This window comes from Anolis carolinensis, chromosome 1 (genome assembly GCF_035594765.1).
Source record: "Anolis carolinensis isolate JA03-04 chromosome 1, rAnoCar3.1.pri, whole genome shotgun sequence".
In the NCBI taxonomy this organism is placed as follows: domain Eukaryota; kingdom Metazoa; phylum Chordata; class Lepidosauria; order Squamata; family Dactyloidae; genus Anolis; species Anolis carolinensis.
The window spans coordinates 135,672,538-135,744,626 of record NC_085841.1 but is presented as its reverse complement, the minus strand read 5'-3'; the positions used below and the strand labels follow the sequence as shown (position 1 = coordinate 135,744,626).

Below are 72,089 nucleotides of genomic sequence, written 5' to 3'. Positions count from 1 at the left end.
TACCTTTACTTATGTGGAAGGCTACTCTTTCTGACTGCACAATGGGAATATACTACACTCAGGGGATATTATTTATTTATTTATTTATTTATTTACAGTATTTATATTCTGCCCTTCTCACCCCGAAGGGGACTCAGGGCGGATCACATTATGTACATATAGGGCAAACATTCAATGCCCATATACACATAGAACTGAGACAGAGACAGATGCAGAGGATATTGAATTAAGGCCATTATTTTTCACATCACATACATATTTTCCTCTTCTACATAAAATGTTGGCACAAATGCTCTTCAAATACTGAGTACTTTAAGAAGTGACAAAAGATACACTAAGGCTGGCAGTAGCAACTATGTCAAACAGATGGAGGTAACTAAGTATACTTAATTTTTGTTAACTGTCGGGCTCATGCTTGTGATGAAATGCTTTGTTGTGTTAGCTTTCTTTTTCAATCCTGAATTTTTTATCTTTTGATATGAGAGGCTGTGCATTAACAATGCAACATAATTGTGGCAAAGTTGATGTGAACATTACAATTTAAATAAATGTGCAAGCTCAATGTACAATTATATCTGCATATGGTTTGTTAGAAGTCAAAGGTTGCAACATCAATACCATTACACAATTTTCAGGAATAATAGACATTCTCTTTTCTGGGCAACTTTCTTTTAACCTCTGTCTAAATGTCAAGTTTTCAGTTTGCTATCCATTGCAATTTTCTGAAATAAATGTACATAGATTTTTTCTTCTTACTTTTTTGTGGATGTCATTTGACATTGATTTTGTGACCAGGTCATAAATCTGTACAGAGGTTATAGAATTTTTTTTTTTTACTGAAGCCATTCTGCTTGTGATAAATGTGTAGTTCCCTCCCTTGCCACTCATCCACTATGCCAATGGTCCTGTAATATTCTCCAGAGTTATTTCTATGAAGAGGAAGAATAGAGAGAATAGACAGATGGTCAATACTTCATTTAAAATACAAGAAGAATGTATTCAGGGAGGAGTCATAGCTCGTGTGTATAGCATACATTTTCTCTGAATGCAGAAAGTCAAAAATTCAGTCCAAAATTGAACCTTGTGTAAAATGTTGGAGCACCATTAGTCCATGTAGACTCTCAAAGGACATATCAAGAGTGTGTCACTATGCAAAGTCCCAGTTTTCACTCCTATGCACCATTGAGCTGAATCACCCTCTATTTGATTGAAGAGCTGCCAAAATAGCTTCTAAAAGTATCTACCAAAGTTTACTTCTGAATTTTTTTTCCAGATTTGAAGATTATTAAGTGTTGCTTGAGAAGGCATTTTCAAGAAAAGTGCAACTCTAACAAGCATTTTAGGACACCCAACATCCAAGCTTCTGATCTTCTCAACACTCAAAATTCAATTGTATATGTTGGGAAAATCAGAAGCTTGGATATTGGGTGTCTACAAAAAAAAAAATCAAAAATACACAGCTCATGAAATAACCAGCATCCCTGGGCATGATGAACTCAGTAGAAGGTCTTATTCAGTAGAAGGCCATTTCAGATGTTCTTAAGAAAGCATGACTCATTTTCCACCACCATTCCTTTAGTGCCATTTCACTTATTCATAATTTTAATGTCAAATCTTATCAACATCTGTTTTCCTGGATTAAGTGTCATGAGGACTGCACAAATTTCAGAGGTAAATCATACTTATTTTTCCACATGGAAAGTTTCACACTTAAAGGTGGACATTTTTTCTCTTAGCCTGGAAATTTTCTGGGAAAGATTTTTGTCATATTAATTCTGATTCTTGTAATTTAAAACGTCTAACACTTGTGAGTTTATTTGGAGCTCACAGTGAGTTAAAGGGAGGAGGTGTAGGAGGCATCATGTGATTTTTGGAAATTCTGAAGTCAGAGGCTAGTAAAGAATGGGAAAGTCTTCAATATGAACCAAAGAAAAGATTATGTTGGTTATGTTCTGTAAGCTATTGATATTAAAGTTATTAATATATCATTTCTTGATATTATTTTCTCAATTTCTGGAAAAAAAAATGGCAAACAATTTCACCACATTTCTTGAAAAAGGGGATAATCTCTGGTATTTTCATAGCGAATTCCTTCCTTCTGTGAAGCTAATATTAACAGTAGCAAATTTTGATCCTGGACACTGTTTGCATCTGATATTTCTCATTGACTTTTGTCATTCTGGAGCATTGCTAAGCAGGGAGGGAAAGGAATAGGACCTAGCATAAATAGTCAGGAAGAAGGTCTACAAAATTGATTTTTGTTTCCTTTTTGTTTAAATGTATTTATTGAATTTACACCCTGTTTTTTCCTGTATAAGATCCAACACAGATTTCCAACACAGATTTCAACACAGTATAGCTGAATCTGTACTATTGATCATTATAGTTTTAAAAAATCCAAAAGTAATGTTTAAAAGAACATATTTGAAATGACATCAAATCAAAAGCTGATTGGATTCTTTTAAATACAACAGCTGAGGAAAATTTCACTTCTTAAAAAGCATAATATATTAATTAATAAGCAAAAGAAACCTGAATTTCCTAAATAAAAGCTTATCGCAAATTTCAAAACCATCTATAGGTGAAAGAACACATAAAGAGGCAACCCAACCTCCCATGGAAAGAAATCATTCTTTATTCCTTGCTTATTTATTATTTTACTTCTACCATCTTTCTCACAATATGGCGACTCCAAGTGAATTTAGTCTGGGAGCAGCTGCAAAGACGACTCTGTAGAGAAACTGAGGGGAGGGGTGGAAGAAGTATAAGTCATAGATAAATGATCAATTATAGGAAGATGTTTTAAGACCTATTAAATTCATTCTAAACTGCCCATTTGAGATGTGCTAAAACCCATCCTCCAATTTCCTGCTTTTAAAAAATTGTGTCAAAGCAAATTGAGGCAAGTTGTTTCTGGTGTAAGAGAATTTGACATCTTCAAAGACATTGCCCAGGGGATGCCTGGATGTGTTACCATCTTGCAGGGGGCTTCTCTCATGTCCCCACATGAGCTAAGGCTGACAGATGGGAACTCACCCCATATCACGGATTTGAACTGCCAACTTTCAAGTCAGCAATTCAGCTGGCACAAGGGTTTAACCCATTGCACCACTACGGCTCCAATTAATTTCCTGTTAAAATCCACTCTCCAATATACACACAGAGCCACCTGTCTTTCTGCCTGGTTCTCAGAAAGTTTTCAAATTTAGCTTCATCTTATTTTGGTTTTGATTTTAGGTCTACCTCAGTGGCAAAGGTCCTTGTATCTCTACTTCTCCCTTTCTATCACACATTTCTCAATTTTAAGCCTTTCCAGGTGCCCACAGTTACTGATTTGAAAAAAATCACCAATGAGGTGATATACTTAATTATATCTTTTCTTGGGTTTTAAGTGGAGCATGGTAAATGGATGAAGCTGCCGACTACTAGAGTGGATTTGATAGAATGCAAGACAGAAAATGTGCATATTTCCCTCATCTATTTCATCTCATATGTTTTCATGAGTTTATCACTCAAACTGCCTTCTCTTTTTGAAAAGAATAACTGCTGCTGCTGCTGCTGCTGCTCAGTCGTTTAGTCGTCTCCGACTCTTCGTGACCCATGGACCAGTCCACGCCAGAGCTCCCTGTCAACCGTCACCGCCCCCAGTTCCTTCAAGGTCAAGCCAGTCACTTCAAGGATACCGTCCATCCATCTCGCCCTTGGTCGGCCTCTCTTCCTTTTTCCTTCCATTTTCCCCAGCATCGTGATCTTTTCCAAGCTTTCCTGTCTCCTCATGATGTGGCCAAAATACTTCAGCTTTGCCTCTAATAGCCTTCCCTTCAGTGAGCAGCCGGGCATTATTTCCTGGAGGATGGACTGGTTTGATCTTCTTGTGGTCCAAGGCACTCTCAGGCTTTTCCTCCAGCACCAGAGTTCAAAAGCGTCTATCTACCTTATGGTCCAGCTCTCGCATCCATAGGTTACTATGGGGAATACAATTGCTTTGACTATGCAGACCTTCGTTGCCAGTGTGATGTCTCTGTTCTTCACTATTTTGTCAAGGTTGGCCATTGCTCTCCTCCCAAGAAGTAAACGTCTTCTGATTTCCTGGCTGCAGTCTGCATCTGCAGTGATCTGTCACTGCCTCCTGTCTGTCACTGCCTCCACGTTTTCTTGTTCTATTTGCCAGTTATCAATAGGTGAAGTTGCCATGATTTTGGTTTTCTTGACGTTTAACTGCAACCCAGCTTTTGCACTTTCTTCTTTCACCTTGGTGATAAGGCTCCTCAGCTATTCCTCACTTTCGGCCATCAGAGTGGTATCATCTGCATACCTAAGGTTGTTAATGTTTCTTCCAGAAATTTTAACTCCAGCCTTGGATTCCTCAAGCCCCGCATGTCGCATGATGTGTTCTGCGTACAAGTTGAATAGGGAGGGTGAAATTATGCAACCCTGCCACACTCCTTTCCCAATCTTGGACCAGTCTGTTGTTCCGTGATCTGAAAAGAATAACAGTTTTTTTTAAAATCAAAGTGAATGAAAATACTAATATTTTTTGTATTTAAAAAAATGGCAACACACTAAATATTATTGCTTCTCAACATATGTTAAGGTGCAAAGGGAATGCAAGCTTTTTTTTTTAATTTGCTATGTATAGAGAGTAGGGGGTGTAGAGCAGGATGTCCAAAGGCAGCATGTCTTGGTTAACACTCATCCTCAGGGCAGGACTTGAGACTGTACTTGTCTCTATAATGTTGGAGAATCAGCAGCTCAATATTTTTCAATTGACTTTGACATGGACTGAAAGAGCTATCTGTTCTGAGAGTGCACTTAATGAACAGAATTTAGATTCTGACTATGTTATCCAAATCATAGGCTGATCTTCAGCTGGGTGTTTAGCCCTTCTAGTTTAGGTCAGATCTATCTATACCATGGTTCTAGTAAGGAGAACCATTGCTGATTGTTGATGTTGCTGTTATTAAAACATGTAAAATGAATATAGGAGCCCCGGTGGTGAAGTGCGTTAAAGCACTGAGCTGGAGATCGAAAGGTCCCCGGTTCAAACCCCGGGAGCGGCGGGAGCGGCCGCTGTTAGCTCCAGCTCCTGCCAACCTAGCAGTTCGAAAACATGCCAATGTGAGTAGATCAATAGGTACCGCTCCGGCGGGAAGGTAATGGCGCTCCATGCAGTCATGCCGGCCACATGACCTTGGCGGTGTCTATGGACAACGCCAGCTCTTCAGCTTAGAAATGGAGATGAGCACCAACCCCCAGAGTCAGACATGACTGGACTTAACGTCAGGGGAAACCTTTACCTTTACCTTAAAATGAATATGTTGCTGAGGGAGAGATGGTAACCTTAATTCATCACTAGATGACTGAATAGTCCAGAGTTCAAAAATGAATCTGATATTCTTAATTTTCTCATGCATTCAGATTCCGTTAAAATCTCAAATTCTTCCCCTCTTAAATATGAAGAAATTAGTAGTTTGGGCTAATTTCACATCAAAAACTAACTTGAAATGAAATTGCTCTCTTTCCTTATTAATCTACTTCTAAAGCTATAGAAAACTTGAATACCTAAGATGTGATGGTAAATTCAGATTACGCGTATTCTGTGCATTAAAGTTATATTAACAATGAGATTTTTAAAGATGCAGAGGCCTCATCTGACTATCCAGATGTTGTTGAATTGCAACTTTTATAACCCCTACCCAGTGCAGTACAACCCAACAACATCTGCAGGGTGGTTCATCCTCCACATAAGTACCTGAAAGGACATAAAAGCTTGTGTGAACATAGATCAGTGGTGTCAAACTTGTGGCCCTCGAGTTATTTGGACTTCAGCTCGAATTCCTGACAGTCGGACAATTGGGCTAGGGTTTCTGAGAGTCTGAATCCCAAACTTCTGGAAGATGACATGTTTGACATGTGCTAGCTCCTTTACATTTATCAGTTGAAGCTGACATCCAAAGAGAGAAGCTCACAGAAAATAAAAATAATCATTATTAAAAAAAAAATCAATGTTCAAAATTATGTAGGAGAGATTCGGAAACTAATGGTTTATAATGATTTTAAGCATGAAAGAAAAAGAAACAATCTGTTATGAACCTGAGGGCAGGGATAATTACATGTTTCAATCTTTAATGGTGATCATTGATCATCCTGATACATTAAGAGAAATAACAACATAATAATAATTCATGCAGTTTCAAAGGGAAGCTCAATACTCTCAGTCACAAGGAATATTTTTGTGTGACTGGATATGGGCTTTTGGATCATGACATGACATGATTTTGCATCAGATAATAAGTGTGAAGGTGACATAGTTGTCAGGGTGACAAAACAAGCTCATGACACTTCACAGGAACATCAGAAGTGTGAAGCTCAAAGATGAAATTCAGAAAGTTTATTATCCTCTACAAAGTACAATAGTGTAAATCAGCCAAACTCTTTTGGGGAGCTAGAATATTTTCAAATTGGGAGGATTCTGTTAAACATACAATAACATTTTCACCCTCTGTCAAGGCAAGACTGAGAACTATGGAATGTTTAGGTCACAATTAAAGAAGAGAAAATAGCTTGTTATTTGGATGCTGTTTAAATGTTACAGAAGGAACATTTAAAAATATGGGATGTTAGAAGATTAAGAGGCCAGACATGTATACCTATACCAGGTAATAAATTCTATTCTTCTGAGCATCACTAACAACTGTCAAAGATCAGTTCTGTTTTTGGTTATTATCTGAAAAAAGTATGACTTTTTATAGTTCAATTTAATAGATGTCTTCTCAGAAAGAAATATATGTTTAATTTAGTGGGGCTTACTTCCCTTCTATAGATATAAGGGTTTATCTACACTGATGAAAAAGCATCTGTTTCACATTACATTTTCTCAGTCTGCATTGACCCTGCTTTGAATGTGATTTTCCTGCTTCTTGGCAAGGGTTGGACTGGATGGCCCATGAGTTCTCTTCCAACTCTATGATTCTATGACCCCACTAACACGATATATACATGGCGAGATTGCCATAGCTGGCCACACATTTCCTCCAGCCAATTCATATTGGAATAAGGGGGCAGTCAACAATCTGCATTCTTTCATGTTATTTTTTGCTACATAGCCATGGCCACTCTACTCTTACCCTATCATGCATGTGAACATTTTCTGCTAAGCAAGCTTGTTGTTGCTGCTTAACCCACTCCTTTTTCCCTCTCTATCAGCCCCTCATCGCCTTTACCACCTTCCTACCATGAAGACTCTCCCCTCGAGCTCAGATTTTAAATCCCTTTTCCAGTGGGCGATATCCTCCCCTTACTCATTTTGCTGTCAGATTTTATACTCCTCTCCCGACTATTTTCATCTTTCCCCCTGCCCTCCTGAAGAATCACATGTAGCTCAGATCACCTCCTATCAACCTGTTCTACCTATCACAACTGCACAGCAGTCTCAGAGTTGGCCACTCACTGAAAAAAAAGATTTTCTGGAAAACTGCAAGACAAAAAGCTTATTGGAACCAAGCCCAATGAACTGTCTTAGACTTAATTTCAATGTGAAATGTTTGTATTGTATTTCTTAGGATCAGACAGATTTCCCTTTACAGTTATTACACAGTCACAATTGTGGAATAAATGCCATTATTGTATCTGCATGTGCATGCACACATAGCATCAGCCAAACAGATATAAGGTGTTCCAGTCTCCTGGAAATCAAGGCATGAGCAAATGACATTTTCAACTCTCTGCTGCAACCCAGTGAGACTGTTATGATCAGGAGTAGCCTTCCTTGTTGCAGCCTCCCTGACTGGGAGGAAGGGGTGGAAATGCATTTGCCCATGCCCCAGTTGTCAAAAGAATAGGCCTTCTCTGCATGCAGCTGATGCCTGCACAGTAGATTTGCGAAAAATCTGAAATACACTATACATACAACACAGCTGCATAACTTTTGTAATTATATAACAAAGTAATACCTATAGAATTCAAATTTTTGTAAAATGCATCACGCTATGTCTAGAAATGTTAGTCAAAAGATTAAGCCAAAAACTTTCTGTCAACTTATACATGGGTCAATGAAAGGACTATGTACCTTAACTCTTATAAAAAACTAGCTGTGCCCTGCCACGCGTTGCTGTGGCCTATTGGAATTGCACTGAATAGCTTCACTGTTTCAAAGTCTGGCCGCTTTGTATATAGGGACCTCCTTTGTTAGGCTGGTTGAATGGGACAGAGTGGCCTGATGGTTTCTAAACCTGAGGGTGTCCTATGTAGGGGAAATCTTGGTTGGGCAAGTTGAAGAGCAGTGAATAGTCTCAGTGCAGCAGGTATGAATGTTGGTATTAGTTAACTTGATTAGTATTGAATGGGTTGAGGGAATCCTTTGTTGGGAGGTGCTTCCTGGTTGAGGGAATCCTTTGTTGGGAGGTGTCAGGCGGGCTTGATATTTTCCTGTCTGGAATTCCCTTGTCTTGTGAGTGTTATTTAGTGTCCCAATTTTAGAGATTATATTGTTCTGTATTCTTATTAGATCAGAGTAATTGTTACATATTATATGTATATTCTTATATTATTGTTATATTATCTGTTTAGAACCGGAGGTAGGAAAGCTGGGACCCCCAAAAGCAGCGAAGGGAAGGGGAGGGGCGGTTGGGGGGGGAGGGAGGAAAGCCGCGGTCCCCAAAAGTGGTGAAGGCAAGGTTTGGTCAGTGGGGGGGGAGAGGAAGAAAGCCGCGCCTCCCAAAGCGGAGAACGGAAGGCGAGGGGCGTGGGGGGGGGGGGGGGAGGAAAGCCGCAGCCTGCAAAAGTGGCAAAGGCAAGGTGGGGCTGGTGGGGGGGGGGGAGGGAGGAAAGTTGTGATCCCCCAAAGCGGGGAAGGCAAGGTGAGGGGCGGTGGGGGGAGAAGGAGGAAAGGTGTGGTCCTCAAAAGTTCCCTTCCCTCCCTCAAAGTTTTTTGTGGTCCGCAGTTTGTGGTCCGTTTCTCCTGGTGAGGACCGTGAGGGCCACCATTTCCCACAGACCTTGCTCTTGAAGTGTGAGGTCCTCTCTTCAGGTGCGGCGGTTTCCCTGTTGTTGTTCCTTATTCAGCGGTGGGGAGGGGGGGGAAGGTGTGGAGCCGAAAAGCAGCGAGGAGAGGAGAGAAGAGGAAGAGACGCAGGAGAGGCGCGTGGGAGGGTTGAAACCTTGTCGTTGAGGGTCTCTGGTTGAGGGGGGGGTGGGGGCTGTTCTGTCATCACACAGGGCCCATTTTGGCGCAGGTGCACATGGTATATTCCGGTTTTGGGGGTTTTTTAGGCCCTGTGGAGGTTCGTGAGGTGATCTTTTGTGGTTTCAACCTCGAGGCATGGATGATGGATTGTGTTGTGAAATTTCGAGGTTGGGGGGTGTTTAGTTTTGTTGTTTTGCTCGGTGCCAGAATTCCATCACTCTTTTATATATATATAAATGAAAGCATCCCCTTCTCTGTGTAGAGTGGCAAAAAGCAAGAGCTTAACCCATCCTAGGAGTATCTAAAAGAAGCATCATCCCTCTTTGCTCTCTCCACTGACTTTGGGGGGGGGGGGGCTTGATAAAGAAATGGTGGTGATGACTTCCCCCTGAGGTGGCATTTGTGCTTTTCTCCTCTCTGCAGAATCACCCTCAATGTATCCATGAGTCGTATCATTTTGGTCCAAAAAAAAAAAGGTAAAGGGTAAAGGTTTTCCTCTGACATTAAGTCTAGTTGTGTCCAACTCTGGGGGTTGGTGCTCGTCTCCATTTCTAAGCCAAAGAGCTGGAGTTGTCCGTAGATGCCTTCAAGGTCATGTGGATGGCATGACTACATGGAACGCCATTACCTTCCTGCCAAAGCGGGATCTACTCACATTTGCATGTTTTTGAATTGCTAGGCTGGCAGAAGCTGGGGCTAACAGGGAGCTCACCCTTTCGGTCAACAAGTTCAGCGGCTCAGCACTTTAACACACTGTGCCACTGGGGGCTCCAAAAACTTGCACTCAATTCATACAAGCAGAGTTTTTCTAATTGACCAAAGCTGCAAAGGAAGCTGCAGCTATTTGGTTTCTTTATTGGACTTTTGTTTGGGGAAAAAAACAATACAAGCTGAAGCTTTTGCAGTTTTCATTCCCAGGAAAGAAGGTCAATCTGCGGCAATCGGGTTTTAAGAACATCATGGTAGAAATCATCCTTATAGAACATCCATTTCATGTATGCTGGGGGAAATTCTTGTAATCCAGTTTCTAGTCTCTTGCTGACAAGATGCAGCTCCCTGTTTAAATTTTCCCCTGCACACCATATTTATTGCATTTGGCTTGTAACAAAACTGCATTTTTAAATACTCAACTGCAATGTTAAAGATTTGACAATCAAACCAGAATTTTATCTGGAAAGGTCAATTTCTTCTTTAAGGGGATCAGTGCTTTCCTGGACAACAGCTGGCCAAGTTAAAAAAAAGTTTGCTCCATCCTTATGCCAGAAGGAAGGCAGAACATGCAGTAACTGCTCCAATCCTTTCCCCCCCCCTCCTCAATCCCCTCACCATCCTTGATCTTCGGGCTGTCCTCTTGGCATTATGCCAGGAAGAGGGCAAGACAGGCGGCGGCTGAGCGAATTCCAGAGAGATCTCAGCTGCCGTGTGCCTTCCTTTGAGCCATCCTTCCGGCATAAGGATGGGGCCACTAGCATCTTCATTATACTGGGAGGAGGAGGAGGGCGAAACACAGGCGCTGGCTGAATGCTCCAGCGGGCTCTCAGCTACTGCATGCCTCCCGCCCTCATCTTTTTGGCATAAGGGCGTGGCAGGCCACCACATCCTTACAACAAGAGGTAATCATCAAGAGTCACATCCAACTCTTGGGCCTTAGTTTGCCCATGCCTGATATAACAAGTAGTACATCAAATCTGCATTATACCATTGAATCTTACTAAACCATTTGGCTATTTCATTAGTTCTTGGCATGCACAGTCAGGTGAAATTCAAAGTTTGATTGTTAATAAGGTGATGAAATCTTAACCTACAAACTACAATTTAATCCCTAGCATAACTATAGGTAATAGTGGAATATAATATGCTATGGATTTCTGCATGCTCGAGTCAGTGCCTCTAAGAACAAATAATATGGTTTAGCTGTGCATATTAAATTTAAATTTAATTTTATTTAATTAAATTTTATTTTATTTAATTAAATTAAATTTTCTGCTATCTTGTATTGAATACTGTGGAGAAGTCATAGGTATTATGTTTAATTTTAACTGTTAGAGTATGTATTTGTGTTTAGTTGACACAGTAGCTGAAACAGAAGCCATCTTGTTTCAATCCACAGTAGTGCTGTTACCAAGGAGACAGAGCTGGCTAGCTCACCAGAGGGAGAAGTGGGCAGAGCCAAGCAAAGGAAAAAGTGGGAGTTAAAAAAAAGAAGCCAGGGAGTGTGTAGCGGGAGGCTTTTCAGTCAAGAAGGGCTGAGGAGTCAGGCCTGGCCAAAATCTTTAGTCAAGGCAGACTAAAGGGAGCCTAGTCAAGATCTCTAGTTGGGAAGGACTAGTGATCAGGAATTTGATCGGTAGTAGATCAAATTAAAGGCTTTTATTGTAGTTGGGACATTGTTCACTAAGGAGCTCAGCTGAGGTTAGAGTTCACTACAATTTATATCATCAGTAGGAGAGTGAGAGTGGAATTACACCAGAGACTACTGGTGTGGTGGTTATAAGAGTTATTAAACCACTTGTTTATCTAAAGTTCCATAAGTAAATCAATCAACCTGCAACCATAAGCTTTGTATGCAATAAACTTGTTGTTCTTTGCTAACAACTGACTCATTACATTTCATCTGTGTCTGTGGAGCCAGATTTCATCGGTGATAATTTCAAAAGCCTCACGTTGGTGGCAGTTACCTTAATAAATCACCTAATTGGGGAAGAGTAATAGTCACAGTTACCTCAGAAAGGGAACAACAACACAGAAATCCCTAACTACAGAGACAGAGGCTGGGATCTTGAAATAAAGATCACCCCCTGTAATCCTTCCCCTCATATAAAGATGATATATATATAATCTAGAGGGATTAAAAGATTCAAAAATCCCCTCAGCAGTGGAAACAGCATTTACAATTTGCTTTGACACCATTACAATTGGCTTGAGTCTTCCCAATTGGATTTAGCATCAGCGCAATTGGTGGCAGCGTCGGGATTGAGTCTTCGTAATTAGATTAAACCATCCCAATTGAAGTAACGTCTGCGCAAATACATATTTAGATAGGCAGGGGAGTCTTACTGTTTAGATGTATGCAACTCATTTTCTAAGAGTCTTGATATTTTCTCATCCAACTCTGCACAAATCTGTGATGATAAAACATTGATGAACACTACAATTCAGAGATAATGCAGGTTTTGCTTTCTGCCACTCCTCAATCTCTCAACTTAGATAAAGTGGTCCACCATTTCTTGTTGCAACTTCATCACAACATTGTGTTTACTTTGCTTCATCTATGTTATGCTACATAACTAGTTTTGAAAATTGCCAGAGTCCAATGAGTCATTTCAGTGTTTATACATCTCTGTCCTTCAACTTTTCATATTTTGCATTTTCATACTTCTGCTTTTGCCACTCCTCATTCCTTTTCTTTTATTCTTTTCCTCCCAGTAGTTGCTATTGACAACCTATTGAGAGTACTCTGATGGTAATACCCCTCCATTTGAACAGCTTTTCAAAACAAAGATTGACAGGATGTTCCCCTTCAGGGTTTAGCAAATCAGAAAAGTGTGAGGCAAAACCAACAAATCTCAATATGGGAGAGAGAGAGAGAGAGAGAGAGAGAGAGCTAATTCTTAGAGTAATTGTGCATAGCCTTCTTGAGTTTGTAGAATTACATTTGTTGATGTTTTTAGTAGAATTGGTGCTTCAGAGATTTTCACAAAAACAATAGCAAGAAACCCTGAGGGTACCACCAAGTGACAGCTGAATCTGGAAAAAGATAAAGTGGCCTCCTTTTGTAGTTTGAAGTGTAAAGGTCTGAGGTGACAGGGATGGAATCTTTTTGATCCCACCGCTGCCACCAATTGAAGAGAGCCCAATTTGTGGTACTCAACTCAGGCAATTGAGGAGAAATCTTTGTCTAAATCCCACTGCTGCCTCCAATTCAGGAGATGTGCGCGCGTGTGAGAGGGAGGGATGGAGGATGTGTGAATGTATGACAGGGAGGATTTAGTGGATAAGGAAGGATAACGGAACTGATTGGGTTTAAATGAGTAAAGATGGTAACTTATATAGGAAGGTACGGTAACTTATATAGATAGGTACGGTAACTGCCACCAACGTGAGGTAACAGGCTTACAGAGAGGCAAGGAGACTTATCTTTATGAACAATAATAAAATTCAATCTTTATTTGTACATAAGCGTATGGTTCCAATACATAAACGTTTCAGGATCTTAAGTTACAATGTGGTCTATCTTGAATGGATATATCTTAAATAACTTCTCTTCGAACAGTAAATAAAACACCTGGTCAACTTATATCACCAGCCTTTCCCCTGCGTGAACAATAAGCTGCCGTCCTTAGCTGATTTCCATAGCTCCTAATCTTTCCAAAACCTAACAGCCACTCTTCTTCTCAAACCCCTAACAGCCACTCCTTTTTTAAAACCCTCACAGCAACTGAACTTTTAAAAGGGAATATGCTCCAACTGTCATCTTAGCTACGCCCCTTTTTCCTCCAGAGAGAGGTTACGTTGCCATGGCAACCCACCAAATGCTGCTTCCAGCTAGTTTCCATGCTAGGCTTTTCCTTGCTGATATATAACTCCCTTTTCCCTTAACAAACAAATAAATAAAATCATATCAATAATCTCTGTTTAACACAAAGCTTCTCTACACCTCCCCCCTTAGAAAGATTATTTTTGCCTTTTCTATGCCTAGAATGGCAAAAATAATTAATACATACATATACATAAACACATCACTGTAACACAAACTTATTATGATTAAATACATTGCACAAACCATAAATACAAACCTTCACTGTTGCATATACACATAACATGTCCATATCTTACCATACAGTTATGACATTATCACCATTCAACATACAAACCATAAACGTATTGGTCATCTTTCCCATTGTTAAGATTCACAACCTCAAATCAAAAGACATTTTAAAAATACATTTTCCATAAATCATATTTGTAACAGTTTAATTTTCTTTCAGGGTTATTCCCCAAGTCTTTATTTATACACTGGACTAAACATCTTCCGATACATTTCCAGTACATTTCATAGGGATCTTCTTCATGCCACCTGGCACAGTTCATCGATGTTTCACTCTGCGGAGCATTCCAGAGGTTAACATGTTGTTGGGGACAACCACACTCATCCTTCCCAGCAACACAATGAATTCCCTCTGTCCCAAAAAGTCTTTTGCGAAACTTCCAAGAGTCATTTAAGAAGTTCTGCGAAACATAGTCCAAGCACTTTTGTGGAACATTGAAAGTAAACTGATGATAGTTGAAACTGCCAATCTCTGCCGCATTGAAGTCCTCAGAACTCTCTCCGTTGAAAAACACTCTCCGCTTGCTTCTTGATTCGCTGCGATTGGCGATGACCCACAGGCTCAAAATGTCCATCTTCTTTCCTCTCACAATGGTGTTCTTTGAGGTACCGGTCACTGCTCTGTCCTCCTTCCAGGTTTCCACCGGTCCTTTAGGCTCTCCTGCACACAGCAACTTAACCGGATTAAATTTGGTGGTTTCCTGAGGTAAATTTTTTCCTGGCCACAACTGCTGACCATGCTCCATACTTGTGGTGACCAAAGAGGTAACTACTGAGCAGATAGAGTCAGTTGAAGACTGTGAAGAGGCATCCAGACTTCTGCCCTTTGTAGTACTGGACTGTAAAGTCTGTCCTGAACAACTGCCATCTTCCTCCAACTTCTGACTCCTTATACCAACATTCATCTCTTTAGAGTGCTCAAGCAAATCACCTTCATCAATGGCTGGCACTTCTAAATCCTGCATTACCTCAGCTTGCTCTACTCTTGTGTCACTATGGCACTGAATAGGGACCTCAGCTACTGTTGACACATTTACCTCAGCCACGTAATGAGTCTCAAGCTGTGACTCAGATAATTTCTTTTGGAGATTTACGATTCCTCCATCTTTAGCATAATCTTCTGCTTGTTTAAATTGTGAGCTTACAAGATCCGTGGAGTTGTCGTTCTGACATAACTTCAACTCTGAAGGATAAACTTCCACTCTACAGTATTTGAAATATTTGCCATATTCAACAACTTTCCTCTCAATTGGTCTCTGTCCCTCTGTACAGCCATACCAATTGACTAACTTATTCCAGGCTTCAATAGGAATCACCTCATAATCCACTTTATCCATGCAATACTTTTTTAAAGTTTGAGTTTCTGAATCCTCAAAAAGTTTTGCATTGTCAATGGGTCCTGGGTAGTAATCAGGTTTTCCTGCATAATACAGGTCCCAACTTTCAAAACCCACATATCTCTGCCACTTTTTGAACCACTTACAATCAATCAGGCACCAAGAATCCCCTGGACACAATGACATTTTCAAAAGTGGTGCGAGCTCAATCCGCTGCATCTCCACATCATCATCATCTTTATTAAACTTTGGGAATCTCTTCAGAAGTAGATCAGATGCTTCAGTCCTACCATTCCCTTCTTGGTTAATAATGTGTGGTTGAGACAGTGCCAATTTCTCTTTTTCCAATTCCAATCGTTTCAGTTCTATTTCCTTATCCTTCTCTAGCTGCATTCCTTTCAATTCCTTCTCTTGTTCCCATTGTTTTTCCTCCCATTCTCTCTCTCTTTGCTTATCCTCCCTTTCTCTTTCTCTTTGCTTATCCTCCCTTTCTCTTTCTCTTTGCTTATCCTCCCTTTCTCTTTCTCTTTCTCTTTGTTTATCCTCCAATTCTAATTTTCTCAATTCAATTTTATATTTAAGGGTTTCCCTTGTCTCAGGGGTTTGCTCAGAGTCCGAACTATCTCCTTGGTATTCACTAGCCTCTCCTGCTAACTTCTTCTGTAGTCTAGTAGCCATTTTTCTTAAATTTTACCTCACGATTTCTTACTATGCGGTCTCAAGGCACTTAGTTTGAGATGTTAAACGTATCCCGCCGCTTGGCACCAATTGAAAAGAACTGAGGTAGGGAGGAATCCCTTTCTCTTCCCACCGCTGCCACCAATTGAAGAGAACTGTGGCAGGGAAGAATCCTTTTCTATCCCACCGCTGCCACCAATTGTAAAGGTCTGAGGTGACAGGGATGGAATCTTTTTGATCCCACCGCTGCCACCAATTGAAGAGAGCCCAATTTGTGGTACTCAACTCAGGCAATTGAGGAGAAATCTTTGTCTAAATCCCACTGCTGCCTCCAATTCAGGAGATGTGCGCGCGTGTGAGAGGGAGGGATGGAGGATGTGTGAATGTATGACAGGGAGGATTTAGTGGATAAGGAAGGATAACGGAACTGATTGGGTTTAAATGAGTAAAGATGGTAACTTATATAGGAAGGTACGGTAACTTATATAGATAGGTACGGTAACTGCCACCAACGTGAGGTAACAGGCTTACAGAGAGGCAAGAAGACTTATCTTTATGAACAATAATAAAATTCAATCTTTATTTGTACATAAGCGTATGGTTCCAATACATAAACGTTTCAGGATCTTAAGTTACAATGTGGTCTATCTTGAATGGATATATCTTAAATAACTTCTCTTCGAACAGTAAATAAAACACCTGGTCAACTTATATCACCAGCCTTTCCCCTGCGTGAACAATAAGCTGCCGTCCTTAGCTGATTTCCACAGCTCCTAATCTTTCCAAAACCTAACAGCCACTCTTCTTCTCAAACCCCTAACAGCCACTCCTTTTTTAAAACCCTCACAGCAACTGAACTTTTAAAAGGGAATATGCTCCAACTGTCATCTTAGCCATGCCCCTTTTTCCTCCAGAGAGAGGTTACGTTGCCATGGCAACCCACCAAATGCTGCTTCCAGCTAGTTTCCATGCTAGGCTTTTCCTTGCTGATATATAACTCCCTTTTCCCTTAACAAACAAATAAATAAAATCATATCAATAATCTCTGTTTAACACAAAGCTTCTCTACAGAAGCATGTTAACATTCAGTTCTTAGGAAGCAATCTCACACAGCCTTATTTTTAGGAACAACTCATGTTGGGGCTTAATTTTAAATGCATTGTGCTTAAAAGTTATTTTGTCTGTTTTTATTTTCTAGTTGTATATTTTTTATGATATTATTTCTATGTTATACTACTACAACATATATTTGACAGGATAGCTGGTAGTTCCTACAAGCTGGCAAACTTAAACTCTCCTGGGTTTCTGTCCAAACTTTAAATGAGCTATCCCAAGGTGTTGAACATGATTGTCAGAATGAATTACATGATCACAGATCTTATACCTAGAATGTGTTCAGTACCATGATCAACTCATTTACAGCTTGGCTTGAAACATGAACTTGCTATCCCATTCACATGAGATATACCAGCAAATGTATATCATAGCAATTGTGTCAGGGAAGCCTGCATTTTATCACTGTTTATCTTGTAATGCTGAACTTATGATATGTAAAGCAGGATTAGACTTGGAGGAAGGAAGCATGAAAATTGAGGAACATCAACAATTGAAGATATGCAGAGGACACCATACAACTAGCTGAAAACCGCAAATATCTGGAACTGTTACTAAAGATAGTCACGGAAGAAAGTACAAAGTCTTTACAGTTGAACATGAAGAAAACAAAAATAATGGCCATAAATGTGTTGCATATCTTTAAAGATGAAGACATTGAAATAGTTCAGGATTTTCCATATGTTGCAGCAATCATTAATTAGAATGGGAACCGCTGTCAAGAAATCAGAAGAATGATAGGAATTGAAAGGGCAGCAACGAAGGACCTAGCCAAGATCCCATAATTTAATACTAAGGTTAGGATTATCCATGTCATCACATTCCCCATTTTGAAATACGGTTGTGAAAGCTGAACAGTGAAAAAAGCTGATAGGAAGAAATTCAACTCATTGAGATTTAGTGCTGGATAAGCATCTTATGGATATTGTGGACTGTTAAAAGACATTAAATGGGCCCTAGAGCAAATCAAGTCTGAACTCCACCTAGAAGTCATGATGATTATGTCATACTTTGCCATATCATAAAAAGGCAATGAAGTTTGATAAGGTAGTAGGGTAAGGGGGAGCAGATATTCCAGAAGCGAACTACCTGTGTCTGCAAGACCTTCACAAAGATGTTGATGATAGGATTATTTGAAGGTCTTTCTTTCAAAGCTTGCCATAAGTGGAAGCTAACATGATGGCAATGGTTATTGTTAATATTAAAATAATTACTTTTCAGTAAACTTTTAATGTTGTTAATACAGACAAAAATCAAAAGGTATGCATTTATATGCTTTTTATTTTAACTGTAAGTTACCTGAACTCTGATAAAGGGATAGAAATCTATCAGACGGATCAATCAATCAATTTTAAATGCTGGATGCAACAAAGATGATATAATATTAAGGTCTGGGTGTATGTATTTACCAAGGTTATGCAACAACACACAGTTGGAACCAAGTCAAAAATAGAAGAAACAGAGAGAAAAAGAAACCAGATACCAATAAAACCAGTAATGATGTGACTGCATCTAATTAAGAAATGCTAAAATGATATATTAGTGGTGAGGAATTCTGCAGAATGACTTCTCACCATGTTTCCTATGCTGTCTAACAGCCCACAGGATCAAATAATGATGGCAGAAATACACTCCGCTCATAACTCCAAGAAATCATGCATGTTTCTCCTTTTAGCAAGAGGTGTAACAAAACATATATGAGCCAAGTTAGAAGTGATGTATTGGCACCATAGGTAGGCTGTACCATCAAGTAAAAATACACTTCTTCAGCATCTATAATTATTGCATGATTTGATTTCAAGATGGTGACAATTTGGCATGCTTCGCCTGTTAGTTTGACTTGTATTTGCCTCCAACCTCCTCAGCTTCATCAGCATTCACATTGTGTTGGCCTTCAGTTATTCTGCCAAATATATTACATGCACCAGGAAAATATGGATAGAATAGATTATAAGATTGTCAAAATTGCAATATCTTGCTCATATCTTTGAAATACCTTGACATCCTCTCATCAGCAAAACCAAAGTGTTGCTTGCTACTGAAGCATGAAACTCCTGTGAGGCTCTGTGTAATGAGGGTGATCTCTCTGCATGTTGGATGGCTTCAAAGCTTTCAGTTTCGAACAAGACTCACATTCAAGTTTTTCTTACATTTGAGTCTAAAGTGTATCTGTAGTTATAACAGTTAGATAACACTTTGCCACTGTTCCCTCTTACAGAATCCTGGTGCATGTAGTTTGACAAGACATATAGCATCATCTGCTAGAGCAGGGCTTCTTAAACCTTTTCACTCGGAACCCCTCTTGGCCCAAGAAATTTTTCCCTGACTCCAGATATATCTATATCTATATCTATATCTATATCTATATCTATATATATATATAATAAAAGTGAATGTTTGTATGTTTGTATCAGCATTTTGATTGGTCGGGCGGTGTATGTGCTAGCGTTTTGATTGGCCTGGCGGATATGGGTGAGCTTTCTGATTGGCCGGCCGGAATATGGGCCAGCTCTGATTGGCCTCCACTTTCACAGGCCACTGGGACCGCTGAGGCAAAAACTACTACTAACTGGCTTCGTTCGGCCTACTTATCTCCTCAGAACAACGCTAGCTTTGGTACAGTTAACAGCCTTCGGCCTACACTTTGGTAATCCAAAACACCACTGCCACCACTAGGAAGGCCTGACATGGACCAAACTTGACACACATAACCCCTACGACCCATGAACCCACTGACAACGGATCTGGACCAAATAGACCCAACATGGCCAACTTCTACTCCCTCACCTCACCTCCTTCGGCGCTTCTACTGACATGTCTGGGCCTTTGCAGGCTGCTAGGCCCGGCTAGGCCCAAAGGAGGGGGCCTTCTTGCCTCCTCAAAATTGCTAAAAAGATGGCAGCTTCTGCCTGCCTCGTTGCCAGAACTGTCCTTCTACAAGGTAAGACAGTACTTTCCACAACAGACTGAAGAGAAAAAATGACTTTCTTTTTAATCTTTGCTGTCATTATGAAAACTTTTATTCCCCCCCCCCCCCCACCTTACCCAACCACCACTGGGCTCCTCTGCTGACATGTTTAAGGCCTTCCAGGCTGGCCCCATGCTGCTAGGCCTAAAAGAAGGACGCCATGTTGCCTCAAAAGAAGGCAGCATTCATCTTCTTTGTAAGGCCCTACTTTCTTCAAAAGACAGCAGACAACATCGTTATTATCTTTTTAACAATGTCTTTTCATGCTTAATAGGTTGATCATGGGATGATGGAAGTACTGTAGAGTCTCGCTTATCCATCATTCGCTTATCCAACATTCTGGATTATCCAACGCATATTTGTAGTCAATGTTTTCAATACATCGTGATATTTTGGTGCTAAGTTCGTAAATACAGTAATTACTACATAGCATTACTGCGTATTGAACTACTTTTTCCATCAAATTTATTGTATAACATGATGTTTGGGTGCTTAATTTGTAAAATCATAACCTAATTTGATGTTTAATAGGCTTTTCCTTCATCCTTCCTTATTATCCAACATATTCGCTTATCCAACATTCTGCCGGCCCGTTTATGTTGGATAAGTGAGACTCTACTGTAGCACCACATCAAGTAGGAAATAAGGTACCGCTTATAAAGTGGGGAGGCAAATTTAACTAATTTACGACATTGGAATGAGGAAGTGCTGTCACAGTGGATGATGAAGCAGCTGTTCCCCCCTGTGGCCAGAATCGAACATCCCCTCAGGAGAAGGTTAAATTGCCTCTGCTTCTGTCTCTGTCTCGGTTCTGTGTGTATATGGGCAATGAATGTTTGCCCTATATGTATATAATGTGATCTGTTTATATATATAAACAGATCACATTATATACATATATTCTGTTTATATGGTTATGCATTTTCTAATAGCTTTATTCTTAAAATCCAGAATCCAAAAATGCCAATTTCTACCAAATGAACCCAGGCAACATCAGGTACTTAGGCAACATTATTTATTTATTTATTTATTTATATACGGTATTTATATTCCGCCCTTCTCACCCTGAAGGGGACTCAGGGCGGATCACATTATATACATATAGGGCTAACATTCAATGCCCATATACACATAGAACCGAGACATCCACTGTGACGGCACTTCCTCATTCCAACGTCATAAATTAGTTAAATTTGCCTCCCCACTTTATAAGTGGTACCTTATTTCCTACTTGATAGATGCAGCTATCTTTCGGGTTGCTAGGTCAGCAACGAGCAGGGGCTATTTTTTTTTAATATGACCCCATCTGCCATAGATCTGCATCAATGGGCCCACTCATAATATCCAAAACAACTCAATGTCCGCTACTAATAACTCGGGCACCGCCGGGCCCCCAAGCTATTATATAATAAAAGTCAATGTTTGTATGTGAGTATGTGGCAGCGTTCTGATTGGCTCCCACTTTCACAGACAACTGTGACCGCCAGGAATGACGGACCTGGCCCAAACTTGGCACACATAACCCCTATGACCATTTTATGTCCTGGTGCCATTTGGGGGATGATGGGCCATGGAGGATGGGATTTGCAGTACTTTCAATTGCTTGGCCTTCCACAGACCACTGAGATGCCCACCAGTCACGTAACTGGACAAAACTTGGCACGCAGAACTTCCATGACCCCCTTTATGTCCTGGGGCAGTTTGGGGAAGGACAGACCAAGAATTATGGGACTTCCAGTACCTTCACCCACTTCTAGAGTCCACTGCAACTGCCACGAATCACAGAACAGACCCAAACTTAGCACACATATCCCAAATGACACACTTCACATGCTGCAGCAGTTTGGGGGAGGATGGACCAAGGATTATGGGATTTGCAGTACTTTCAAACACTTTGTCTCTGACAGACCACTGTTACTCTAACTAATGACAGATTAGAACCAAACTTGGCACACATAACCCCCATGACCCATTCTATCTCCTGGTGCCATTTGGTGCAGGCTGGACAATGGATGATGGGATCTGCAGTAGTTTCAAATGCTTCAGCTCCCACAGACCACTGTGGTGCCCACTTGTGATGGATCTGGACCACATTTGGCACACAGAGCCCCCATGACCCCCTTTACATCCTGGTGCCAATTGGAGGAGGATGGACCAAGGATTATGGGATTTACAGTACCTTCCCTTGATTCACTTCCCACAGACCATTGAGACGCGCATGAATGAAACAACTACACCAATTTTGGCACACAGATGCCATGTGCCCCACTTTACACCCTGGTGTGGTGTGGGGGAGGATGGACCATGGATGATGGGATCTGCAGTACTTTCAAATGTTTTCCCTTCCTCTGTCCATTGTTACTGTATCCAGTGACGCATCATAACCATACTTGGCACATATGCCCCACATGACCCTCCTGCAGTTTGAGGGTCAACAGACCAAGGATGATGGGATTTACACTTCCTGAGACCACAGCAACCCACAACAATGACTGATAAAGACAAAACTTGCCACACATACTCCCTTTCACCCACTTTACATCCTGATGTGGTTTAGGGGACAACAGACCATGGATGATGGGATTTACAATACCTTTACTCACTTCCTGAGATCACTGCAACTGCCACAAACGGCACAACTGAACCAAACTCAGCACACATATCCCAGATGACACACTTTACACCCTGCAGCAGTTTGGGGGAGGATGGACAACGGATTATGGGATTTGCAGTACCTTCACCCAAATTGCCTCCCACTGAAAACCCCATCAGCCACAGATCTGCACAAATGGGCCCATTCAAAATTTCCAAAACAACTCAATGCCGTCTACAAATAACCCTGGCACCGTCGGGTCCCCAAGCTAGTATATAATAAAAGTGAATGTTTGTATGCGAGTATGTGCCAGCGTTTTGATTGGCCAGGTGGAATATGTGCTCGCGTTTTGATTGGCCTGGTGGAATATGGGTCAGCTTTCTGATTGGCCTCCACTTTCACAGGCCACTGGGACCGCTGAGGCAAAAACTACTACCAACTGGCTTCGTTCGGCCTACTTCTCTCCTCAGAACGACGCTAGCTTTGGTACAGTTAACAGCCTTCGGCCTACTTTTGTAATCAAAAACACCACTGCCACCACCAGGAAGGCTGGACCTGGACCAAACTTGACACACATAACCCCTACGACCCATGAACCCACTGACAATGGATCTGGACCACATAGACCCAACATGTCCAACTGTGCATAGTGATAATAAAAAACTTTGGGTGCTAGGAATTACAGTTCACTCACACATTCACAGCATTCTGAATCCAACTAATGATGGAAAATAATTATGTTTTAATGCTTCCTTTTAAACAATGGTTGTGGGTATGTTTATGAAAACTTCTACCCCCTCACCTCACCCCCCTTCAGCGCTTCTACTGACATGTCTGGGCCTTTGCAGGCTGTTAGGCCCTGCTAGGCCCCAAAGGAGGGGGCCATCCTGCTCCAAAGATGGCAGCTTCTGCCTGGGCCATTGCCAGAACTGTCCTTCTACAAGGTAAGACAGTACTTTCCACAACAGACTGAAGAGAAAAATTCACTCTTTTTAATCTTTGCTGTCATTATGAACACTTTTATCCCCCCCCCCACCTTACCCACCCACCACTGGGCGCTTTGGCCCCTCTGCTGACATGTTTAAGGCCTTCCAGGCTGGCCCCACGCTGCTAGGCCCAAAAGGGGACGCCATCTTGCCTCTGCTTTCAACTTCTTTGTAAGGCCCTACTTTCTTCAAAAGACAGCAGAGAACATCGTTATTATCTTTTTAACGATGCCTTTTCATGCTTATGAACACTTCTAGCCACCAAAGCCCCAATCCAAGCCTACTTTGATCATTTTGCTAACATGTTTCAGGCCTTGCAGGCTGGCTCCATTCTGCTATCTTCCCTGTTCCACATGGTTCCAAACAGAGCAGCTTTTGCCTGGGTCTTTTGGATACAGCACTCTCCTTCAACAAGGTCAGGCAGGAAGTACGTTGATTTTGGGCTGATGGAAGTAGCACCACATCAAGTAGGAAATAAGGTACCACTTATAAAGTGGGGTGGCAAATTTAACTAATTTACGATGTTGGAATGAGGAAGTGCTGTCACAGTGGATGATGAAGCAGCTGTTCTCCCCTGTGGCCAGAATCGAACATCCCCTCAGGAGAAGGTTAAATTGCCTCTGCGTCTGTCTCTGTCTCGGTTCTGTGTGTATATGGGCATTGAATGTTTGCCCTATATGTATATAATGTGATCTCTTTATATATATATATATATATATATATATATATATATATATATATATCTGTTTATATGGTTATGCATTTTCTAATAGCTTTATTCTTAAAATCCAAAATCCAAAAATGCCTATTTCTAATATACAGTAGTCTCTCACTTATCCAACAATCGCTTATCCAATGTTCTGGATTATCCAACGCATTTTCAATACATCGTGATATTTTGGTGCTAAATTTGTAAATACAGTAATTACTACATAGCATTACTGTGTATTGAACTACTTTTTCTGTCAAATTTGTTGTATAACATGATGCTTTGGTGCTTAATTTGTAAAATAATAACCTAATTTGATGTTTAATAGGCTTTTCCTTAAGCTCTTCTTATTATCCAACGTATTCACTTATCCAACGTTTTGCCAGCCCGTTTACGTTGGATAAGCGAGACTCTACTGTATATCCGTACCAAATGAACCCAGGCAACATCAGGTACTTAGGCAACATTATTTATTTATTTGTTTATTTATTTATTTATGGTATTTATATCCTGCCCTTCTCACCCTGAAGGGGACTCAGGGCGGATCACATTATATACATATAGGGCTAACATTCAATGCCCATATACACATAGAACCGAGACATCCACTGTGATGGCACTTCCTCATTCCAACATCATAAATTAGTTAAATTTGCCTCCCTACTTTATAAGTGGTACCTTATTTCCTACTTGATAGATGCAGCTATCTTTCGGGTTGCTAGGTTAGCATCGAGCAGGGGCTATTTTTTTTTAATTGACGGGTGCTCACCCCGCCACGGGATGGCCTCGAACTCATGACCTCATGGTCAGAGTGATTTATTGCAGCAGGCTGCTCACCAGCCTGCACCACAGGATGTTGTGGATGTTGTCCATCTACAACCTTATGCATTTTATTAATGGGATAATTCATTTAAAAAAATTAAAATCTCCTTTCAAATAACCTGGGCATCGCCAGGTACTCAACCAGGTATATAGTAATAAAAGTCAGTGTTTGTGGGTATGTATGTATGTATGTATGTATGCGGCGGTGTATACTTCCGCCCTGGGATCTGACTACCACAGACCACTGCAACCCCCCACAAAACATGCATCTGGAGCAGTTTGGACAAGGATGGACCACGGACGAAGGAATTTGCAGTACCATCACCTGCTTTACAGACCACACAACCCCCACCAGTGACAGACTAGGACCAAGCTTGGAACACAAACTCCCTATGACTTTCAACCCTGGCGAGCTTTGGTGAAGGATGGAACATGGATGATAGGATCTGAAGTACCTTCACCCACATCCAGAGACTATTCCTAACCCCCTCAGTCATGTAGCTGTACCAAAGATGGCACAGACCCCCATGACTCTTCTTATATACTGCTGAGGTTTTTGGGAGGATTGACCACAGATGATGGGATTTCCAGTACCTTCAGCCCCATCCAGAAACTACTGCAAACCCCATCGGCCATAGATCTGCATCAATGGGCCCATTCATAATATCCAAAACAACTCAATGTCCGCTACTAATAACCCGGGCACCGCCGGGCACCCAAGCTAGTAGGTATATAAAATAAGTATAAAAATTAAACATTTATTGTCAAATCAGCATTTGCAAGGTGCGCTAAACAGGCTGATCTTTTAAAACTAAGTACATCTGAAGCATCTTTTGCAGAGTTAGTCCACTGTAAACAATGCAAAACAGATTTGTGCAAATATCTAAAACAACCACTAAGTGAAATTCAGAAAACATTTACTGTTACTAAATTTTTCAGGACCACACTATTGAACTAAGGGGATCCCATTTGGGGTTGGGATCAACAGTTTGAGAAACAGTGTGCTACACATCTCTGATGCTGCTCAGGAAAGTGCACACAATCTCTCTATGGCAGGGAATTTGAAGTACTTCAGTAAACCACAAATCTCAGGATTCCATAGGATGACAATAGGTGTTATATAGAATAATAATTTTGGAGCATGTATACATTCTTAGTGGATAAAAAGAATATATAAAGAGAATTTCTCGATTAAAAGATTTTAAGATATTAACAGCACAAGACTTCAAGAGGTTTTTGGCCTACAACTCCCAGAGGTTTTTGGCCTACAACTCCCAGAAATGCTAAACAGTTTACCAGTTGTTCTAGAAGATATTACATAATATCATTTAATGATAATCCATTTAATGGCAATAGCATGTTCTTAAAAAACCCACATTTGATGCAGCTCACTTTTGTTTTCGGTGGAATAATGGAAAACCACTTTTACTAAAGAAGGCAAAAGCAAAAAAACAAAAAACAAATACAATTTTGCTGCTTTGTTTATTACAGTCTAGCATACATGCCACAACTCTTGCTAGGCCCATGAATTTTCAATACATCAGGCTGCGTTGTCCAAGTATCCTAAATCAGGAGGTAGAATTGCCCTATACACCTTAAATAGAAGTCTGCACAATTAAAATAGGTCAGAGTCTAAATCAGCTTAAGTGTTTTCATATCACCAACTAGAACATTATCCTAAACAAAAAGAAAGAATAAAGCAGAAGAAAAAGTGGGACTGACTGTCAATTGAACATGCACTATACCTAGAAGAACCACTTTGCACTGAACATTTTTTTTTATTTAAAAAGGCTTTTGCATTCACTAGGAATGGAGAAGGCAATATTTTCATGACTTTCCACCCATAATATATTTTTGTAAAGAAAAAGATGGGGATCTAAGAGTGCCGGTGGGTTCACTAAACACTGTACCTACTACTGGAAACATTAATTAGACCTTAATAATGAACACTCTTACACAAGCAAGTCCTATTACACATAGTGTGATTTACATCCATATGAACATATAAAAAGATTGTTCTATGATGTCTATCATTTAAGCAAAGGATGATTTTATGGAGACAGAACATTTAAAGCAAGAACTTATACAGTAGAGTATCACTTATCCAACATAAACGGGCCAGCAGAATGTTGGATACGCGAATATGTTGGATAATAAGGAGGGATTAAGGAAAAGCCTATTAAACATCAAATTAGGTTATGATTTTACAAATTAAGCACCAAAACATCATGTTATACAACAAATTTGACAGAAAAAGTAGTTCAATACGCAGTAATGCTATGTAGTAATTACTGTATTTACGAATTTAGCACCAAAATATCATGATGTATTGAAAACATTGACTACAAAAATGAGTTGGATAATCCAGACCGTTGGATAAGTGAAAGTTGGATAAGTGAGATTCTACTGTATTTAGGAACAAAGGGAGGGTTGGCAAGGAATCAAAATGCTCTCCTTGTGCTTTTTGATATTACCACAAAAATACATAAAATAACACACTTCTACTATGTCTGTTTGCATTGATAGAATAATAGTATCATAAGGGAAGCAAGTTCTATGATTATGGACTTTATCCCACACACTCCTCCCATTTTAAAAGTTCCAATCCATTGATGGTATCATTTATGATAGAGCTCTTCCCACAATGCAGGGGAACTCCCTGTCAGCTCCGTCACAATTTGTCAGTTAAATGTCAGAAATAGTCATAAAAAAGGGAGGGACTAGAAGACAGTCTGAGATCATCTTCTGGACTCAGGAACCTGGTATTCCATTTCAATAGTAGAAAAACATGTGGGATAAGAGCTTTCAGAATCACCCACGCTTCTTGGCAGGGGGTTGGACTGGATGGCCCATGAGGTCTCTTCCAACTCTACTATTCTATGTTTCTATGATTCTATGAATTGAATCTATGACGTGGACAAACGGGCTGTCCTGTGGGTAGTCTCCTAACCAGCAGTGAGTTTCTGGTATTCTGCCATAATAGAGCTGCTCAGTCCTTTTCAGGATCACTACTTTAGTAGATCACTATTTTTCTCTGCCTTTAATAATGCAAATCTGGAAACCAAGAGTTCAGTCCCTCACGGTGTTGAAGTAAGACCCCCCCTTTAAAAAAAAAAAAGGAGAGAGCAAAGAATCCACTTTCTCATGGGATAAAGATGGAAATGGCAAGTAATGGAGAAACCAGAAAATTCAGATGACATGTGATAAGTAATGAATAACAGAACATTTGCAATGCTACAGGACTAAACGCCACAGTTACATGACACTACCCTACCACACTCACACACACGGGATAAAGTCCTATATTGGCCTCTGTGGACATAAAATATTAAGGTATTTCCAGGAGAATCTGTAACGAACTCAGGCAGGGGGGAATCCTTTTAAATCCCACCGCTGCCACCAATTGTAAAGATGTCAGGCAGAGTCACCGCTGCCACCAATTTGTAACAAACTCAGGCAGGGGGGAATCTTTTGAAATCCCACCTGACACCGATTGCGGAGATGTGGAAAAGGATGATGTTTTAATTAAATTGTATTTTTATATATATATATATATATATATATATATATATATATATATCCGCTGCCGCCACTTATTAAAGATGTTTTTATTTTAAACACTGCCACCAGATTATAGAGGTTTTATAATGCTGCCACCAAATTACAAAGGGAATCATCAATTCCTGCCACCACTATAGGAATACGTAGCCAGTAGCTACTTAGAGAGGAGACTTTTATTTTTCTTCTTTCTTCTTGTTTATTCTTTATGTGTGTATGTATGATAGAGAGTGAGATGTTTGAAGGAATAATAACACATTTATTTAGGCACAAGCTTGATGGTTACAATAACTTTTCTTCTTGTTTGAGGCATGTTACTGAACAGTTGCAAAGTTATATTGAGGTGTTTCAAACTTTAAAATTCCACTTCAATCACAGAATATCTGTTCCTAGTCAGGAGACAGACTACCTTAAAATAAGTCACCAAACTTATTTTAGACTTCACTCAAAATCCAACCTTTGAGCCACCCTGATTCTCCAACTGAGAATCAGTCCTAACTGTAATTCCTCCAATTACAGACTACCTTAAAATAAGTCACCAAACTTATTTTATCCCTGATCCCCTAACTTAGGATCAGCCTTCCCTGAGCTTCAACAGAGCCCACACTGAGTTTCCCTCCAAATTCTGATCCCTCTTCAGCTAACCCAGTTGGCTCTGCCCCCTTCTCCATGGCAACCAGCCTCTGAGTGCTGAGTAACTGAAATATTAACCCTTTTAAAAACACAGTTAAACATGGCATCTGTAAATTAAAAATCACACTTCATTACAGAATCCTTCTGCAGAATCAACTTCAAAGTGGACTGTTATTAATTTAAAGGCTGAGGCCCCTTCCACACTGCCCTACATCCCAGGATCTGATCCCAGATTATCTGCTTTAAACAGGATTATATGAGTCTCCACTGACAGATAATCTGGGTTAAACAGATAATCTGGGATCAAATCCTGAGATATAGGGGAGTGTGGAAGGGTCCTAAGACACCTAAGAAAGCAGCCAGCATATCTGGAGTCAAATCAGTATGTGATAACAAAAGCGCAGTGAAAGCCCTTTCCATAAGAAAGAAAGAAGCATTGGTAAAAATTCATAGGATACAATGCAGTTTGACAACACATTAATTGTCTTGACTCAATGATATGGAAATGTGAGAGGTGCATGGTCTCTAGCATTCTCTGCCAAAGAATGCTGGTGCCTCAGCAAACTACAATTCTTAGAATCCCAGAGTATTCAGCCTTGGCAGTTAATATGGTGTCAAACTACATTAATTCTGCAATGTATAACCAGTTTCATGCTCATGTATGAATCAGATGAAAAATCTTCTTTGAAATCCTGTGAAATTGAACCACATTGACAAAAGCCAAAACCTAAACACGTCGAATAAATAAAAGTTTGTTTTGACATAAAGTCTCCCTTCCAATGTTCCATTAGCAGACCTCGGCTTGTGCCACACAATTTCAGGTGCATCAACATTGTAGAATGAATGTAGTTTGATACGACATTAACTGCCATGGATCAATGCTATGGAATCATAGTTGTTGTTTTACAAGGCTTTTAGCCTTTCCAGCAAAGAGCTCTGGTGCCTCACCAAACTACAAATCCCATGATTTCATAGCATTGAGCCTTGACATTAAAGTAGTATCAAACTACATTAATCCTCCAGTGTACATGGCATGCATGCACCCATTTTCTCACTACATCCTGTGCCCAACTAAGAACTCCAGAACTGCCTAGGATGCAGAGTAGAAGGAAAAAGGCTAACCACTCCTTCCCTTTTTGCTGATGAAAACCAGTGATTGGTAGAGCAGCAGGCAGCTGACTTCACCCACTGTGTAACAATTACAGTAATTGAGCATTTAATAAATCCACCCATTGTAATGCCTGGAATAATGAGCTCTCCCTATTTTCCTTACATAGCTTTTGTGGAAAACCTGAGGCTCCGTTGTCTCCCTGTATTTCTGTCTCCTTACTTGGATTTCTCAGCCTGCAGTTCCTTACCAGTCCATGATACTTCTGTGCCTTTTCTTTGTCTTTTGTAATAATAATGACTGATGACACTAGAGTGCATATAGCATTGTGACTCATAGATCTCCATTACCAATTAATGAGATATCACAAGCTCTGACTCAATGTCATTCCATTTGCTTATGTAACAATTTTGCATCCGAGTGTCTAGTTAGCTGTTTTGTGGCGATTTGAAAATACGACAGCTGTAAGTTTTCCATTGAAGCAATGCAGATTTTATTGTGTGGCTGATATTTCCATCACATTTAATGGTTTCCATGACAATTTCCCACTTTACTAGGATTGAAGCAGGCAAGTATTTTACTGTGGTGATTCTAGAGGGAAGATATTTAAATAGACAATTGTTTTGTTAAAAGACAGAAATAAAACCAGATCCCCCCTCCCCCCACCAAGCTCTTAAACAGCTTTGGGAAGTTTTAAAAAGCCACATAAATATTAAAAAGGTCACTTCCCAGATAAATTTTAAATATTAATGACTTTATTAATTTCTTTTTCCTTACCCTCGAGCAGATTTTGAAGATTAGATAATACAGGACTATTATTATACTTTGTTTCCAACAACTAAAACAGACCGTAAAGAGTAAGAAAGGTTTTGCTTTGCTTTATGTAATTGCCATATCTTGTGTGAAGAGAGTCATAGAGGGATCAAAAATATTAGTTGGAAATTGGGAAGGTTGAATCTTGATTTAGCCCACGATATGCAATGTATTTTTAGGCAAGCTGATATTCCCAACTTTCAACATGAGAAAGATAGATCTTTGCAGCAACCTTCAACCTTCAGTATTGAGCTTTTTCATCGTTGGCAATGAAGGATAACCAAAATATTGTGATGCTAGGCATCACAAGATTTGGAGGAGAAAAATCTCACAAGATGTCACTTCAGCTTCTCAAAAGATTTAGGAGTGGGGCAGACCTACCATATATACTCATGTGTAAATCAAGGCCCGGTTTTGGGATCAAAATTATGGATTTTGACATGACCCTTGATAAGTCAAAAGTCATTCCACAGAGAGGAAAATACCAATACTGCCTCAGAGGCCAAATATCCCTGGATACTATCATCATTTTCTGGCCTAGGCATTCAAACAGGCCAGAAGTGGTATCATAGCACAGAGAATAGAAGGTGCTGGTGCTTCTTTTGGGTACTCCTGGGACAGAGTAAACTCTTGCCTTTTGCCATTCTACTCAGACAAGGGGATTGATCCTTTTTAAACAATAGTTAAGATAACAGCACTCACACTGACCCATGGATACGCTGATCCAGCTTCTTGGGGTTGGTATATACTAGGCTTGAGCGATCCATGAAAAAATTGATTCTAAACTCGTTTCAAAAGCAGGGGGCGCCAGCGTTTCGTTTCTGATGTCATTTCCGAATTTTGCCCCCCAAAAAATTCGAAATTAACGAAAATTCGTTATTTTCTAAATTAATTCGTTAATGGCGGACGCACATGTGCAATTCCCAAAAACAGCACAGAGGGAGAGGACTTTACAGGACTCTCCCACCCTCATTTTTTGAGTGATCTTCTTCAAACCTGGTACAGTGGTAGAACACATTTAACACTGATAGCTCACCAAAATTTGGAACGTTTCCCTTATCCTCTGATTTTTGGCGAATTTTCATAGCTTTTATAATAAACCATTTTTTAATAATTGCAGAAATCTGTTCCTGGTTTGAAAGTCTTATTTCCTGTTAAATTGGGTTGTCTTTACTGTGAAAGTCATTGTTCTACTTCAGAAACTTTGTTTTTGTGGCTGAAACTTTGTTAAATTGGTGTGTGTGTGATATATACTGTGTATATATATATATAGTCCCTGCATGTGTGTGTATGTGTGTGTGTGTGTGTGTGTGTGTGTGTGTGTGTGTGTGTATAGGTAAAGGTAAAGGTATCCCTTGACGTTAAGTTCAGTCATGTCTGACTCTGGGGGTTGGTGCTCATCTCCATTTCTAAGCCCAAGAGCCAGTGTTGTCCATAGACACCTCCAAGGTCATGTGGCCGGCATGACTACATGGAGTGCCATTACCTTCCCGCCAGAGCGGTACCTATTGATCTACTCACATTGGCATGTTTTCAAGCTGCTAGGTTGGCAGAAGCTGGAGCTAACAGCGGGCACTCACTCTGCTCCCGGGATTTGAACCTGGGACCTTTCGGTCTGCAAGTTCAGCAGCTCAGTGCTTTAACACACTTCGCCATCAGGGCTCATGTATATATAATATACATACACATACACACAATGTGGAGAATATGTGGAAAGGTAGATAGATAAGTTGGGAGCCACAGCGAAGGCACCTTCCTGGGAGCAAGGTCTAATAATAATAATAATAATAATAATAATAATAATAATAATAATAATAATAATAAAAAAAATCCCTTACAATATCCAAGATGGCTCACTGCTACAGAATCTTGGGAGGTTTAGTTTGGTATGGTACCATTATTGGCAGAGAAAGCCAAGCTGTAGGAGTTGAAATCCAATCATTTATCCTCCCTATATAATCAATTTTATATGCATTTTTAGCTACAGAAAAGCTAAACTCAGGACAGTAAAAGAACAACACCCAGAAAATGGGAATTCCAGACAGGAAACAATCAGGGTCAGCTAATACCTCCCAACAAAGGATTCCCCCAGGTAGGAAGCAGCCAGGCTTTGAAGCTGCAAGGCTATTCAATGCTAATCAAGGTGACCAATTGCAACATTCACACTTGCCTCCCACAGACAAGAGTTCTTTCTCCCACCCTGGACCTTCCACAGATATATAAACCCCACTTGCCTAGCTTCGCACAGACGTCAAAACCTCTGAGTATGTCTGCCACAGATGTGGGTGAAATGTCAGGAGAGAATGCTTCTGGCACATGGCCATAGAGCCCGGAATACATACCACAACAGTGTGATCCCGGCCATGAAAGCTTTCGACAACACAACCACAGTATCCATTCAAGTTCATGTAGCGTGGTATGGAGACCTGTATTGGGGGGAGGGAGGGTGCGAATCTGGGCCCCTGGGAGTCGTAGTCCTCCCTCCCTCCCTCCCCGGGAGCAGCCGAGGACGGGCCTGGCCCACACCCCCTCGCATCCCGGGCCTCTTCCTCCTCACCGCCGGGCCCCTCTCTGTATCTCTCAGTCTCTCCATTCCCGGCTCCATCCGCCGCCTTCCCGCCTCACAGAGAGACACCAAGTCTGAGCTGAGGCGAGGTGGCGGCGGCGGCGGCCATTTCCCCCCTCCGTCTTCCTCCTCCTCCTCGGCCTCCTTCCCCCTCACCCCCTCCCATTGGCTGAGCCCGTGATGCCCCTTTTGCTGAGGGGCAAAAGGAAAGGGCCTGAATGGTGGGAGTTTGGGTGATTTGCAAAAGCTTTTTTTTCCTAACGAAAAAAACGACAAAATAAGAAAAAACGGCCTCTCGCGATTCGAAACCGCGATATCCAGACGTGTGGACAATCAAGGCCGTATATTGCTTCAAAACTAACGAAAATAACGAATTAATAACGGGTAACGGGGAAATCGAATTATTTGAGCAAGCTTAGTATATACTATAATTTCTATACTTACACATGAGTACATAGAATTTTAAGCCCCCAAAATATGGGACTTGCCTTAGCCAGCCTAAGCAGCTGAATGCCCCATTTTACCTCCCTTAGCTTGGGAAGACTGTAAAGAATTGTCTTCAGAATGATTAGATTGACATAAAGCTATGTCAAATTAACCAGCTTATTTTTCCCAAGTTTGTTCTCCTATTGAGTGATATCAGTTTCACTAAAATTGAGGGGTCTGGGAGCCTGGAGTGACAAGCAGCCAGAAGGTCAAATCGGGACAGAGACAAGAATGAAGGCAAAAGCAGAGGTCTTTATTCTTCCTGGCCAGAAAGGATATCAGCAGAGCTAATTCTCAAAGTACAGTAGAGTCTCACTTATCCAACATAAACGGGCCGGCAGAATGTTGGATAAGTGAATATGTTGGATAATAAGGAGGCATTAAGGAAAAGCCTATTAAACTTCAAATTAGGTTATAATTTTACAAATGAAGCACCAAAACATCATGTTAGACAATAAATTTGGCAGAAAAGTAGTTCTATACGCAGTAATGCTATGTAGTAATTACTGTATTTATGAATTTAGCACCAAAATATCACGATATATTGAAAACATTGACTCCAAAAATGTGTTGGATAATCCAGAATGTTGGATAAGCGAATGTTGGATAAGTGAGACTCTACTGTACTGATATATCCTTACTGTGAATAAAATGGGCTTATATATAGGTATGTTTTGGCATGATGCCTCAAGGGGTTAGCTGAAGAATTAAGAGATCAATTTTTGTGGTGTCCCTTACCTGTCCTACAAGTTAGCTTGTTAATTTGTTGGTTCATTCATTATTTCATTCCTGCTTCATTTGATAATTCTTTCTAAATATTTATGAGTGGAATCACCTCCTTCCTTTCCCTACTGCAAAAGAATACTGACCTATCTTTCTTGGTTCTCATGTGAGTTATGGAGGCAATGCACATGAAACTCTTTCAATTTCACGAACAGATTGCTATGTTTATTACGCAGACTCAAGTCATTTCCAATTATTACGACCCTAAGGTGACCCCCATCTCATAGTTTTCTTGCTAAGATTTGTTCAAATGCTTTTGCTTCTCTCTAAGACTGAGAGAGTGGATAGTCGATTTCTACAGCTGAGGAAAGAGTCATACCTTGGTCTCCAGAGTCATCGTTCAATGCTCAAACCACTACACCATGCTGGTTTTGATACTAATATAACCAGCAGGATAAATACCATAATCCAAGGAATAATCAAAATGATGCCTGCTTTCTATGAGGCTAGCAGCACAATCTTATAAGTAAGTCTTAGAAGTAAGTCACATTGAATTTAGTGCAGATAAGTATTTATGATATTGCAGCTAATTATTTAGGTTCTGCATCCCCTTTTAAATTGATGGTCCAGACCACACATTTCTGTTCATATCATCATTCCCAGTCAGCTATTGATATTACACTCACATGGACAAATGTGACATGTGAACCAAGATCCACCAAATATATCGACAAGATTTTATGCTATTATGTCTGCACTTTTCTATCTACCCCATACTCTTGGCAACATGAATCATCTATTCCTTATCCATGATTTTTCATATATTAGGTTTCTCCCTTTAAATGTAAACTCACTGGCATTCAGAATTATTTCCATGTACAGAAGTAGTAATTGGCTCCACTCATGTTGTAAGACCACTTGCACTGACATCCACATCAAACTCATTAAGTATCCTTAATGCTTGTGACATCCTTAATGTCACAAGAATTGTTCTCATACTCTTTTTACCAAATCATGCAAACATGAAATTATGCAACTGCTCTAGACCAAGTTGGGTTCCCATCAGACATGAAAAACTTCTCACTGACTTGTACCCAAATGCTAGTTCTTCACAGGTTTATTTGTAGCATTTGTAGTAGTAATTGCAGTAGCAAGTATGGACACAATAGCCAGAGTATAGATGGCTTTCACAGAGCCATAACGTCCATCACTCCCTAATCAATATCTCCTACATACCTATACAAAATACAAAATTCCCTTAGAGCAAATAGGCAGGTATCTTGAAAGATCTTTTTATCAAAAGAAGGAGAATTAATGGATTTGAAAAATAACTTGGAGTTATAATTGCATGATCATTGGGGACTATTTCATTGTTCCTAACAGTTTGATGGGAGTTGTGTTGACATCACCATCTTATTAAGAGTAGATGATGTTAGGATTCTCAGCCTAGGTGAAATCTCATGTTTTCGAACTTCATACAAGATCTCTTTGGGTTATTCTGGCCTGGCTACAGGCTATGGGCTTCTTTGTCAATGGCATCCACCTGTCCTCCCTGAATATAGCAACTGGCTTCAACAGTTATCTTTGGGCTGAATAAGAATTTTGGGGTGTGGGTACAGTTTTGTTTTGGTTTTTTTGCCTGCTCCATGCTGTATTTTAATTCAGTGTAAATGAATGTTTCAAACCTTATTGTCACTGGTGTTCACACAAAAGCTGGAAATTTGAGCAGTTGACTTTAATAATATGCTACCAGGCTCCTTTAGCTTCAAACCCCACTAATAAAATACAAAAAAGAAATCCATGAGATATTGCTTGGCTATCCTTCTGCCCTTCTCTCCCCCCCCCCCCTTTCCCCCGATTGTATTCCTGTCTTTCTCTTTGTCTTCCTGTCTCTTTTTGTCTGCTTTGTCTATCTGTCTTCCTTTTCACCTGATTAGCGTACAGTTCAATCCTTTTTTCCATACTGTTTCTGTCTGACTGTCTTTCCATTGAAGTCATTTCTTTGGTTTCTTTCTGTTGTCTCTTTCCTTTCTGAAAATGCTATGTGCATGCATTAAATCGGGGTGTCCAAATTAAGGGAACAGTAGAAGTGCAAAGCATTTTCACTTCATTCAAAAAGGGAAAAAAATATTTCTTTTTCTGTCCTAGAGCTATTCTGTGTAACCAAGCAATATTCACTTGCCCTAGAGCAGCTTATGGTCAACAAAGTTTAAACAAAAATATGCTTCTAAGCAGAGAAGCTGTCTAAGCTATCAAATACTCCTTTTGATTCCCCAAAGCAGAATTAATAACCAGAGGTTAAATAAAATGCTATTCCCTCGCACCCATGCTGCTTAATTCTGTACTCCATGCAACTGTAACATAGGCACTTCACAGGGATGACTCAGTCATCTTTGATTCTTTTTTCTTTCCCCACACAGATACAAAGCTAAAGACCAAAATTTAAATGCTTGCTCTGCTTGGAAATATACCTCTATTTCAAATGAATGTTCTTATTCTCACATGTAGACAAACCCTCCAGCCAATAAGAATGTGGTTCTGTTAAACCCTAGACCTGTACATTTACATTAGTTGTTATAGTGTGACCATCTAATTCTAACAGGTCCCGCCCCGCCCCCCCAAACACACATGCACACACACACATTTCTAGAATGTAGCTGGGGTGAAATATCTCAGAAATGACTGTGTCGACATCATAAATACAGAAAAGGCAGTTCTTTGGAATCAGGCTGTAAGCAGAGGTCTTTGCTTGTTTTTGTTCTTTCCTGACATTGAAAATGATAAGTGAACTGTTCTTGAATTCATCTGTGTACAAATGAATACATAGAAATGGGAATTCTGAGCAATTCCTTATTTTGCTGCCAATATCCAATCATTCACCTAGATCTGTTAAGTGGGATAAGCAAATCTGTCTTTTTCTCAGCTATGCCATTGTTGCATGTTTCTCTGTAATGATATCCTTTTCTGTATTATTGTAAGATTAAAAGAACACTCAAAATGCAACATTAATATATTTACAGATGCATTTTATCTTCAAATATTTCAATATGCATTGTTATAGAGAAAGAGACCATAGAGAACAATTAATTCTGCTATTGTTGTGTGGCTTCAAGTCATTTTCAACCCCAAGATGACTCAATCACAGATTTTGTTTTGTTTCGTTTTGGTTTTGTTTGTTTTTTTGGTGGGGGGGGGGTGGGTTTGTAAGATTCGTTCAGAGGTGGTCTTCTATTGCCTTTCTCTTGTTACTTGTCCAAGGTCACCTTATGGATTTCCATGGCTGAGTGAGAATTCTAACCCCAGTCTCCTAAAATCTAGACCAGTGGTTTTCAAACTGTGCTCCTCCAGCTTTTTGGACTTCAGCTCCCAGAAATCCCAAACAGTTTACCAGCGGTTAAGAATTGTGGGAGCTGAGGACCAAAACATCTGGAGGAGCATGGTTTGAGAAACTCTGGTCTAGACTAACACTCAAACTAGTTTAACATGCTGGCTCTCACTTTATTCATTTTATTTGAACAGATAGCCCAGGGCTCATCTATATAGGCATTATAACCAAGATTCTCCCTGAGTAAACTCAAGGTTTCTCCACTCCCAATATATGCTGAAAGTTAAAAAGGGTTAATGCAGGTTAGCCGTGTATTAGGAAAGTTAAGTGATACTCCAGAGTTCGCTTGGAAATTCAGAGCAAACCTACAGCTTTGGGACAATGTGGTCAACAGAACTGGGTCCAATTCTGCCTGGGCTACTGTCCCCACAGAGCCCCATTGCCATTTCCTTTTCCCTGAGCTCATCAGTACAGGGAAAAGAGGATGGATAGTGCTCATGTTGCTGCCATCATCACTCCCAAATAGTTAATGTTCCATATTAACTCCTGGTTACCAGGGCACTCCATGCAGGCATCAGTAAAGGTGCCCTCACAAGAGGAAGATGGGGAGATTGGTTCCCTCCTTCTTTCTAGCCCTATAGGAAATTCTAATGATGCCAACACAGAAGACCTGCAGTGGCCAGGAGCTCACATAGCTCTGAAGTCATCTGGAAACTGCAATGGTGGCCAGAGAGTGAGGTGACAGTTTAGTGAAGTCAATCCTGTTTTGGCTGAACTATGTAAAGTCCAAGCCATCACCACTGAGGCTTTACAAAAATATTGTGTAGAATAATCCCAGAGTTACCAGGCAGTTGTCAAAGCCTCTACCCCTAAATGCCAGCAGAGCATACATTAACAGTCCAAGGTCAAGCTGATAGTCCAAAAGAGATACAAATATTAACAGAATAACAGAATGCCCATTCTAATGTCGTGAACCAATTACCAGAATACAAGACTGAATCAGAATCCATAAGCCAAGGGCCAAAGTAAGTTTAAGAGTCCAGGGCCATAGGTTCTAGAATTGACATTGCAGCCAGCAACCAGGTCTTCAGTTCTTTAAATCCTAAATTCATAGGCTCTTTTTTCAGCTAATCTAAAGGAACTGCACAACTGAAATCTCTCTTTTCACAGAACCAAAAAAGCTGGAACAATTATCTCTTCCTCATGCTGCTCAGGGGAACTTGCTTGCACATGTTTAGCAGGCTGGGAAGTAGTAGCTCCTTCCATGGGCGTTGCTTCAGAGCTTGTCTGAGGGAGCTGCTGGACACTGCTGAATGACTGCTGTGCCTTCCACCAGCAACTCCTCATCCATGTTTTTCAAGCTGTCCATCGACCTCATCATTTGGGCTAATTTGCCCATCATATGCCGGTTCCTCTCTCCTTTTGCCAGGGAGCCCATTACACGATGTGCATCTACTTCCAGTGAGGCTCTGTGGCAAAAGGGGAGGGAAAGTGGCATACACTGCTGCCGCGGCAACACGAGAGGCCCCCTTGAGATGGGGGCAAGGATAAATCAGGAGATGCGGGGCATGGGCCATTGGGTTCTCCATGCCCCCACCTCCCACTGGGACCTCACGGATTCACCATGAAGCATGACAAATCCTGTCATTAATGTGATAAGATCCCATGACACTGGTGTAGACGCAGTTTCAGTTTCAATATACTGAATAGTCTGAGAGGCAGAAATGCTAACATACAGTGTACTAATTCAAAAAGGGCAAATTTCTTAAACACCCTTACAGGTGGGCAGACTTTGCAAGCAGGTAGTTTAATCTCAAGTCCACTCTAACAAAGAGTAACTCTGGATCAATAGTTTCTATACAAGAAGATGCAAGGTTGGCAATGATTAAAAACTAACATGTATGTGTGTGAAACTTTTACACAAATAGACCTCCTCTCAGTGTTGCTCTCAGTTTTTAAATTGAGAAGCTACATAATTATGTGGAGCAGAAGTGAATCTAGTAAAAGTTATTGTGAAATCCATTAAATCTCTGTTATAATATGCAATCAGCATTACAAAAAAAAACCCCCAATGTTAAATTCTCTGTTTTCTGTGATCTCTGGCATAGTGATTTCCCCATAGTCCTTTACATACAAAGTCATTTTTATGGTATCATGAAGCTGAATATTTAGATTACTGATGAAACAGAAGGCTCCCAGGTGTGTAGAGAGTTTTATAGACAGAGGGATATCCCTCTGAATGTACAGAACAAAGCCTTAGGCTCTGGAATATTTTAGTATGATTTTATTTTTCATTTACTTTAATGTGGCTCATTAATCAAGACCGCATGTGAGACATTTGAAAATGAAAAAGCAGATTCTGATTTTAGGCATGGAGAATTCTATAATAATGTAACAGTCATATAAATATTTGAGAAACTGGTTTGTCAAACATATTATAAGGAATATCAAAATGTAGCAATAGACAATAAATGCTATTACTTATTTATTACCACCTCATCACATGGCTGCCAAAAAAATGCAGACATTGCTTTGCTTTGCCTCAGGGCATGGGGAAGTGGCCGCCCCACACCCCATATCACTTGGCTCCTCTGGCTGTTGATTTCATGGGGGAGGGGAGTATGGTACACACATGGAGCACGCTGCTTCTCCTCATTAAAATCAATGGCAAGATGGGAACCCTGCTGTGTTACTGTGGCGGTGCAGCAGTTCCGCCCCCCTTCACCCACAGAGTTGGCACAATATCATATGATTGGAACTGGCCGGCTCCATGGGTGTCCAGGGCTAGATTGGCTCATGCCACTTATTATAGCCCTGAGTGATGAAGTCATTAGTCAACATCAGTTGCTCCTAGATGTCCAAATACTGTCCAAAGTCTTCCAGTTCTTAATGCTGGATAAACTGGTTTAGACCCATGTTAAGCAAAGTTGGAGAATACTCTAGAGTTTCTGTGAGCCCCACACAGTGTGAGCAGCAGAAATGGCTCCAGTGCAAACCAGATCTCTGTCCACATGGGCTGGCATTGTTATTCTCTTTCCCCCATGTGTTGCATCCCTAGGCTGCGTAGGCACATCAAAACCACACTGAAGCCCCAGAATATAAGCGAACAAGTTGTTTATTGAAGATTATATGCAAGCAATAGCAAAATTAAAATTCAAAGTCAATAGAATAGGTTTGAATCCACAGGAACAAAGTACTTGAAAACCTGGAAGCAAAAGTCTATAAAAATCACTCAAATAACATAGTCCAAAATGGATATCAAAGTCAGTTCCAAGAAAGGTATCATGAGTAGTCCGAACATGATTTCAAGGATTAATCCATAGCATGAATCAAGCTGGGAACACATGAAGCAAACTGGAATACAGGAACAAAACTCCACATTTAGTCCAAGGTACAGAGACAAAGCTGGAACACAAAGCAAGGGTCTTGGCTGGAATCAAAATCTAAACTGAAAAACACTGTAACTTTCAACTGGAAACACAGGAACAAGCAAGGCTGGAACTTGAATCAAGATACAAGGCTGCTGAAATACACAAGAAGCAAAGATCCTCCTTCTTGGATTAGCAACCTTACCACCTCTGACTGTGTCAGAGAAAGCAACCCTTCTTATGGGAAATTCAAGGTCCCTTTCCGTGAGAAGCTTGCTCATTATTTTGCTTCAAAAGCAAATGTCTACTCCTCCGAACACACTTCTTTTCTCAACTGAGTTATCACTCTCCTCCTGTCAAGCTCATTATCCCTCTCCACCTTATCAGTTCCAGTGTCCGAACTAGAATGTCCATCTGGCACCTGGAGATCTGACCTTGACTGCTTTGAGAAACGTGGTTCAAACTGCCTACTTGCAACCATTCTGTCTCTGGTCCCAGAATCCACTGGGACAAACTCTGGCTGTATCTCAGGATCAAATCCAGAGTCCCCTGGCAAGGCAGGTAGAGGGCGAATCACAGGCTGAATAGGGTCAGACTCAGATGGAGGCTGGGCCACAACACTGTGCTCATCAGCACAGGGAAAAGTGGATGGAAAGGACCCATGTCACACCCACCCCACCATATTGTTGTAGCAGATGGTCTCAGGAGAGATGGGATTGTCATCTTCTTCTCCCTAGTCATGTGGGTGTCAGCAAAGTTGATGGCTAGGAGCTCCCCTGGAACTATGCAGCCTTCTGGCAGTTGAGACAGGAACACAAGAGATAAGGTAGTAGTCCAACAGTGCCAAAAGGATTTCAACTCAACTGGATTGTGAGCATTCTGTCCACTGTTGCTGTGCGGTGAACCTGAATATATATTGCAACTCTGGGCCTGGACCTGAATGTTGTGGTCAGTGTAAATGGTGCCTAAACTCCAAACATGGAGGGCACAAAGTGGAACCTCCAAGGGAGACTATACTAGATCTTCAGATTCTGATCTTGTCACAATTACTATGCAATCTAATCATTTATAGCATGGAAAGCCATTTTCTTGGAAGCAGACATGTATAGAAAAGTATAATTTCCACACTTTAAAAGCAATGAGAAGAAATGTGTGAAAATGAGTGATGGAAAAGAAAACCTTTGACTTATACTACTTGATAAGTGGGGTTTGCTGGTGAAGAATGAAATTGCTATCAATTATTTCTGACCTAGACTTCATTAATTAGTTAGTTTCCTACAAGTGCATTACAGTTGGCTTTGCTTTTGTGACAAACTGATAAAGCACCTCTGTCAAAGTAATTCAGATATAAAATTGTAATTAGAACTTCTATTGAGATTTTGCTTCTTATCTTAGTGTAAGTTAATGACTCTTTGGGATTTTTAAAAATGATATCTCATTCTCTCAAGAGTCAAGTTTTTATTAGCATGTTTGCAACATTTACCAGTTGACCTTTCACAGCGCTCAGACAATGTAGATTGCAAAGGTCTGGCGGAAAGAAAGAATATTTAGGGAGAAATGTGAGATATATTCATAGCACTGCCAAGTTTTGTAATGGAAAATGGAAGCCATTAATTATGGGCATAAGTTGGCATACTTGATGGTTCTTGAGGAAACAGGAGGAGGCAGGATGTTGAAGAGCAATAATTTGAAGTAATGAGGGCAGATGGGTAAGAGATCAATGAAAGGGCATAGCTAGTCAAGATCCTTCTTAGCCTGAGAAATCAATAAGTAACAGGTAGAAGAGATCATCATCAATTTCTCAGTCAATGCTATGCTTATGGTAAATGGATATGATGGTGTTAGAGTGAGGGCAATGCCCTTTGGTTTGTAGTTCCCCATAGAAAGAGTAGAAGCATATAAAAAGCAAGCAATGGAGTGAAGCCTGGCAGCTGTGATTCAGGAGGAAGATGTTTGGTCAAGACCTGAACCAGATTAGGTTTCAAACCTGTGTTTGTCTGCTATGATTCCAATGAAATATGTAAGAGTAGAGCTGCTAAGGCTGTAGATTGAGGATTTTCTTGCAGCATTGGGAAGACTGTAGTTACAATACTTACCTGAATATTAAAACCACATAACCTTGGTAACCAAAACCATGCCTTCAAAAGGAAAGGTTTCCTTTCATTATGTTACAAATTAAATTTATTTGTGATTTTATGTATATCACTTTTGGGATGGAATCTAAGCAGCAGACATCATATTATTTATAACTAGTCCCTTCTAAATCTTGAATCCAATCCAGTTATTTTGACATGAGACAGAAAATCCCACAAGCATTAATCCCTGAAAATTAAAAACATGTAAACATATACAGAGAAATAACTAACAAACAGAGGTCATTTTGTGACAACTAACTTCTTCTTGGCTTGGTCTGATGCTAAAACTGGCCCTGGTGAGCTTTCCTGCAAATCATAAGAGACATGATCTGTCACAAATCTGCTCCAATGTGTTTTGCTGTGATTTAATGCATTTGTAATCTAGAAGTGCTTGGTAGAAAATTTGAGCGATGTAAACAAGAAGCAACAAGGGGAAAAAGTAACACTGACCACTGAAACTGTTTCCATTGCAAATGAGCATTGTTATCCATTACACACATCTCTCATCCCATGACATTACTGGTGAATTGATTTTGCTTGTTCTTCTTTTTATGGAAGGAAATCAGACTTGTAGAATGTCAATGCAAGCATTTCTGTACATTAAGAACAATTTGAATCCCAGTTTTCAGTAGCTTTTTTAAAAAAAACTTCTAAGAATTCTTCAGGTAACACTTTCTTTACAGGAGAAACAGTACCCAATTTCATCAAATAGAAAAATGCCCCGTTGAATGAATATGGATAATGTCTTTTAAAAGAATTTAAACCTTAAAACAGTTGATAGGGCGTGCATGAAAAATAATGAGCACTTCACTATGGTTGAGGTCATATAACCACTGTTTCTTTAAGTCTCCATAACACTCTTTATCTCAAGCAACTTGAGAGAGTCAATAAGCTGTTACTGGCATGGATGGTGTTATTGCAATCAATTATGACTTGTAGTGAACAGCATTTTCTTGACAGCCCATGGCTTTTTTCCCTGACATTGTCACAGTAATTACAGTTTTATTTTTTTAGAAATTTGCCAAATTGCATTTGCAGGAGGAAATGCTTTCACATGGCATCCTCAAGCTCTCCCAGTTGTTTATTCTTTGACAACCAGAATCAATTTGTTTCTTTTGCCCCTCGCAGCACAGAATGAGTTTCAGAAGCTGATGCAATTATTTGTTGACTTGAGAGAGACATGCGCACACACATACATCACTATGAAACTTTATATTTGATTACTATCCCCTTTGCAGCATTTATGAAGAGCCAGAACCAAGCCAATCTAAATTAAAGCAAAAGGAATTGGGTTTTCCAGACCTTGTGCATTGTAATTTCTAAAACAGGGTAGTATGTGGATCTTCAAATATTGTTGGACTATAACTCCCAACATTCCTACCTATTGGTTATTTTAAGTAAAATTGCTGGGACATCAGATTGTCACGAGATAGTAAGAGATGTGAAACTCTAAGAAGTGCAGCTATCATTTGGATTTCTTTATTTTTAAATAATGTCTTCTACACCTTTGCATATGTCTCCAATGTGCAGAAAAATAATGAAAATCTGTTCCAAAGAGACAACTAGGACTACTTGGCATTCTTGTGTGGTCAAGCCAGCTGTGATACAAACCACATTTTAAGTTCTTTGTTATTTATGACACGAGGGACTGTAATCTGGAAGATTTATATCAATTGAAACCTAAGAGTGACAATTGGAATGATACCATAGCACCATGGGGAAATCACTTATTGAGCAACAACAGTAGATAAAACATCACTGCCTTTATTGGAATGTTTCAGTACAAAGAGAAGAGAAGGGTATTATTTGTAAATGAAAAAAATATAGCCCTGAAACCAAAATACTGCTTACATTTGGAAATGCTTTCAAGGTCAGACTACCACAAGGAGATGGGAAGGTCATAAAGATTTGATAACTATATGTTTTAACACTGGCACTATTCCAATGCAACACTAGAATACGTGACATACATCTGTGTTTTTATCTTGCTGCTGACAATTTTCTCCTAAAAACTCCATCAGTTGGTTAGCTATTTTCTTTCTAAAGTAAAGTATACTATCACATTCTTTATTAACTGCAGTACATTCTTCTTTTTTACATGTACTGAACCTCAGCCCAGTAAAACATTAGAACAACATTACTGTCCAGTAAAATAAAGTAGTTTTGAAGTCGTGTTTATTTCAGTTCCATATTAAGTATCTGTTAGAGTAAGTCTCTCACTTATTTATTTATTTCGTGTCAAAAGCATTGCATAATAAATAAGTTTAAAAGTGATAAAATAAAGGAATCACAAACAGCTAAATAGTTTTGGACCAAAAGCGGGCAACAGCAATCGCATTGTCCGTAGCTTTAAACAACTCCTCCTCTGTGCATGAGGCAGGGCATTGTGGGCAAGCATGCATATGAGGAGTTGTTTGTTCAGCTCCACAGTCACACAAGGTGGAAGATTCCTCCAGGTAGTGCCATCTTGCCAGGTTGTCTTTTGATCTGCCCACTCCACTTCTCAGTCTATTTAGGGTCTCTCACTGGCATTAATGGGACTTACAAATACTTACCTATGTCTAAATCAACTGTATATATTTTATGCATTGGCCCAAAAGGTTTATATAATGTATGGCTAAAACATAATATTTTCCACCATAAATATTATTCAGATCAATAACCCCAATATGCTGGGCCTGACCAATGATCTCCAGCATATGTACAAGCAAACATGGTGTAGTGCAGTGGTTCTCAGCCTGGGGTCCCCAGAGGTTTTTGGCCTACAACTCCAAGAAATCTCAGCCAATTTACCAGCTGTTAGGATTTCTGGGAGTTGAAGGCCAAAAACATATGGGGACCCTAGGTTGAGAACCACTGGTGTAGAGACTAAGGATATATTGGATTAGCATTGCCTTAGATCAGGGGTCCCCAAACTTTTTAAGCCGAGGGCCGGTCCACAATCCTTCAGACTGTTGAGGGGCCGAATTATCATTTGAAAAAAATATACAAATAAATTCCTATGCATACTGCACATGTCTTCTTTGTAGTGCAACAACAACAACAACAACGAAAGACCAATACAATATTTAAAAATGAAAACAATTTTAACCAACATAAACCTATCAGGATTTCAATGGAAAGTGTGGGCCTGCTACTGGCCAATGAGATAGTCAAGTTAATTAGGATTGTTGTTGTTGCTGTTGTGTGCCTTCAAGTCATGTCAGACTTTGGCTGAGCCTAAGTCTAAAATTAATTATTTATTTACTGCATTTATTTACTACATTTATATCCCACCCTTCTCACCCCGAAGGGGACTCAGAGCAGCTATATGTACATACAATATATTATATTATTAGCTTAACACAATATTAGCATTATATATTACTATATTGAACTATACCACTATACTATTTTATAATATGTAATACATAACATATAATTAATATTATTATATGGTATTACTATTAGTATAATATTGTGTGTGCCTGTGTGTCTTCAAGTCATGTCAGACTTTGGCTGAGCCTAAGTCTAAAATTAATTATTTATTTACTGCATTTATTTACTACATTTATATCCCACCCTTCTCACCCCGAAGGGGACTCAGAGCAGCTATATGTACATACAATATATTCTATTATTAGCTTAACACAATATTAGCATTATATATTACTATATTGAACTATACCACTATACTATTTTATAATATGTAATACATAACATATAATGAATATTATTATATGGTATTACTATTAGTATAATATTGTATAACATAAATTATCAATATTATATGTATATACAATATATTATATTATTGAAACTGACATAAAAATATTATATTATAAAACTGAGGGTGGGGGCCAGGTAAATGACCTTGGAGGGCCGCATCCGGCCCCCGGGCCTTAGTTTGGGGACCCCTGCCTTAGATAAATGCCAACAAGAAGAAACTGGCTTCACTCGTCTTATTCCCTGCTTCACCCCACTTCTGCTTCACCTCGCATTACTTTGTTCTTTGTTATTTAAGAGCTAAAATTTAGAAGGGCTTTGATACTGTTAATTTAAATATAGATGGTATTTCGAGTATTCAATTTCCCTTTTCCAATAATTCAAGAACAAATCAATGACAATGAGAGGTGACAATAAGGGTCACATACTAATAAAAGAAAATTCATTTTGTACAGTTCACCTATTAACTTTGATACAGATTTTTAAGTAAACTTCCAGGAGTACGATATCAAATTATTTTTTTAAAGCATTAGCAGTGCATATAGTAATGAAACTTTCATATCCATGTCCATTTTTTCATTTTTATTCCCAGAGGACATGAACCAATCAAAATTAAGACTTTTATGTGTTATTGATTGAAGTGGACTAGAATTAAGCATTTGCTTAACACTTCCACTGGAATAAATGAATAGTTTAATTCCAGTTTAATCCTGTGTTGATAAGGATTGGAAGGAAACTAGCAATTTAATATCATTCTTCTACATGTCCATGTTCCAGAATGTATATTCTGGGCTGTCATTCCTTAATTTACTACAAAACTCCATCAACATAGGACAGTATCATAGAATCACAGAATAGTAGAGTTGGAAGAGACCTCATGGGCCATCCAGTCCAACCCCTGCCATGAAGCAGGAAATCGCATTCAAAGCACCCCCGACAGATGGCCATCCAGCCTCTGTTTAAAAGCCTCCAAAGAAGGAGCCTCACCACAGTCCGGCGGAGAGAGTTCCACTGCCGAACAGCCCTCACAGTGTGGAAGTTCTTCCTGATGTTCAGGTGGAATCTCCTTTCCTGTAGTTTGAAGCCGTTGTTCCGCATCCTAGTCTCCAAGGCAGCAGAAAACAAGCTTGCTCCCTCCTCCCTATGACTTCCCCTCACATATTTGTATATGGCTATCATGTCTCCTCTGAGCCTTCTCTTCTGCAGGCTAAACATGCCCAGTTCTTTAAGCCGCTCCTCATGGGGCTTGTTCTCCAGACCCTTGATCATTTTAGTTGCCCTCCTCTGGACGCTTTCCACCTTGTCAACATCTCCCTCCAATTGCGGTGCCCAGAATTGGACACAGTATTCCAGGTGTGGTCTGACCAAGGCAGAATAGAGGGGGAGCATGACTTCCCTGGATCTAGATGCTATACCCCTATTTATGCAGGCCAGAATCCAGTTGGTTTTTTTAGCAGCCGCATCACATTGCAGGCTCATGTTTAACTTGTTGTCCACGAGGACTCCAAGATCTTTTTCACATATACTGCTGTCGAGCCAAGCGTCCCCCATTCTGTATCTTTGCATTCCATTTTTTTCTGCCAAAGTGGAGTATCTTGCATTTATCCCTGTTGAACTTCATTTTGTTAGTTTCGACCCATCTCTCTAGTCTGTTAAGATCGTTTTGAATTCTGCTCCTGTCTTCTGGAGTGTTAGCTATCCCTCCCAATTTGGTGTCATCTGCAAACTTGATGATTGTGCCTTCTAACCCTTCGTCTAAGTCGTTAATAAAGATGTTGAACAGATCCGGGCCCAGGACGGAGCCCTGTGGCACTCCACTCATGACTTCTTTCCAAGATGAAGAAGACGCATTGGTGAGCACACTTTGGGTTCGTTCGCTTAGCCAATTACAGATCCACCTAACCGTAGTTTTGTCTAGCCCACATTTTACTAGTTTGTTTGCCAGAAGGTCGTGGGGGACTTTGTCGAAGGCCTTACTGAAATCCAGGTACACTACATCTACGGCGTTCCCTGTATTGACCCAACTCGTAACTCTGTCAAAAAAAAGAGATCAGATTAGTCTGGCATGACTTGTTTTTGGTAAATCCGTGTTGACTATTAGCAATGACCACATTTGTTTCTAGATGTTCGCAGACCACTTCCTTAATGATCTTTTACAGAATCTTGCCCGGTATTGATGTGAGGCTGACTGGACGGTAATTGTTTGGGCCATTCTTTTTTCCCTTCTTGAAGATAGGGACCACATTTGCCCTCCTCCAATCTGCTGGGACTTCTCCCGTTCTTCAAGAACTCTTGAAGATAATTGCCAGTAGTTCTGAAATAACCTCAGCTAGTTCCTTCAATACTATTGGATGTAGCTGATCTGGCCCTGGGGACTTGAATTCGTTTAGAGAGGCCAGGTGTTCCTGGACAACTTGTTTCCCTATTTGGGGTTGGATTTCCCCAAATCCTTCGTCCATTCCATGTTGCTGAGGTTGAAGATGGCTTTCTTTTTGTGAGAAAACCGAGGCAAAGAAGGCATTAAGTAGTTCTGCCTTTTCCCTGTCCCTTGTCACCACCACCCCATCTTCTGCTCGCAGAGGCTCTATTGCCTCCTTGTTCTTCCTTTTTCTACCGACATAAGCAAAAAAGCCTTTTTTGTTGTTTTTAATGTCCCTGGCAAGCCTGAGCGCATTTTGCGCTTTAGCCTTGCAAACCTTTTCCCTACAGGAGTTGGCTATATGTTTGAATTCTTCTTTGGTGATTTCTCCCCTTTTCCAGTTCTTGTGCATGTCTCTTTTGAGTCTTAGCCTGGTTAGAAGTTCTTTGGACATCCATTCTGGCTTCTTCGCACTTGTCTTATTTTTTTTTCTTTGTTGGCACAAAATCAGGAATGTGTTGGATCACTACCCACACACAGCACCCAATCAAGCCTGTGATTGTATATTTCATGAACTTGTATAAAGAAGTATGTAATACCTCTCTCTCTAACCGTGTTCCTGTTGGTGGAATAATACATATGCACACCTCCTTGTGACCTTGATTGCCACTGAATGGAAAGCATTAGGAAAGTTCTTACTGGAAGCACCATCATCACGTTGTCCAACTCTCTCCTCAATCCCATATAAACTTTCTGTTTCACAAGGTTTCAACAGGAACTCAGTCAAAGTAACTGCACCAAGTTATTAATTATTCATTTATACACCTCTGCATATAGAATAATTGTTCAACACTGTCCCACAGGTATAAAATAACATTTTACAAAATTGATTAAGCCATTTTTAGACATATTCACATCCAGAATTGTGGGAGTACTTCTAGTTCTAGCATTGTCCCTGGAGAACCAATGGCTTCTGAGCCTTTGTGCAGCTTTGACTAATGTATTGGTAGTACCTCTTAAGAAGACAGTTTTGGCCATAGTAATCCATGTTATGATCTTCCATTTAGTTTCTCAAACTATGCTCCTCCAAATGTTTTGGACTTCAGCTTCCACAATTCCTAACAGCTAATATGTTGGCTGGGATTTCTGGGATCTGAAATCCAAAACATCTGGAAGAGCACAGTTTGAAAAACACTGATTTAGAGTCATCCAACACATTGTGCACATTGAGAATTCCAGTTGATGCAAAATGCCTGTTGCCTTTTTGGCATATATGTACCTTCTCTCCCCATATCTCTTTGTGTTTCTGTCCCCTCATGCTCACTAAGGATTTCCAGAAGCAGCTCCAGTTTTCCATGCTTGTTGGAAGGAGGTGCACCTGGCTACAATTGCTTCCCTGCAACTAAGCACCAAAACTCTGTGTTTCTGAAGCCCTTCTGCATCAACATAGGTAAAGGTAAAGGTTTCCCCTGACGTTAAGTCCAATCGTGACCGACTCTGGGGGTTGGTGCTCATCTCAATTTCTAAGCTGATGAGCCGGCATTGTCCATAGACATCTCCAGGTCATGTGGCCGGCATGACTGCATGGAGCGTCATTACCTTCCTGTCGGAGCAGTACCTATTGATCTACTCACATTGGCATGTTTTCGAACTGCTAGTTTGGCAGAAGCTGGAGCTAACAGCAGCTGCTCATGCCGCTCCCGGGGTTTGAACCTGGGACCTTTCAGTCTGCAAGTTCAGCAGCTCAGTGCTTTAACACACTTCGCCACCGGGGCTCCTAGATACTACTAAAAAAAACCTTCTAACTAGACAAAGGACAAGGAGAAAAGGGGGTTGGAGAAACATCAAAGGATCACATCAAAAGTAGCTTCTTTCTCAGAAGTTCTCTCTTATTTGACATTTTTATCTAAATTTATCAGAAATGTTATGGAATATAACCTACTGTTATGTCTAGTAGAACACAGTCTATTTCAAATCTGGTACATTTTCTATATCCCCTACTTTTCTAATTTTATTTTTCCATCTAGAGACCAATCATCTCTCTTCAGTTAAGCTCTGAATATTCAAAACTCATTTGATCCATTTAGAAACAAGTTTTAATAACTGCCAACAACAGACCACTGCTATAAGCACGGCTTTTTAGTGGTCTGGGCAGGCATGAAGAGGATTTACAAGCTCGATTTGGTGCCACCATGCCTTTTCCATTGCCCATGGAGCAGGCTGTCATGATGTGAATGGTCAATGAGGTTTCTAGCTCCTTACATGTCCCAGTTAATTGTTTGTTCAAATGCCAATGGAAGCAAAGCACCTGTGAAAGCTTGGCTGTGCTTCCATTTCTCAGCAAAAAGCTATATCATCTAGAAACACCCTGTTGATATTCAGTATAAAAGAGGAAATCTTGTTCAAGAACATTTCTAATATCAACATGTGATCCTTGATGTTGTTATCTAATGATTCAAACAGAATACTCAATATACAGTCAATGATAATAAAGAATGTACAACTTTTATCTATATGCATCCTTTCAGTCTTAAAATAATCAGGAAAAAATAGCTAAACTCCAAGCTACAAACAAGCATTTTAAAATTTTTATAGAGCTTTACAAAGAATTCTCTTTTCACATTTTAATTGATTCACAGTTGTGCTATTATTCTATTTTCTGCTCCTTAATATAATGCAATAACATAACTGGGCTTTCCTCCTGTCCCCAATTATCCTCCATATTATCTTATTAGGGCCCTTATATTTACACCTTTCTTTTAAAATGTAAATGGCTAAAGGCAATGGAATTATGTTTTCCTTTACCTTGAACTTGGAAAATTCTCATTAGCAAGCAGAATTCCACCTCCAACTATGAAATGTATCACTGCTTTTTTCCATATAGCATTGCCATTCAGTTATGTGATCAAAAAAATTGGCTGTTCATTGGTCACCTCTCTATGACAATGTATTATTGAAGCTGTTAGTCACTTTTCCAAATATCACTGATGAAAAGCTTTCTGTTATCAAGTTCTTTATCAACGTCCTAATCCTATTTAGAACAGCCAGACTGACTCACATGAATTTACATAGGCGTTGGCCAAACAAGTTTCCATTGAATCAACGAATCTAGTTGGGACAATCTAGAGATGTAATTCATTGGTAATTTTTCACCCTGAAGAAAACAATAATTGTATCAATTTTCTTCTTACTGTGAAAAAGCATTTGAAATTGATTTTTACAGTTCACAACTGAAGAGACTCGCCTTAAATTTGTATACAGAATTTTTGTGCAGAAAATAGCATTTTCTGCCCAAAACACACTATTTTATGTGCAGAACCAATATTTCTGCTATTTTCCATGCAAAAGAATGAAGTACAATTTTTCAGTGAAAGACCAAAACTGTAAAAGAGTGTTTTGTATAACCAGTAAAATTTCAATTTTGGATTAAACAGAATGGTGACAGAATCAGGGCCAGAAGGAGCAGCCTGGAAGCAACCACAGAGAAGGACATCTCATGTGTCTTCTCCAGACAGGCATGTTACAATAGAGGAACTGAGATAAATTCTTGAAAGATCCAAGGCTCAAGCAGTTAATTTGTATCTAAGCCAAATGGGCCTTCATATGTCATAACCACATTTGAGTTTATGCTCAGAAATGAAGCAATAATTCCTGTAACTAGCCCTGGTCAATTTTCCTTTGTGGTATTCTGAACCCACTGAAGTTGACAATGTTTTCAAAAGCATTCCCTCATTGTGTGTGTTATAGGAATCTAAATGAACATGTATTATTATAGCCAGACCTGATATTTCCAGAAATGTGAGTATTCCTACATTGAAGCATGATCTTATCTTACTGTTGATCTGCATCCTCCTTGAGATTAATCTGTCTCCCCTTTCTCATGAGCAAAGCCCACCAATAACTATCAATACCACAGTGTTTCTATCACCTAACTTGTGCAAGAGGTCCATTTTACTTCTGGAACTGTGAAATTGATCATTTTAAAATAATAAAAATAAACTATGAAGCAATGAGAATGTGGAAAAAGGGTTATGAAGGTATGGAGATGTACAAGTGCAAAACCATAACATGGTAAATCAGGACAATTTCATGAATGAAAAGAGTTGCGTAATGATGGTGCTCATCCCTGTATGTATTGATAATTGTGCAATTGCAGTGGAATAGCAGCTCTGTACAATAAGGTCCCTGGATACTCTCAAAACCTAGCCACTCAGACAGGCTCAGGGTTCAATTGAGGAATATGACCAAATGAATGTGATATTTAAGGCTGTATTCAACCCAGGCTTAATCTTTATTCGCACTCTGATGATGTTGGATTTCATTTAAAAACACTGAATGTGCCATTTTTGGCATGGGGAAATTGTAACCATATAAATAGTTGTGAAAGATGGAAGGAGATTGGTGATATATAATATAGATTTCCCATCTGCTTTTATGAAGAAGTCTGAAGCTGGTTGCATGTACTCTCTTTAATATTATTATCATATAGATCAGTGGTCCCCAAACTAAGGCCCGGGGGCCGGATGCGGCCCTCCAAGGTCATTTACCTGGCCCCTGCCCTCAGTTTTATAATATAATATTTTTATAGTTTTAATAATATAATATTGTATATACATATAATATTGATAGAAATATTATAATGTAATACAATGTAATACTAATAATAATACCATATAATAATATTAATTATATATTATATATTACATGTAATATTACTAATAATATTACAATATAGTGGTAAAATTCAATATAGTAATATATAATGCTAATATTGTTCTATGCTAATAATATAATATATCATATATAGATATAAATTGTAAGCCGCTCTGAGTCCCCTTCAGGGTGAGAAGGACAGGATATAAATGTAGTAAATAAATAAATAATAAATAAATAAATTTTTGACTTAGGCTCGCCCAAAATCTGAAATGGCTTGAAGGCACACAACAACAATAATCCTAATTAACTTGACTATCTTGTTGGCCAGGTCCACATATCCCATTGAAATCCTGATCGGTTTGAGTTGGTTAAAATTGTTTTTATTTTTAAATACTGTATTTTTCTTTTGTTATTGTTGTTGTTGTTGTTTTTGCACTACAAATAAGACATATGCAGTGTGCATAGGAATTTGTTCATTTTTTTAATTCAAATGATCATTCGGCCCCTCAACAGTCTGAAGGATTGTGGACCGGCCCTCTGCTTTAAAAGTTTGAGGACCCCTGATATAGATGATTAGGAAAGATAGATTATAAATTTTACCAGGTTATGGATCATCCAAGCTGGTAAACAGTTCACTCCATTCTAGCAGCCCCTGTGTACAAGTTTAAATTGGACACATACTATGTCACACCTCAGGTTAGCTTCACCTTGCTAAATACACCAGGCTGCACACAGGTTGAAGTCTTTTGTAGTTTATTAGGAAATAGGAAATAAATAGCTCTTAAAAAGCAAAAGTAAAGTTCCAAAGGATTGTTGCAAAACAAGGCTATAAAGCATAATCCAAGAAAACATTAGGCATAAAACAAGGTTCCAATAATGCAGCTGCCTTAAATCACTCTGACCATGAGGTCATGAGTTCGAGGCCAGCCCGTGGCGGGGTGAGCACCCATCAATTAAAAATAAAAAATAGCCCCTGCTCGTTGCTGACCTAGCAACCCGAAAGATAGTTGCATCTATCAAGTAGGAGATAAGGTACCACTTATAAAGTGGGGAGGCAAATTTAACTAATTTACGACCTGGAATGAGGAAGTGCCGTCAGTGTGGATGATGAAGCAGCTGCTCCCCCCTGTGGCCAGAATCGAACATCCCCTCAGAAGAAGGTTAACTTGCCTCTGCGTGTGTCTCTCAGTCTCTGTTTGATGTGTTTATGGGCATTGAATGTTTGCCCTATGTGTGTTATAATGTGATCCGCCCTGAGTCCCCTTCGGGGTGAGAAGGGCGGAATATAAATACTGTAAAATAAAATAAATAAATAAATAAATGACAAAATCCCATGAACATGAACACACAAAGGCTGCAAGATAATCCGGGAAAGCAAGAGCTTGCTTCTTAACTAGAACGAGAAGTTGCTTTGAGAAAGGTTTCTATCTCAGCACACTCTTTTAATACCCCTTGCATGGCATGAAATCATTTCTTTGGCCTCTGACCTCCCTCTTGTTTACTATTCTAACACTTCTGCAAACCCTGAATTCCAAACAACCAGCTCGATCTAAAGGTTCCGTTTCATCACGGCCAGCCAGCTCGTTAGCATTAGCGTCTGTCTGTATGTTATCAGGCTGGAAGCTGTCCTCCCTTTCTGAGTCAATTTGCACCTGGCTAACTTCAGTATCATCCACACCATTCCCTGCCATGGGAAATAATAATAAGTTTATTTGTATCCCGCCTCCATCTCCCCCGAAGGGGACTCGGGGCGGCTTACAGCAAAATCAAAATACAAACAATGATAAAATATAAAACATCAGGACAAAAACAAAAACCAATAAAAAATATACACAATAAGTTAAAAAACACAACGCAGAATTAAAACAGGTTAAAAACAATGAGGTTGCAATAGTGGATAAGCAAAGTGTACGGTGCACATTATGGGTAACAAATTCATAAATAGATAAAATGCATTAGAATCATTTAAGGTCACATTAGGTACGGTAGGAAGGAGTCCTGAGTAATATCAATCAATCAGGAATCGGGAAGAGCGACCAGTGCAAAAGGTCGAGGAGCATAATAATTGTGATGGCAAAAAGATGATCTTAACCAAAGGCCTGAGTGAAAAGCCAAGTTTTCAGACTCTTCCAAAATGCCATCAAGGTGGGGGCTTGCCTGATCTCCCTAGACAGCGAATTCCATAACTGGGGGGCTACTACAGAGAAGGCCCTGTCCCTCGTCCCCACCAAGCCTCCCTGTTCCTCATCTTCCACAGCAAGAACACTCTGAACCTGAATCCCCATCAGAGTCATCTTGAACCTGAATCCCATAACCCCATCAGAGTCACTCTGAGGCTCCAGCTGAGTCACAACATACTACATCTACATCATGCACACACATCTCCCTTGCAACTGCAGGATTACATATTTCCAGTTTTGGATGTAGTGAGCATGTTGCATTGGCAAAACATTTACAACAGACTGCATTCCTCACCATTGCCTATGGTGACTAGGGGCTGTTGAGAGGTGCACCCCAATGTGCACTTTACCCTCATCTGTGCCAATTCCTAAATTATAAAGCAGAGTAGAGAAGGGACAAAATATCCTACACTTCTAATTACTATAGTACAAGATGGAAGGAACATAAGAGAAATGTTATTAAAAATCCTTACAACTATCCTCTCTTTTCTAAACAAAAAAGAAAACATAAATATAACAGAGATGTATCAGAGATCGGATGTATCTCAATGGATTGTCATTGATGAATGCACTGGGGATGTTGAGGAGGAGGACAACACTTTACACCTACATGATTCACTTCAACAGGAACACTCTTCAGGGGACATACACACTGTCTTGCACAAAAGGGACCCTGTCAATCCTCAAAGGAAACAGGTCTTGGTAGTAGGTGACTCCCTCCTTAGAGGAACGGAAGCCATCATTTCCAGACCGGATGGGATGGCTCGAGAAACATGCTGCCTCCCGGGGGCTAAAATACACCATATCACTCAGAGGCTCAGCAGGCTCCTAAAGCCCCATCACCCTCCCCACCTTATGTTGATACATGTAGGTACCAATGACACCGCTAGGCATACTTTTCAAAAGATCACAAATGATTTTCGAGCTCTGGGAACAAAGCTAAAACTGTATAATGTACATGTGATCTTTTCATCCCTCCTCCCTGTTGTAGGACACGGCTCTACAAGGGCCGGAAAAATAGTACAGGTCAATAACTGGCTCAGAAAATGGTGTCAAGAGGAGCATTTTGGCTTCCTTGACCATGGTCTACTCTTCCAAGAGGATGGACTACTGGCAAGCGATGGGGTGCATCTCACACAAGTAGGAAAACATCTTTTTGCACACAGACTCACAAACCTCATCAGGCGCACTTTAAACTAGATCCACTGGGGGAGGGGAACAACAGCCTGGCGAACAATATATTACCCACGACCACAGGGAACCGCCGAAAGGCTAAACGGAGGGCTGCACAAACACAGCAAGGACCAAGTACAGAGAGCACAATAATCCCAAATAAACAGTTCGAGAGGAGGTCACAGGGGCTTACATGTCTTTACACTAATGCTCAGAGCATGGGAAATAAGCAAGACGAACTCCAACTCCTAGCACAGCACCACACATACGATGTCATAGGCATCACTGAAACCTGGTGGGATGACTCCCATCACTGGAATTTAACCATTGAGGGCTATAACCTCTTTCACAGAAATAGAACAAAGGGGAGAGGAGGGGGAGTAGCTTTATATGTCAAAAACAGTTACGTTGCAGAAGAAATGCAAGACTGTAATCCGGGAAACCAGCTTGAAAGCATCTGGATAAGAATCAAGGGAACCGGGACTCAAAAAGATCTTGTCGTGGGTGTCTACTACAGACCTCCGAGTCAGGATGAAGGACTTGATGAAGCCTTCTGTCAACAGCTGACCAAACAGGCACAAAGAAGAGATATAGTAGTCATGGGCGATTTCAATTATCCCGATATCTGCTGGAAAACAAACTCAGCCAAGAGTACAAAGTCCAACAAATTCCTCACTTGCCTTGCAGATAATTTTATGGTCCAGAAGGTAGAAGAGGCAACAAGGGGATCAGCAACTCTTGATCTAATCTTAACAAATGTGGAAGACCTGATCAATACAGTTGAAGTGGTTGGATCCTTAGGGGCAAGTGACCATGTGCTCCTGCAGTTTGCAATACAAAGGAATGCTGAAACTAAGACAAGTCAAACACGCTTTCTGGACTTTAAGAGAGCTGACTTCCAAAAAATGAAGGAATTACTGAGCGGCATTCCATGGACGCCGATATTAAAAAACAAGGGAGTTAAGGATGGATGGGAGTTTTTCAAAAGTGAAATACTCACGGCGCAAATGCAAACAGTGCCAACAAAGAAGAAAAATAAGACAAGTGCAAAGAAGCCAGAATGGATGTCCAAAGAACTTCTAACTGAGCTAAAGCTCAAAAGTGACATGCACAAGAAGTGGAAAAGGGGAGAAATCACCAAAGAAGAATTCAAACGTATAGCCAACACCTGTAGGGAAAAGGTTCGCAAGGCTAAAGCGCAAAATGAGATCAGGCTTGCCAGGGACATAAAAAACAACAAAAAAGGCTTTTTTGCTTACGTTGGTAGAAAAAGGAAGAAAAAGGAGGCGATAGGGCCATTGCAAGGAGAAGATGGGGTGATGGCGACAGGGGACAGGGAAAAGGCAGAACTGCTCAATAACTTCTTTGCCTCGGTCTTCTCAGAAAAAGAAAGCCATCTTCAACCTCAGCAAGACGGAATGGACGAAGGATTGGGGGAAATCCAACCCCAAATAGGGAGACACGTTGTCCAGGAACACCTGGCCTCTCTAAACGAATTCAAGTCCCCAGGGCCAGATCAGCTACACCCAAGAGTACTGAAGGAACTAGCGGAAGTTATTTCAGAACCACTGGCAATTATCTTCGAGAGTTCTTGGAGAACGGGAGAAGTCCCAGCAGATTGGAGGAGGGCGAATGTGGTCCCTATCTTCAAGAAGGGAAAAAAGAACGACCCAAACAATTACCGTCCGGTCAGCCTCACATCAATACCAGGCAAAATTCTGGAAAAGATCATTAAGGAAGTGGTCTGCGAACACTTAGAAACAAATGCGGTCATTGCTAATAGTCAACACGGATTTACCAAAAACAAGTCATGCCAGACTAATCTGATCTCTTTTTTCGATAGAGTTACGAGTTGGGTCGATACAGGGAATGCTGTGGATGTAGCGTACCTGGATTTCAGTAAGGCCTTCGACAAAGTCCCCCACGACCTTCTGGCAAACAAACTAGTAAAATGTGGGCTAGACAAAACTACGATTAGGTGGATCTGTAATTGGCTAAGCGAACGAACCCAAAGGGTGCTCACCAATGCGTCGTCTTCATCATGGAAAGAAGTGACAAGTGGAGTGCCGCAGGGCTCCGTCCTGGGCCCGGTTCTGTTCAACATCTTTATTAACGACTTAGACGAAGGGTTAGAAGGCACGATCATCAAGTTTGCAGAGGACACAAAACTGGGAGGGATAGCTAACACTCCAGAAGACAGGAGCAGAATTCAAAACGATCTTGACAGACTAGAGAGATGGGCCAAAACTAACAAAATGAAGTTCAACAGGGACAAATGCAAGATACTTCACTTCGGCAGAAAAAATGGAAATCAAAGATACAGAATGGGGGACGCCTGGCTTGACATCAGTGTGTGCGAAAAAGACCTTGGAGTCCTCGTGGACAACAAGTTAAACATGAGCCAACAATGTGATGCGGCTGCTAAAAAAGCCAATGGGATTCTGGCCTGCATCAATAGGGGAATAGCATCTAGATCCAGGGAAGTCATGCTCCCCCTCTATTCTGCCTTGGTCAGACCACACCTGGAATACTGTGTCCAATTTTGGGCACCACAGTTGAAGGGAGATGTTGACAAACTGGAAAGCGTCCAGAGGAGGGCGACTAAAATGATTAAGGGTCTGGAGAACAAGCCCTATGAGGAGCGGCTTAAAGAGCTGGGCATGTTTAGCCTGCAGAAGAGAAGGCTGAGAGGAGACATGATAGCCATGTACAAATACGTGAAGGGAAGTCATAGGGAAGAGGGAGCAAGCTTGTTTTCTGCTGCCCTGCAGACTAGGACACGGAACAATGGCTTCAAACTACAGGAAAGGAGATTCCACTTGACATCAGGAAGAACTTCCTCACTGTGAGAGCTGCTCGACAGTGGAACTCTCTCCCCGGGGCCGTGGTGGAGGCTCCTTCCTTGGAGGCTTTTAAGCAGAGGCTGGATGGCCATCTGTCGGGGGTGCTTTGAATGCGATTTCCTGCTTCTTAGCAGGGGGTTGGACTAGATGGCCCATGTGGTCTCTTCCAACTCTACTATTCTATGATTCTATGATTCTATGATTAGAGATGACATTCTGAGATAGCATTCATGTGAAAGATAACCCATACATTTGAAAGCATTGCAAAAGAACAACCAGCCTTCCTATTTAAAAAAAGTCAAGCTTTTGGTGCCTGATTTTGGTGCCAAGTACAGGTAATAAATACTCAGTTATCTGATTAATTACTAATGCATTGTAATGCCATGAAGAAGGAAAAGTGTATATACAGGATTTTCTTCTCAGGTGCCATCCTGAGCAATATCTGTGGTGATGAGCTGGAGTAGAGTTGCATTTGATATTCCACCTCCTAATATAAGAATGTTTGACCTACAGTTTAATTAAAAAACAAAACTTCAATCAAACTTCCAAAGAAATCTGTCTTCATTCAGGCTATTTGCTGAATGACCACAACTTCTCAACCATACTTGTGGTAGTTCACACACTGAAACACAGTACTATTTTTTCCCCTATCTATAGTCATAAAGGAATAAAGGATGGAAAACCCGGCATTTCAGGTTGATACAGATGTCTGGTGCAAACCATGTAAAATATTTAGCTAGGAAACAATGGGATAATGCTTTAGGTAATAATGCTGTAACAGTATTTGTCTGCCTACAATCAATAAGGTGAACAGCAGCTGCCTCCATAATTCTTCCAAAGAAGGTTAGATGATCTGGTTGTGTCATTGCATATGTTCACAGACTTATTTTTTTTATTAAAAATACTGAGACATTTAGAACTTTTTCTTTTCTATGATCTGGGAATCTATTCCTATTTAAAATTGGTAACTGAGACACTCTTTCTGTCTTTCTGCCTTTTTCTCTTTCTTCCACCTTTCTTCCTACTCAGGATTCAAGGAGGCCATGTTAGCTACAAGAAGCTTTAAAGATATCAAGTGTTGAATATAATTTTAATTTTAGCAGAAATTCTTTATTTATTATAGAACATAAGAGGATAACCATCAATAAGTAAGAAGCAGTAAACCAGATAAAGTGCCATTGTCCTTATTGCCTTGAACACTGGAAAGATTGGGTGACTTCATCCAATGAGTATCTAAACAGCAATTTTTGTGATGCTCCTCTTGTATGAAGGAGACGGGTCAAAAGTTTATTTTGCTATGAAAATAGGCCGGTATTTATTCATGCATGCTAATACTATATGAATAATGTGAGTACATTTTACACAATTTTATAGAGAAAATATTTTAAATGCCTTTATTTCTGATTGCAAAAGTGTCATACTTCTATGATAAATTCAGTGAGGGAAAGAGACAGCCATTGTCCCGGGGTCCCATTTATGTAGGGCACACCTGAGTTAAGGAGAAACCTCTTTGGCCTATGGCCCATTCCTACCACTAGTGTGAGTAGGAAGTTTCTTTCTCCAGCCATTTAGAAGCTGGTGGCATCATTCCTGGGACAGGTTTCATCTGGTGAACTGGAAATGACTTATCTGTGTCTTGTCTGATTCTAAAGTTCTTACTGGAGATGTCACCAGATTTCTTTTTCAAACTACACTTTTGACACTCTTGACACTTTACTATCCTTGCTGAACAACAATCCCACAATTTTCTTGCTTTGAACAACTTTTCTTTTTCTGCTTTCCTAGTTATTCTTAGCTCATTTTGAGCATCAGTTTTCCTTATCATGTTGCTCTAGATTTGGGCTACACATGTCATAGGGAAGAATACAGAAAGAATATAAAAAGTATTCCAGAGAGACGAGAAAGAAACTATCTGTGGGCACTTCCAGACTGCATCAAAATTCAGATTAAATAAGTGGATTTAAAAATCATGGGACCTGACGGCAAGTCCAGACACAGACCTGTCAGTCCTGGGAAATGGTCCCCCCACATCCTGACACCTTCCTGTGTAGTGGATTTTGCAGGTCCACAGGATGAACATGGGACATCCAGTAGAAGTTTTTTTTTTAATTCTCTCTGAATTGCACTGGATTGTATATGTGCTTATGTTGCTATCACAATGTACAAACAAGCAGATTTTTGTATATCTTGCCTTACCCAACTATACATTCAAGCTCTGTTTAATATCATAAAGATCAGAAGAAAGAACTGATTGCAGAGAGTAATATTTGTAATTGCTTTCCAATTGTGCTTCCATTTAACCACCTGTGTGTCCATGGCTCCCTTTCTTGACAGCCCTGATCAGGTGTTTCAGGTTTTTTAAAAAAACACACACATGTAATAGAGCAGTCCACACTAGGATATAGGAAGGAAGTCATGACTGCAGGGACATACATAATGCAAATATGTGCATTCTTTGGCCAGAATCAGATTTTAAATGCATCATTTAAATATGTGCTTTTTATCTATTAACCCAATTTAACCTGCACTTTTCAGAAATGTTATTTAGCCACCACCCTTTTTATCCCAATTTCTTCTGGGTTTTAGTGCATGTGTAGAAGGGCCCTGAGTCAGACTGAGGGAATGCCATGAGAGAGACTCCATGGGAGAGGGAAAAGAAAGGCAAATAAGTCTGATCATTATAGCTTATCTGTCCAAACATCTCCCTTTATGAACCAGCTAGAGCATTAATATCAGCCGAGGAGGTCCTGCTCTCCGTCTCGTCACCTTCGCAGGCATGATTGGTGGGGATGAGATACAGGGCTTCTCGGTGGTGGCCCCTTGGCTGTGGAAATCCCTCCCCTGTGAGATTAGATTTGCCCCCTCCCTCCAGACATTCAGAAAACAGCTTAAAACCTGGCTGTGCACACAGGCATTTGATGAATGATTGCAATATGTAAGCAGCTATAGAAAACGATGGTATTGATTCAATGTTTTAAATGCCTTAATGTTAAATGTTTTGATGTGTTATGGTATGTCTGGTAATTTATATAGTTTAATTAGCTTATTTATGGCTATATGTATTGATTTTAGACTTGTAATGCTTTTTTTATATGGTTGCGAGACATTGAATCTTTGCCATTTACTATGTTGTTAAACCGCTTTGATTCCCCCTTGGAGTTGAGAACAGCGGTATATAAATGAAATAAATAAATAAATAATAGGTGTTGGCTACTAGCATAATTGTCCTGTTTCATAATTACAAGTTCCTCAACAAGGTGTGAAAATACCTGTCCTTAAGAAGACAGCATAGGAGAATGAGAAGGATAGAGTCAGCCATAGAGTCACAAGCCTTTGGTGCCAGATGTAGCAATCAGAGAGAACATCATCAATGAGTAATGCAGGGTCAAAGAAATTGAGTGGCATCTTCCTGCCTGATCGTGTTGCAAAGATCAAGCCAAAGAGAAGTTCAGCAAATGTGCCATGAGCCAAAGGAGTCAAGAAAATCCAACAGGAGGAAGTAATGTGGGAGGCAGCATTTACAGCAAGCCAAGGCAGACGTTTGAAAGCTTGAACTTTTAAGCAGTTATCGAGGGAGGCCAGTTGCTGCTCATCAGGGCAGATACTGCCAAATCAGGCACTGCTGGATTCATGCATCCTGGCACAACTGAGCTCTCATACTGTCAGTTCTGCCTAAGTCTCTTGTGTGCTTGTGCTTGTGAAAGCCTTCCTGTCTCTATGTCAATGGATTTAGGTATATATCTACTAAGATGTCTACTACTAATTTCATATAAGCATATATCTAGATGGCACCAGAAAACCCCATTTTGGTACACATTTCTCATATTATTTAAATGATTTGTTTTTCCGAGACTGGGTGCCTTTACACAGTTTAGTAGAAACTACTGAACCTGACTTTGACTAAATATACACAACTGGCAACTGCTTTTGGAAATTGTTCTTGAAATGTTAAAGAATTTCATGGTAATACAGTTGGCTATAATAATCAATTTATGAAGCTAGATATGAATATATGAATTATGATATACAGTGTTCCCTCACTTATCGGCAGAGGCAACCAGAGCAACATGGCAGGGCCGAAGCAAGGGGGCAGACTTGAGGAGGAGAAGCAGCAGCAATAGGGTAAATAAATAAATAATAAATAAATTTTCCCGCAAGTCCACGATAAGCAAATCATGAAGTAGCGGGGAAACACTGTAAACATCAATAGATGGTCACCCCCTACTATGTACAGATATTGAGTAAATCTGTACTATTATTCACATTGATAAAATATGGAATAAAATGAACTTCTTTGATAGTATGTATAGTTCAGTATCTGTCTTGATAATGCACAAAAATGTTTAGTTAAAATGTCTCCTAATGGTGGGATTCCACAGACCATTGATTTTTCTTCATCTATACTCTTCATATAGATCAGTATAAAATGTGAATGATACCCAGGTGGCTTTGGGTTAGGTACATTGAACACTGTTGGTATATTTTGTGTTCTTGGTTACATTCCTTTTCTTTTACATTACAGCAAGGGCTTAAAATCAATGCCATCTGATTGATCACTAAAGAAAAGAGATAAGCTAAAGAGATTAACGACATGTCATCAACACTTCTACTTATAAGCTGAAATATGAAAAAAGAGTCAGAAAATAACAAGAACAGAAAAGCAGCTGTCTGAAAATCAAATTTATTTGTGAATTATCTGGTGTCTTTGTCACTCTACTGCATTGAAAACCAGGATGAAGCATGCTCTTACTGGTAACAGTATTTTGACATGCAGTTTTCTTGTTGAGTTTACAAACAAGTGAATAGAAAATATGTCATTAAGATTTTGCAACATGATCTCTGTACTAATTGTCCTTCATAAATACTAGCAGCATGTTGAAATTGGCATATTAAAGGTATGTCTCAGAGTATTAACAAATGTACCTCAATAATCATGTTATTATCTTTATTGTGCCATTGAATATTTAGTAAGAATCAATCAAATCAATTGTCTAATGGATGTGGACTATACAGCCTGTATAGGTCTTTCCTGTTGTAAATGCATATGATTGCTACTTGGACTCTACAGGTGCCTGTTTTGACGAGAAGTCCTTTAAGTAGGAGCACCTTGCCAATATAAGGATGTCTAATCTGGTTTCTATACTATCTCTTTCACAGAGGTCTTAAATCATAATTTTCTGCTGCTTTTCCATCGGTTTTCCATTCTGCAGCACTTATTTTCTGTTGCTGATTTTATCTTGGTTTTATTGTATGCCATCTTTAGCCATCATTTTATTTTTGTGTGTATAGGTGTAGCGAAATGCGTAATTATATGGGAGATTTAGAACTTGTTGTAATAGTTAAGACATAGCTTACCTTGCAGGGTTGGTGTGTGAACTGCCATTTTGTAGCACTCGGAATCTGACATCAAGAGAAGAGCTGATTTACATAGCAGCGACCTGATTGGTCATATGTAAATGCACGTGTGCCAGAGTTCAAAAGTGCAGTTGGCAGTTGGCAGTTAGGAAAGCAGCTGAACATTCTAAAGCAGTTAGATGGGAAAAGCTACCTGTTAGGACAGGATAGTGAGTTGTGGTCAGTGAAGATAGGTTACGAAATGTGTTAACAGAAGATATTTGCTGGAATAATTAATATAATGAGTTGAGAATAGCCCCTGCGAAGTAAAAGTGTTCCTTGTTGTGTTTGCAAGACTGTGTGAGAGGAAATAGTACTGTAACATTGTATTTTCAACTAAGAAAGCAAAACTCCAATGTAACCAACACGCTTCTGTGCCGGACAACAATAAAATAAACTTTGTTACTGTTTCATTCAAGCAAAAGACTGTGACTCTAAAACACTGGGTGAGAGTTAAACAGAAGTTTTTCCTTTGAGTGTGAAGAAACCTCTGTGAAGAGGATCCCACAGATTAATCTCTGTGAAGAGGGACCTCCATATATCTATTAGTGGCAGTGATTGGGATGACAAGATTATCCTCTGCCTGAAGTTGAAGAGGCACGTCTTCACAATAGGTAATCAGAAAGTGCAATAAATACATACGTAAACACATTGTTTTGCTGCTTTCAGCATGACATACAACTAAAACAACTGCAAATAAAATATGGAAGCAACATGCAACAATAATACAGATCTTTATGTGTGTCTGTCTGTCAGTATGGCATCTCTGCATACATGTATGTGTGATCACTTTGCTTATACTTGTTGCAATGATGTGTGATGCCACCATTTAGAAAAACAACAATCTAGAATTATATGCATAAATATTAGTTCAACATAACCATCTCATCCTCAGGCTTATTTAAACTGGCTAAGTAGAACAATTCATAATAAGCAATAAGTTTGCAAATTTTGAAAGAATGATATACAGGTGAAATCTACAAATTGATTTGTATGTAGACATTTGGTCAGCTTTTTTAGAATAGTGCGACTATTATGATTATTTTCCCTCTTTTTGTGTTTTTATTTCCATTCATTTGTTATACTTTTGTTATACTAGACCATTCCTGCTTTTATTATACTGCAACATTATTGTATGTATGTGAGGTCTCTTGTGAATATAAATAAAAAAAATTAAAAAAAATTAACCACCATTCAGTTGGAAAGAGAAGTGGGGGTTAGCAGAGGCAAACACCAGTTCCAGTCAATGATTATGACTTAGAAAGCATTTAGTTCTGAAATTAGAGCAACAAAAGGTATGTTTTGCTTGTAAGAAATGGATTTTCATTTCAAATGGATGTAATAGTGCCTAAAAATCTACAGAAATCTATACGGTATGAGCTAAATCAAGATGCTACTGAAAAATCAATATAGTAACTTAAAAGTGCATGCTGCTGGAAGTTCTCCACAGAGAAATGAGGATGAAAATAAATCAGGAGTAAGAGAAAAAGTGAGTAATTTTAAAAGATAGAGTTTTTTCTGATTATTGCAAAGGGACAGAGTTTATAAAATCTCCCTTTTTGATTACAGTTCCCAGTTTCCCTTAGCTAACATAGTTGTGTGCATAGCTTTCAAATAGCATGCCCAAGATCTAGCATAATTGAGAGCTACTGGGATGCACACTAGCCATTATTATTAATGACCAAGGGGGCATTTTTGTCCTGTTTTGCCGCTTTGTTTCATGGCAAGGACAGGGTCTGCCATGCACCATCACACAACATATAGCAGGCCCCACCCACATTCCTCCCAAAGTGGGAGAAAACACCAAAAGGCGCTTCCTCCCCCACTACTGGTAGGAAAGTGTATTTTGGGTAATTCCAACAGAGCTACCTGCGCTTTCCTCCCCTTTTCCCCATATGATGGGGGAAAGGGTGGTGGGACAATGCACACTGCCCCGCGTTGTTGCCTTTTGTCCCATCTGACGGGGACAGACTGCCAAAGACTTTGTCCCATCCCCATCATGTGATGGGGAAGGAGGGAGAGTGTGCAGGGCTCCACCAGCCACCTGGGTGCCTTCCCTTTCACCGGCAATTTCAGCGCAATGGCATGGCCCAAAAGGACCATGTGAAGAGGTTGCAAGATACAGATATCCAGTTATTCTCATTGGCTGTTTAATGCAATTGTTGTCCAAGCTGAGTTTGCTACAGTTTGAGGGAATTTAAAATAAGAATTTTATAGAAACATGGAAAGAGATACATAGACAGTGTAATGCTACATGACAAAGTTTGTAGCCTTGGCATATCTGAACACAGTAATGAATGCAATATTAATGGTTTTGCAGCCTTTTGTAAAGGAATCTGAATAGGTCTAACTCCCTTTGCTAATTAAAACTACAATAGACTAATTGAGCTATAAAATCACAGAATTATAGACTTTGAAGAAATCATCCAGTTCATCCCCCTGCCATGCAGAAATATGCCATTAAAGCACTCCCAACAGATAGCCACCCAGCCTCTGTTTAAATACACTTTTCTGAGGTATTGCATTCCACTGTCAAATAGCTCTCAGCATCAAGAATTTCTTCCTAATGTTTAGGTGAAATCTCTATTCCTATTCTGTGTCCAATTAGATTTATCTTCCCATTCAGTTATAAAATTACTCTGGGGAGACAAACCAATGAAATGGAACGTAACACGTGGGCCTCTAGATGTTGATGAGTGGCAACAGCCAGCAGTCACCATCAGGTATATGCCTAGGACTGCTGAGAATTTTAATTCATTAATTTCTACAGGGGCACAGAAGCCTATTATGGGAACAAGAGTCGAGTCACGCTCTGCTTGGACAGTTAAAAATAAATAAAATAAAAAGTGTTAAAAATAAGTACATGTTTCTAATATTGTCTCCTCTCAAATAATATTTGTGGTGTTGCTTCTGGACTTCCCACATCTAAGAGGTTAAAAAGCAATAAAACACAGATTTGTTTCTGGATGCTCCCATAATGTTTGCCTACGCCCCGTATTGCAGGTTTTCAAAAGTGAAAATGACTATGTCTTGCTTTTGGCAAAGTCGGGGAATACTCCATGGCTAGTTTGGAAGTTAGACACAGCAATATGAAGAGTGAAGTGTAATACAACCTTGGCCCAGCTAAGCTATGTGGAGACCAGCATGGCACCATAGTGGTTTGGCCAGATGTGTCTGCCCCAGATTTAGCAGTCAGTCTCTAAATGTTATTTCTCTCCTCCTGCCGCATGCTCTCACTCTGTTAGTAACTGATTATAGAAATGATTGTCTCTTGGCATGAAATAAGTAGATGGCCTAAACAAGCATTTGTTCCTGTGCATAGGTCAGTTTGTTATGTACATACACACACATTAACTGACAACCATCACAGTGAAAGATCTGACAGTAAGGGATGAAATGTTTCCCTTTGCTGTACAGCATGAAGTGGTAAATGAGAGATGATACAAGTTCTGTGAGGGATCAAGAAGGTCATGTTGTCACAGATGGTGCTGGTATTATGGGAATCAACGTTTGTGTGTCACTGTTTATCAAAGGCAGTGAGCAAGGCATGAAAATGAGGCTATTTCTTTATTGTCCATGACAACATGAAACAATAATGGAGCTACTCTATGATCACAAAATAAATTAAGCCAATTTAAGCTAGAGAGGTTTTCATCATGTCCAGGCATCCAAAAGCAGATGAGAGACGAAGTGCATGATTAAAGTTGAGAAAATGCACTTGCATTTTCAATTCCTTACTGATAACAGATACTGAGAACAGAGAGCAGAGAGGTTGATGAAAGCCACTTTTGAAAAAAAGGAAGAAACAAGCAAATGGTCAGAACGGAGTTACTGTAGATGATCAAGGAGAAGAAAATGCTTAAGGGAAACTTGCATCCACATTATGGCTGAAATCCAAAAGGGTTTCAATGTTACTTTTTTTTCTTGAGGTGCATTTAAAAAAAGTGAAACCATCTCAGAAATCCAAACATTTTCTTTGAACTTCTCCAAGTTAGCCAATTAAGTTCAAGAGTGCTTCAAAAAGAAAGTCTGAGAAAAGAAATTGCACTCCTGGACCTGCATTTTCCTTTTTCAAAGGGTCTCAGGCCTAACCTATTTGAACTTGGAGGAATTCAAAGAGCACTTCAGAGATCTGGGGGAAAGGGAGACTTCTTTTGAAATTATATCTTATAAAGAAAAAAAATGCATGTCATCTGAAGATGCTAATGCATCTCTTTGGACCCTGTTTTTTCAGAATTGTGAAAGAAGTAAGTCACTTAAGCAGTTCATTTTCAAGGAAGGACAGAAGGAAAAAGGAAAAGAAGGAGGGAGGGAGAAGAAAGACAAGTATAGTAAAGGTAAAGGTTTCCCCTGACATTAAGTCCAGTCGTGTCTGACTCTGGGTGTTGGTGCTCATTTCCATTTCTAAGCCGAAGAGCCGGCGTTGTCTGTAGACACCTCCAAGGTCATGTGGCCGGCATGACTGCATGGAACGCCGTTGCCTTCCCGCTGGAGCGGTACCTATTGATCTACTCACATTTGCATGTTTTCTAACTGCTAGGTTGGCAGAAGCTGGAGCTAACAGCAGGTGCTCACTCCGCTCCCTGGATTTGAACCTGGGACCTTTCAGTCTGCAAGTTCAGCAGCTCAGCGCTTTAACACACTGAGTCACCGGGGGCTCCTAAAGACAAGTATATCCCATACTAAAAACAGTTTTAGAAGACAGTACTACCAAAGATACAGAAATAGATCAAAATATTCAAGAAATGCCCTGAATATATTAAATATAGAGAAAAGAGTAAGCCACTTTCTATTTTAACCAATATTCAACTTCACACATTTTAGTTGTTTTTTAATGAGTGATTAGTAAAATCAGATGGAATTAGAAGTTTGTTAAAATTAAATGTAGCAGAAGTGCTTAAATTTCAGGTTTCTGATGCACCCTTTTTATTTTTTAAAAAAACTTAAATAATTCAAGTATGCAGTCTCTGAGGAAGGAGTGAAAATGTACAACAGAATTTTTTTATTTAATTATTTAAAGTTCATAGCAGTTATTTTGCAGGGACTTTATGACAAAGCTGTTTTCTTTCCACAGAACATAGCTAGCACATTTGTTTTGAAAACACATTCTAACTACAATGTATTGACCTCCCCATTGAAAAGGTATGTTTTGATAAGGTGAAAGAAAATGATGGTTTTCCTGAGAACTTTCACAGAGAGATCCTGTTGCTAAGGGAACAATGTTTTCTTCATTTGTAAATATTTCTTATATGTAAATCCCAGGGTCTCTCAAACTGTTTAGGATCATATTGTGGTGTCATATGAAACAGAATAATACTTTATTACTTGGGTAATTGGAATTTTAATAGCATTTTAGAGCGAGCTTAAGAATCCTGCAGTCTTAAAGACAATAGCTCCTAGCAGCTTCAACCACTATAGTGAATGGTGAAGAAGACTGGAAGTTGTAGTCCAGAGACATTTAAAGATCCACACAATTCCCACTTCTTCTCTAAAGGGACACAATTCACTTGGACATGTTGGATATCCTGAGATGGGTGTAATAGATATGTGTATAGGAAACTAACATTTCTAGGTATTATTGGAGCTGGATTACCTTCAACCTTCCTTGAGAATCTCTTACTCCATTCCAGTTATATGGATTCCAGTATATGTGGAAACTAATTCTTACAACAGGCTACCTGATTCAGTGATTCAGCATTTTATTCTGTCAGAGAAAGAAATATGTAGGCAAGTTGTCACAGACATCTGTGAATCAGACCTTGTATTACATAGGACCACAATGGACTTCCTACTAGACAGATAGGCAGTTGGTCCATCTGCTCAATGACAGCTGGCATTCTTTTAAT

At 39.9% G+C, this 72,089-nt stretch overlaps 1 long non-coding RNA gene across 2 annotated transcripts; it reads left to right on the top strand.

Annotated features, from left to right (window-relative positions):
- Positions 1-33,161: 33,161 nt before the first annotated feature.
- On the top strand, positions 33,162-67,333 carry LOC134299606 (uncharacterized). Of its 2 annotated transcripts, none has more exons than XR_010006834.1 (3): positions 33,162-33,746; positions 64,901-64,971; positions 65,372-67,333. It is a non-coding gene; the product is annotated as an uncharacterized LOC134299606 (long non-coding RNA). The 2 variants fall into 2 exon arrangements; XR_010006835.1 differs by lacking the exon at positions 33,162-33,746 and adding an exon at positions 51,205-51,447.
- The last annotated feature ends 4,756 nt before the right edge of the window (positions 67,334-72,089 follow it).